Source organism: Chenopodium album, chromosome 1 (genome assembly GCF_948465745.1).
Source record: "Chenopodium album chromosome 1, dcCheAlbu1.1, whole genome shotgun sequence".
Classification (NCBI taxonomy): Eukaryota; Viridiplantae; Streptophyta; class Magnoliopsida; order Caryophyllales; family Amaranthaceae; genus Chenopodium; species Chenopodium album.
In genome coordinates, this window is record NC_137834.1 from 2,971,762 (window position 1) to 3,043,850 (window position 72,089).

The 72,089-nt window shown below is 32.6% G+C and overlaps 5 protein-coding genes across 10 annotated transcripts in view; 4 read left to right on the top strand and 1 right to left on the bottom strand.

The window, feature by feature from the left end:
• LOC145631010 (sphingosine-1-phosphate lyase-like) overlaps nt 1–5,160 on the bottom strand; it is an 8,160-nt gene extending 3,000 nt beyond the window's left edge. Inside the window, exons 1-5 of the mRNA XM_081683151.1 lie at nt 4,717–5,160; nt 4,568–4,613; nt 1,398–1,549; nt 1,148–1,207; nt 103–327 (exon numbers count right to left, since the gene is read on the bottom strand). Of these exons, the coding sequence (XP_081539277.1) occupies nt 103–327; nt 1,148–1,207; nt 1,398–1,549; nt 4,568–4,613; nt 4,717–4,910 (677 nt within the window). The 5' untranslated portion in view covers nt 4,911–5,160. The remainder of the gene's footprint in view (nt 1–102; nt 328–1,147; nt 1,208–1,397; nt 1,550–4,567; nt 4,614–4,716) is intronic.
• An 8,611-nt stretch (nt 5,161–13,771) lies between these two features.
• Nucleotides 13,772–15,917, top strand: LOC145631117 (uncharacterized). The gene is made up of 2 exons (XM_081683239.1): nt 13,772–14,417; nt 15,503–15,917. Exons 1-2 carry the CDS (start codon nt 13,888–13,890, stop codon nt 15,678–15,680), a joined length of 708 nt encoding a protein of 235 aa, XP_081539365.1. The 5' UTR covers nt 13,772–13,887; the 3' UTR covers nt 15,681–15,917.
• A 2,739-nt stretch (nt 15,918–18,656) lies between these two features.
• Nucleotides 18,657–31,917, top strand: LOC145640083 (uncharacterized). Of its 2 annotated transcripts, none has more exons than XM_081691396.1 (14): nt 18,657–19,157; nt 21,896–21,969; nt 22,227–22,304; nt 23,667–23,742; nt 25,800–25,864; nt 27,063–27,164; nt 28,077–28,166; nt 29,229–29,303; nt 29,419–29,451; nt 29,551–29,628; nt 29,979–30,038; nt 30,651–30,713; nt 31,325–31,369; nt 31,449–31,917. In XM_081691396.1, the coding sequence occupies exons 1-14, from the start codon at nt 19,124–19,126 to the stop codon at nt 31,632–31,634; spliced, it is 1,059 nt and encodes a 352-aa protein (XP_081547522.1). In that variant the 5' UTR covers nt 18,657–19,123; the 3' UTR covers nt 31,635–31,917. The 2 variants fall into 2 exon arrangements, with proteins under 2 accessions (XP_081547522.1, XP_081547529.1); XM_081691403.1 differs by having other exon boundaries at nt 21,896–21,958.
• Nucleotides 31,918–42,989: 11,072 nt separating this feature from the next.
• Nucleotides 42,990–52,094, top strand: LOC145631206 (putative DNA primase large subunit). Of its 3 annotated transcripts, XM_081683426.1 has the most exons (21): nt 42,990–43,232; nt 43,363–43,424; nt 43,575–43,678; nt 43,844–43,925; nt 44,020–44,079; nt 44,198–44,255; nt 44,455–44,474; nt 44,762–44,845; nt 44,942–45,006; nt 45,962–46,010; nt 46,084–46,131; nt 46,211–46,300; nt 46,436–46,495; nt 46,762–46,821; nt 46,954–47,028; nt 47,112–47,197; nt 47,613–47,706; nt 47,800–47,907; nt 48,798–48,875; nt 51,605–51,693; nt 51,963–52,094. In XM_081683426.1, the coding sequence occupies exons 1-19, from the start codon at nt 43,094–43,096 to the stop codon at nt 48,813–48,815; spliced, it is 1,362 nt and encodes a 453-aa protein (XP_081539552.1). In that variant the 5' UTR covers nt 42,990–43,093; the 3' UTR covers nt 48,816–48,875; nt 51,605–51,693; nt 51,963–52,094. The 3 variants fall into 3 exon arrangements, with proteins under 3 accessions (XP_081539552.1, XP_081539457.1, XP_081539509.1); XM_081683331.1 differs by lacking the exon at nt 51,963–52,094 and having other exon boundaries at nt 51,605–51,865; XM_081683383.1 differs by lacking the exon at nt 51,963–52,094 and having other exon boundaries at nt 51,622–51,865.
• A 12,218-nt stretch (nt 52,095–64,312) lies between these two features.
• On the top strand, nt 64,313–68,339 carry LOC145631416 (squamosa promoter-binding-like protein 13A). Of its 3 annotated transcripts, none has more exons than XM_081683591.1 (4): nt 64,313–64,630; nt 66,063–66,528; nt 67,159–67,295; nt 67,573–68,339. In XM_081683591.1, the coding sequence occupies exons 2-4, from the start codon at nt 66,110–66,112 to the stop codon at nt 68,196–68,198; spliced, it is 1,182 nt and encodes a 393-aa protein (XP_081539717.1). In that variant the 5' UTR covers nt 64,313–64,630; nt 66,063–66,109; the 3' UTR covers nt 68,199–68,339. The 3 variants fall into 3 exon arrangements, with proteins under 3 accessions (XP_081539717.1, XP_081539644.1, XP_081539789.1); XM_081683518.1 differs by lacking the exon at nt 64,313–64,630 and adding an exon at nt 64,641–64,974; XM_081683663.1 differs by lacking the exon at nt 64,313–64,630 and adding an exon at nt 65,000–65,222.
• Nucleotides 68,340–72,089: the final 3,750 nt, after the last annotated feature.

Below are 72,089 nucleotides of genomic sequence, written 5' to 3' on the forward strand. Positions count from 1 at the left end.
CAGAAAAGTAGGGAACTTTCTGTCAATATTTATTATTTATTATGAATGGCCAGGCAAATTCTGTTCAAATTAGAATTCAGAAGAAATGCCACAAACACATACATTTCTGGTTTTTTTATTCCCTTCTTAGTTCTCATATAGTCACGTGAAGATTTGACAGCCAATAGTATACTCTCAGTGCCTCCTGAAGTCATATTTCCACATATTTGTCCTCCAGAAGCCTTATCTTTACTGCCAAGCATTGCAGCTGTCATCGCAACTACTTCTGCCTCATAATGCACAACACTTTGAAAAACATCCAAATGCAATGGGTTGGTATGTGAAAACCTGGCAGAGAATGACAGTATTAGCACCAAAAGGACGCTTAATAGAACCCTAGACTGAAAATCTTTTGCAGCTTATGATAGAGGTAGGCAATTGTGTCACATTATGACTGATGTAAAGCTATCAGAAATTCAGAAGCATGTCTCAATTCTAAAAGAAACTTCTAATTAGACACAGCAAAGCCTTTTTCCTATTACACAAGTAAGCATTACTAGGATCAAACAATAGAGTCTACTCACATAGATTCAATGTTAACAACTCTCAAGATTACTAGATTTGATGTAATTTAACAGATGTTAAACATTTGGACACCATTCATGATACGGTTTTTCACCAATTACCCCTGAGTTTTAACTTAATTCACCAAATACCCACGAAATGTTTTGCCAAACTTTGTGGTTTTTTCACCAAATTTTTCAAATTAAGTATTCCCTAAAGAAGACATTAAGGATTATATTCTTTAGGGAATACTTAATTTGCAAATCTAAAATGTCTGTTTCAAAGTCATAATGTTCAAAGAAAAATTTAAAACATTCTTGAATCTAATGAACACATACAAGAAAGTTCATCAGAAAGATTAACCCAATGGCTCTTTCTTTCTCTCTCCCCTGGCTCAGCTCCACAAACAATGGCTGGCAATTAATCTCAAAGATGAAAAAATGGAGAAGACCAACAAATGAAACCATTAAATGTGTAGAGGAACAAATCAACAAGGACAACACTCAAATTTGAAGATGAACCAAAATAACTCTTAGAAGTGCAATACACGGGTGTTTCCATGAGAATAATAAGATAAATTAAATAGTTTCAGCTCACTACTTACATTGAGCATGCCTCATTTATCAAGGAAAAATGATCATCAGCCTCTGTTCCTCCAATGTATCTGCAAAAAATATCATTAGAAGTTCATTAGGGTGTAAGATTAATACCATTACAGTCTATATTGGACAAGTAAAAAATAATAAATCCACCCCAACTCCATGATATCAAAACCATTAGTTTTGTTAAAACTTTATCTCCTCTTTCTATTACTAAAATTATATGTGCATCACAAATTAAAGATACAAACATACACTGTACCCGAACATTTGCCTTGCCAAGCAGCATCCTTTCGCTTTTCCTCTTTCATCATTTCAATCACTCTACTTCCAAAGCCAGTAGCTGGTAATTCAGTTCTCCAATTATCTCTTTTAGATTTATTACCTGCTTGCATCTTATCTACAACCTGAGAGCAAAGAAAAGGAACAATTAAACTCCCTAAAAAATGTGATCACCAGTTTATTTAGCATGCTTTCAAGGGCACACATTAGACACAAACTAATGATCATAAAAAAGTAGAGCATATAAAAGAAAAGGCACAGCATATAAATTGACCACAAAGGTTTGTTACAAATTACAGAATCTCAGTGTGATAAAATCTGATATTACTAAGACTCTAAGAGTACTGGCAGGAAATCTAAGGTTATAATGTCCTGATGTTGATTCACTGAGCTCAAAGCTTCAATATTCCATATCTACCATAGAATAAATTGTTAAAGTAGTAAACACCTTAATTATAAAAATTTGTCAGCAATAAGAACTACAGAACAATTTTCAGCTGAGAGAGCAGAACGACACAGAATTCAAGCAGGAAAATAGCATCAAGGGTATGGATTAATTCTATCTCCAATTTACATCATATGATCATATCAATACCTATACCCCCATATCCAACCCTCTGATTGAAGAAGCCATGATTAGCTAGAGGGTTGTGTTGAATATGTATCAATTGAGCATCTAGTAGAAAGCTTACTGGGACAAATTAGACAATCCAAAGCACCCAGTTCAAACCTCAAAATATCTAGATATGATATGACACTAGTGTGACAGTTCTTAAATTTACATTTTGTAAATGCTGCAATAGCCCTGAATCAATTCAGCGGGAATCAGTGATTATACCAAGTATACACGCTGCAAAAGCGTTCTTTGACATTACTTTCTCTCGGAAAACATTTACAAATTTAATAGAAATATAATGTCTTACAGTTCGAATTATAAAAATATTATAAACATTTTAGTGATATACTTTGAAAAATGATCAACAGTTAACATTTGATCATGAAAAAAATCAATTAATAACCGATTAACCATTATCTTTAACAACGTTAGATTAAGCTAATACTCTTTTTGGTCCACATTTAACCATGTCATAAACTGGATTAAGTTGCTAATAGCGGCAGAGATTATATGGATGGGGAGAGAAGAAAATCTGCAGAGAAGTAAGAGGATGAAAAAGAAGATGGGGAAAAGTTGAAGATGATTGTATTGATCGTTAACTTAGTGCAACAACTTCCCATCTGAGAGGCTGGGTTTCCCCAACACTAACAGAATTGCAATCACACTTTTAGGATAAATCTATTTATTACATTCCTCTGACCGAATCCGGACACCAGGGCGCATGCCATAGGCTTAACAGCTTAATTATTGTAGTCAAAAGACTAAATAGGTTGCTGAAAGGTGAAATTACCCTTGCTAGCGTGTTTTGCATACAGGGACCTTAAAGGAGGTTTTAGTGAATGTGTCACAAACCATTTCAAGTCTCTTTTAGGCTCTGGTGAACTTATTACTTTCACCAGAAATAATCTTACTAGCCTGGTGTTGATTGTGAAACTTAAAACAAACTTTAATTTATACCAGGAAATTAAACTGACCTAGGTCTGGAAAATTATAGACAAGGACATTTTATTTCAAATGAGGATAACAAAGCCTTGATTTTGGCCCAAAACTAGTGTCCTCTAAGAACAATAGATGTGATTCCCACAAAATTTGACCATTAAATGCAAGATAAAACTAATTAGGGTGCATTATATTCACCTAATTTTTACTAAACAGAAATCATATTTAAACTTCTGAACTTATTAGAACTTATTTAAGTTGAAAATAGAACTTAAGAAACCCTTATTAACTCTATCTGAATTAATTTTCTTAAATTCATCTTATATGAATTTATAAACCTTTTATGTGAACTAATTTGCATTTTTTCCCCCTGAATTAGAGGCAATAAGGTGAACAGCAGGGCCTTTAGTAAGACTATTATGTGACGAAAATTGACCTATACAACCTTTATCGCCGAATATAGCATACATTAACTTCAAAGTTTATTATGTTCTCAAACACTATTCAAGTATACTATTGACAATTAATTACTCTACAAGCTTATATAATTTTTAATAAGAATTCTTCTTATATGAAAAGATTGTGTACTTCTCACCTTATTTTTACTTATTTATGGAAAAATAGCTTGAAATAAGTTAAGTTTGTGGCAAGTCCAGATAAATCTAAGGCTAATAAAACTTCAATGCTGATATGGGATACTCAATGTCAATTCACAACTACAATAAAGTTCAAATAGTAGTAATCTTAACTAGAAGTAATGCAGATTAGATGGGCTGGTTGTTTAGCAAATGATAAGGTAGACTTTTTGCTTCTAACAGCTAATTTCACTTATTACCAACCAATCTAGTCTTAAATAAAAAACTAAGTTGGAGCAACCTTTATAGCCAATGGTTTTTCTCATATATTAAAGCACTGTACTGCGCAAATACCAAATACTGACTACAGTCGTGTTTTCTCAACTTATACATGTAACTGAACTATTTATTGCCAAACTCTTGCTTAACTAGACTCATTTTGGCTTAACTTTACTTATTTTGTTGAACAGAAAGCTTATTTTGGCTGAAACATATTTAAATAAGCTGTGAGAACATAGCCTAAACACTTAATACAAACCGTTAATGCAACCACTTACGGTAGATATTGGCTAGTAAACCAACCATTGGCCAACAGTTGATAGCCAAACAATACCGATATACTTCATTTTACTTTTTTTGCACTTCACAAGGTCCAATGTGGATGGAGCCTTGGAGAGACAACTACTCCATAAGTCCATAACAATACAACTCATGTCATACAGTCATAGTACTAACAAAATCAGTGGTACCAATACTAGCAATAATGCAATAAATTCCATTGACATAAATGCAAACTAAAATTCAGTCATATTTACATTATATAGACACATAAATACATAATAATAATATTCTACTAATATATTCATTCTTATGGGGCCTGGTACATCTATATTCTTACTTCCCAACATCATCATAGTACAAGCAAAATCAATGATAAATTATCAACATTCAATGTAATATCACAAACTTTTCATCATAATTTATCAAAAATACACAAATAAAAACATGGGTACCTTCTGTTTTTCAGCATCCACGTAGCTCTTAACACCAGGAACCAACCTACAGAATTCAGATTACAAAACAGAAGGTAAATAATTCATAACAAAAATCATAAATAAATGAATAAATTAATAATACCCAGATTTCAAAATCGAAAAATTACTTGATCAAATACATGAAGGAAGCAATAAGACAAGATTTGAGCCCATTTTCATGAACAGTAGAAAGAAGAGATTGAAGAAATCCAGCAATTAAGAGAGATAAAATTGGAGCAATAACTAAAGTAAGAGGCTCGAATTGAGACAAGAAAGTGTTGGCAGATTCTCGGAATTGGGTTAGGAGAGAGAAAATAGCCATTTGAGATTAGCAAAGCTTCTCAGAATTGTTGAAGACGACGACTAACTTTCTCTTTGTCTTCTTCCCCTTAAATAATTACTTGAATTAAATTTAATTTTCTACAGTATAAGTATCATTTTCAATTGATTGTTAAATACGTAATTGGATTTAATTTTCATGTTTTGTTGTTTGTCGTTGATCTGATTGGTAGCGTAGACGTAACTGTTAATGTGTTTGTGTGTTAAGTGTGTTACTCGTGATGAGCCATATAATTGCGTGGTGAGCCAGTTAACTGAAGATTGATAATTGTACTAGTATTATTACTGTAATACATATGAAAAATGGAATAATTTGCATAGGCCCACTTAATAACAAATCAAACCTAATAGTATTGATCCATTGGAAAGAGTCTAGTTTTGATTTACAATAAAGCCCGATTCAATCTGTCTTCTGAAACTATTTTTTTTTTAATAGCAAAAATACTTAATGTAAAAGTTTTGTGTAGAATGGACTCACGTAAGTACGGTCATACAAACAGGAAAAAAAAATGAGGAAAAAAAATATCTTAATGGTCAGAAATTAGATAATAGAAGTAAAATATTAGATTATATATATCAGATATTATATTATAATTGTCAGAAAATAGGTTAAATATATCAAAAAATAGGTTAAATATATCAAAAATCTATTAACTATTACTAAAACAAAACTTTGCTAATGTCATCACTGTTCATATGTCACTCTCATAATAAAAATTTTCCTGCCTAAATGCATGATGATGTCATCTTCTTTTTTTTCATATTTAATAGATTTTGAAATTTGAATAACAGAAGCTTCTATATTACAAACACAACCTATCAATTTATCCTTAAAAAATAAAATAATTTTAAGTTGTACACTAATAAATAGACTCCTACATTAAAATATGTATTAGGCAAAGTTGAACAGGTATTATATCATAATTTTGATAAAAATCAAAAATTTTCAAAATACATATATTTTGTACAACATGCATATTCTTATTTATATTTATCCATTTTTTTTTTTAAAATGTACAAATTACATAAAAAAAATTATATAAAACGTGAGTTGGAATAATATTTGTGTCCGCATGAACTATAATAATATTCAAGTTGATATCAAACTCAAATGCCATTTCATTATGTTTAGCATTGGTTTTTTTTTGGTGTTTAGAGAGCCACAAGGGCAGGGGTGAGAATCGATCCCGTGATCTCCTGGAATCGGGAAGGAAGCTCTAACCACTTGAGCTATCCTTCACTCTCATTATGTTTAGCATTGTATCTCTATAGTATCATCTAGTATTATGTTTAGTCTAACTAACAACTACTATAGACTCAATAGTCTCTATCTTAGAACCTCCAATAATTTTCCAAAATGTATTTTCTTGACTATTGTAACATAAAATTAATATTACTCGACTCCCAGACAGACAATTCAAATTCAACCGCCATATATTTATGGTAGTTTCAAAGGGCTTTATTTTGGGTCTATATTACCGACAGTGTCCGATTATTCCTTCTTTCCACTATAGTGACATAAGAGCACCGCTCAACAAAGACCAATAATTGTGTCAAAAAAAAAACCAACAATATGTCATCTCAATATAGAATATCATAAGAACGTTTTGAATAAAGTATGAAAATGATAATTATTTATATAAGAAGTCGAAATCGAATAGACCACTACCTTACCCTTTTTTTCTTAAGTTGTTCATATTGTGAATTTGTGATCTTAAATTTTCTCGTGCTTACAATAAAGGACAATATGCCAACGAGTGCATTAACATGACTTTTAATCAAATTCAAACATGGAGACTATACAACAATTTTAACGTTTTCATCTTGTGGCAGATCTAGCTTGGAGCATTAAAAAAAAAAAAAAAAAAAAAGGAGAAATTGACGCCAACAGTCCTATTTATGGTCGGTCATCTTTAAAAGGTCTCAACTATCGATTAATTTAGAGCGATCATAACTTTAAAGGGATTTTTCTCAAAACTTTTAACTGATTTGACGAGCTAAAATAGTGTCATTTGCCTTGTTTTCAATAGACTGGATCGAACTCCTGTCATTTGGGGAAGAGATGGAAGGACAACTCATTGATCCCTTTTGAATATCGATGCTATAATAATGTGATAATTTAGACTTGTTTAGTCATATCTAGCTTGTCCATAACCGAATTTCATTTTTATCCTTTAATTTATAATTAGGAAAATGTTATGTATAGTTATTAAGGCTATAATAAGAAACTAAAAAATGAAAAGAACAAATAAAAATAAAAATAAAAAAATAATTATGTTGATTTGTGCGTGATTTTGTCATGCACCATAAATTAATACCAAATTGAAGAATAAATTAAATGTTTATTTTTAACCCTAAAGGCTACATATAACATTACCCGTACGACTAATAACCCACCATCCTTATTAATTGTTCCAACGTTGGTGCATGCATGTAATCCGATGCAAGCATGCAACACCACCACACAATTGCAATACTTATAGCTTGTTCTTGTCAAAAAAAAATAAAAAAAAAAAATACCATGCATACTTTGTTGAGTAAAACATGCAAAAGGTAGTAAAATACAAAACATGAGTTTGTGATTATCAATAATGTATTTCGAGTACTGGGTCCTTAATGACTAAATGACTAGTCGGCCGTGCAAGATGAGCAGCATTATTAATTGGTTCAATTTTTTTTTCAACGTCCTCTAGCTACACTACCGCAGCCACAGAAATTACTGATCGATTGGGTTAAGCAGATGGAAAAGTGGTAAGCTAACTAAGATTTCCAAAAATTCAAAGAATTTAATATACATGTAGTAGTGTAAATATACCTTGACATTTACATTAGAATTGTCAATTTCAAAAAAAAAAAAAAAAAAAACCCACAAATATTAGAATTGTCAATTCACGTGATTTGATCCTTCGAGTTAATAAGTTATACGGAGTAACTTATAAGCCGCCAATATTTACCCATTTTCATTTTTACCAAAAATTATATACTCTATCCCCTATGTAACACTCCGTATACTTCATTTGTTTTCTTTTAATTTCAACATATTTTATTTTGACATACTACAACGCATACAAGTATTTACAATGGTATTTTATTCCTATTATTATTTCCACTTTTCTACACATGACATAATTGCTTGCTAGATCCTCATTAATTATTCCATTGCATCTCTCACGCACTATCACCATATATATATAAACTAAAAATTATGCATTTCTCATGTGGCAGTTAAATAAAGCAATTTTGTTGGCGTACATACTAGTGATACTACCCTGTGTATAGCAACTATAGCAAGCGATCGAAGTCGTTATTCCACGAATTGAAAACAAATGCGTTTAATTTGAAGCTAAGCAATTAATTAGCTAGCAAGTATTAAGTGAGTAGCAAGTCAAGAAGTTTAGTAATGTCTCTTATCTCAAAATAATACAGAGTTTAAGAAATTGTTACGAAACAATTAATCTAACTCACTAAGTGAAAAGTGATGAGGACACTGACTATACAAAGTTTAAAATAAAATACGTTACAAAAGCATAAACGTATAGTTTATACCATGTCGAAGATAATAATGTGACCAAGATCAACCTTTCCAACTAATACTATTAATACTCCGTAATAAACATCAGTAATGCATAATTAAACAACATCAATTGTGGTTTTCCAAAAAAAAGAAAAAAAAAAAAAAAAAAAAAAAAAACATCAATTGCGTATGTCATTTTTTTTCCCGTGAACTACTAGGGAACTTATGCTCGGCCCCTTTCTAACCTCATAAGTATTTTTTCTATCACAATAATAAAGTATTATACTTTTATATTTCAAATTACTCTAACTTCCGACATTGTTTAAATTTATTTGTAGAGTTTTAAGCCAATGAAAAATTTTATTTCTTTCTCATTCCCTTTTGAAAAAAAAAATAAATAATAAATAAAATTAAACTTTCACCTTTTAAAAGAAGATTTATGTGAGTGGGTAATATAATCTATCATATACGGAGTACTATACAAAGTAGCTAGTAATCTAGTATTAAAGTATCGTTATAAGTCCAACACCAACTAACCCTAAAATAAAAGAAGTGTAGAATAAGACATCCGGAGTAAATATTATATAAATTGCTCCATATTCATCACACGATGACCATGTAATTAAATATTAAAATTTCACAGCCAGTGAATGCAACAATTATTATAAATATAAATAATATAATATATACCCTCAAATTTAAAATTAAAAAAGTAAAATTGATAAACACGAACACACATAAATAATACTCGTATAAGCATTAGTCTGTTGAAGTTTGAAAAGTATATGGTCAAAGAGGAACCAACTAAAATTTAGTGGTAGGTGTATCTTTGACAGTCAAACACACTCCATCTAAGGTATTCTAAATCAAGAATTTTGTGTACAATAAATTAAAAGGAAGGCGTCACTAGATTATGATATCATCTTATTACATCTTAATTATTCAAGGATAAGGCTCTAAGATATTTGAATAAGTTTTTGAGAAAAAACTTTATGTTGAATTTAGACTTAAACCCTATATTCCTCATCACCTACCTTTAATTTCTATATTTAGATGTTCACACTGTTAATAATTGCCTAATTGGTATTGTAGGGTTGTAGGCAATAGGCATTGCCTCACTGATCACAATAATGCATGTCCGCCTGTGCCTATAGTATATACCCACATTATAGAGTACCGATATTCTCATATAACGCATGTAAGTGTTTGCGTTTCATATAATAAAATAAATAGAGTTAAATATTTTATAAGCTAAAGGATTATGTTGAGCCCATGAACAACCCACATGTGAGTATTCTCTTGTCCCACACTAAAACACTAAACACTAAAAAGGGGAGTGTAGTAGTAATGAAATCCCACATTGAAAGAATTCAAGAGTTACCACCACTATATAAGGCTAAGGGGCTACTCCCCTCATTGCCATATGGTTTTGAGGTGGAACCTCCTTAGTCTTGTAAAAGTGGTGGACTTACACTCTCCCGTGACAGGTGCGGCCCAGACCCGTATTTAACAGATTATTTGTTGTTCATCTTATTGTCATATGATTTAATTTTTTACTGTAATAAAAATAATCATAGACTCGTAAAGTGGGCTCTCTCTAAATAACGGATGCGCCTTAAACCACGGTGGGTGTCACACAAGTACTGAATATAAAGAGTACGTAACACATGACCTCAATCAGTAAAGTGGTACTACTCCAACGTCCAACCTCGTGTTTTTGCTTACATGCATGTGCTATTGACTACTGTAGTAATGTGGGGATCAGTGAGAAGATTATGTTGTTCACTTGAAATTAAAACTCAAACTATGCTCATACCATTAATTTTTATTATTATAGATAGTCGATCAATATGTATATAATCTGATGGTATCTTTATTTGACTACCTAATAACAAGTAGTCGTATTATGCATGCCTGATTTTAAGGGATACACATGCATGAAGCCATAAAGATCTATTAGGGTATTAGCTTCATTCCAATATTATTTAATTTGTTGTGCATGCAATCATGCATGCATATATGGTGAGATTATAAATAAATACCAAAATACATAGCAGGCTAGAACTATTATAGGATTAGTCTCAATATATATTTTTTAATTATTAGATTATTAGTCTCAATATATATTTTTATAAATCTGAAAAAATAAAATAAAAATAAAAAATAAAAAATTAGATGTGCGTGGTACAAAAAATTACAACTATGAATAATAATTTAAAAGGGTCAGTTGGTACGGTGATTTCATGTTGATTGTGCCATACTTTGTTACTCCGTAGCCAACACAACTCTTGAGCTAAGAGTATCTACACCTAAGTCGTTAACACAAGTTTGTGTCATCACCTTGAACTTTTTCCCTAATAATTTTATTACACTTTTCGTTTCAATTTGTTAGTCCCATTACTCTCATATACGGAATACTATTTTGGCGTTTCAAAAAGATCTACCCATATTGAATGTATTCCACTTTTAACTTAGTTTTTATTTCCTATTTTATACATATTAAATTCTGATTGGCTAGATCAATTGATTGTGAATTAATGACATGACTCTAAGTAAAGAAATTAATCTATTGATTTATGCAATTATTGGCTAATGCTTTCCTTAAAAAAAAATCAAAAAAGTTAAATAAGGCAAAACTATTATAAATTGTTTTTTACTTTAATGCTGGATTATTCCAAATATTCTCTTTTTTTTTTTTTTTTTATGTGATTGATTCCATATGAGATTATCATATTGAAACAGATGGAGTATATATTAATTAATTCGTATATGATAGAGTACAAAACATATTTCTTTGTCTCAACCATCCGCTTAAACTTTTGATTGATTTGGTCCTTTAACATGGTATCAGAGCCAGCGTGACACAAAGATCACGGGTTCGAATCTCATCCACCCTCACTTTCATTTAGAATATTAAGCGCTGGGTATGAGGGGGGGCATGTTGCATCCACACTTCTAAGCTAGCCTAAACGAGCTCTCGTGTGAGGGAGCGTGATAGAGTATAAAACATATTCCCGCACCCCAACCATCAGCTTAAGCTTTTGGTCGAGTTGGTCCTTTACCTGTATATATATGATCAATTGCACGGTGCAAGCTTGCGTCGTGATCAATCGTTTGCCATGCATGCCTTGTCCATGTCTTTGCAATAATTGATGAGTTCATGTCGCCTGCATGCCCTTTTAAACCCAATGCGTGCCAAAGACCAGTACGCGTATAAAGTATAATAATATTCAAAGGCCAGGGTTTGTTTTCAGGCTCTTGGCTTAGTTTGTACTACGTAATACACTATAGATCGAGTAATTAATACTATGTACATTAATTCAAAGAAGTAAAAAAGATGGTAGGGAAAATATTGATAAACCAAGAGAAACACGAGGAAGTTCCCTTCTTAAAAGGCGAAAGTGTTGGTTGAAAGTTCAATTCATGCACTCAAAACAAAATACCTTTCAACAATTTAATTAGTTGATACAATTATCCTTAAATTATAAAAGCTCAAATGATGCTAAAAATGTGACCAAGGAAAAGTCCAAGAACGAACATACTACTGTGATTATCATTTGATTCTTCCCCCCTTAATTATAATCACCTTCAAATCAGCTGGTCACTATTATCCATGCATGTTTCCAATTATCTGACCGAATTCATAGTAATTATACTCCTAGAGTGCAACTTTTTACATTACTTTGGATTTTGGATTAATAGAACAGTTACTTAATTAGGATTTAACAACTTTTACGTCCGCTACTATTGAATCAACTATCTTTCAATTTAAAAATAAAAAAAGTATTTCTTAATTACATTCTAGAGTTTTTTTTATTAGACCATTTATTTATGTACTTTGATCTATTAAGTGATATATTAATTTAGAGTATGTCATATATCAGTTAATTTAATATATATCGTATTAAAGGTTATTTTAGATTTTTATTAGTATGTAGTAAACTAAATTAATATAAGACACTCCTTATCAGAATGTGTTAAGACCTTTTTTTTTTTAATTTATTTTTATCAGAACTTATATATACTTGTAATTTGCTGAAATAAACATAATAAGATAAGATGAACAAAATAGGCACCTAGATGTTTCAGAAAAAAAAATAATAAAAAAAATATAATAATAATAATAATAATAATAATAATAATAATAATAATAATAATAGTAATAAAAGAAGCACCTAGTTTGGCTAGATAGTCTTCACTTATAATTTTGTGTCTTATTATTTTCTAAAATGTCATCACATACGTACATTACTAGTTCAAAACTTCAAAATATAGAAAGGTCTAAAGTAAGATAGACTTCCTCATACGGGGTTACAACTTATTACAAGGATTAGATTATGAAATCACAAATTAAATTTGAGTTCAACTCTTTTTCAAATAGTTGATTTTTCAACTTCAAACTAGCCTTTGTTCATCATCATATGAATTCAACTGGAATTTAAATATTTAAAATCAAATATATTTTGAAAAGAAAAGTCTGTATATAATTTAATTATTCTATACCCTAATCATTAAGCTGCCTTAATTTAAACCTTATCGTAGTGCTCCTTAAGTCATTTGGTACTTAATTGCAAAAGTAACTAATTAACCCCAAATTCAAACTAGTAATCCCCTAATCCATCCAAAATTTCTAAATTAAATATGAAAATTAAGCAGTACAGTAGTACACTAGTACTTTAAGTTATATTTACTGTCTACCATTTTTTTAATTACGTGCCGTTTACGTCTCTTTTTTATAAATGTAATAATGTAGGTTTGTATTATATGCAGTCTCAAATAAAACACTCCCTGTTGATCTAATTAGCTCAATATTTCCAATTTCGTTTTTCGATATTAATTATAGTCATATTAGAGGATTTTGGATGTTTTTTTAACTGTACAAAAATGTCTTTTGTATTAATATTGTTTACTTTATTGTTTCATCATTTTACATTTTGCAATTGTTAAACGCATTCAAATGAAATTGTATATGATGTTCAATAAGTTTTCGTCTAGTTTCGGATAAATTTTTCAAATAACAGTCATTTGTAGAATCTTTTTAAATTTAATAAAATAAAAAATTATTTACTTTAAATACAGATAATGACTCAAATTGAATTGAAATAATATAGAAATACACAAGATTCAACATCAATGAATCAAAAATATCCGATGCAATCGCGGTAACCAATTACCTATTGACCAATAACCAAGCTTTAACTATTGCTAGTCTAAAACACATGCGCATTTTTTTACAAAAAAAAGATAGGCCGCCATCAATCAAGCCGCCATATTTCTTCTACTTCTACCGCTTAATTCACACAACACTACATACATACTATTATAAATCTACATCTACTTTCATAATATAACCCTTTTTATGATCATCTTATTTACACCAAACATACAATAATAACCCCTCTTTCTTTCTCCTCTTTCTCTCTCCTCTTTCTCTCTCTAGATAAAAATGGAAGGCTACTCTATATTTTCTTCTTCTACAAACTCATCAAATTCTTCACCAACTAATAATAGTAACTTTCCTTTTTCATTAAGCCAAGTTTCTAGTTCTTCCAATAATAGCTTTGATCATGCTATAGATCAATATAATCACGATCATCACGGTGTAGGGAGCCAATCTGGACCGTTGATCACGGAGTTAATGATGATGGGTGAGCCGCCGCAGCAGTTTCCATCATCCATGGTTGTTCAATCTCAATTACTAGATAATTATCATGATATTATTATTCCTCAAAATCATCAAGATACTAACAATGATGGTGATCAAATTAAGAGGTTTAATAATATGACTAATGATAATAATAATAAGTTAATTAATAATAATAATGATAATAATAATAATAAAAAGGGTTCGTCGGAAAAGAAGGCGAAGAAGCATAGGTATGCTTTTCAAACAAGAAGCCAAGTTGATATACTTGATGATGGCTATAGATGGCGAAAATATGGTCAAAAGGCCGTCAAGAATAACAAGTTTCCAAGGTGTGTTTATATTCTTGTGTATGTGTATAGATGTATTTTTGTACTAAAACAAATTAGTATCACATAGTTAATTACTTAATTATCTCATTGATTTTTTTAATTTCGTCAAATGTCTTCTATCATAGGGATGATCTTTAATTTACAGTAATCAGCTAATATACTCGGTGAAATTTATTGGTTCAATTCAAACAACCGCTCTATAGTAATATAAAAATATGCTATTCATGTCAAAATGTTGTAATAAAGATAACAATTCAATTACGACACTCAATACACTCTAATACTCTATATCAAAATGAAGTAATAAAGATAAAAATTCAATTAGAATACTCAACAACACAAATTCTTTTCTTCATTTTTTTTTTTGTTTTGTGGAAATAATACTACTATATATTTTGTAAATTCTAGTGTAGACATGGGTAACTAGCTTAATTAGAAGTAAGTGTAGGTCCTTTAATTAATGTGCAACATCCTAAATTCAAGATTATTATATTTCTCGGCTAAATACATCTATACATATACTTCGTATGAAAATATCTACTCTGTAAGTGAATTTTAGCTTCAGTATACTTAGGGTCTGTTCTCGTACACTGAACTCAACTGAACTGAACTGAACTGAACTGAATTGAAATGAATATTTTATAAGAGAAGGAAATTAGGAGCTGAACTGAACTAAACTGAACTGAATTTAACTGAACTGAAAATAAACGTATGAGAACAGACTCTTATCGTAATCAAAAACCATATAATATAATTAAGATTCTTTGTATAATATATACAAAGTAATTGAATTTATTTTACATGGAGTATAAAATTACATTTATAGTAATTGCTTGAATTAATAATTTTTTTCCTTACAAAAGTCATGAACATGTAGATGAACGCATGCGTATAAAAGAATATAAAAGAAGATAAAAAAAAAAAAAAAAAAAAAAAAAAAAAAAAAAAAAAAAACTGTTCTCATCATCAGTCAACTTCATTTGAATTGATTATAGTTTAATCATCTTATTAATTATCATTAAAAATTCAATAATTATTCTAAGATAGCAAATATTTATTATTTCATTTGTATTGAAAATATGCAGGAGCTACTACAGGTGTACGTATCAAGGATGCAATGTGAAGAAACAAGTTCAACGCCTTTCCAACGATGAAGGAGTAGTTGTCACTACTTATGAAGGAATTCATTCTCACTCTATTGAAAGATCAACAGATAATTTTGAGCATATTTTGACTCAAATGCAAATTTACACTTCCTTTTAAATTACTTGGTTTTTTTTTTTTTTTTTAATATCTTCAAACCAAAAAAAAAAAAAAAAAAAAAGGTGATGAGTTTTAGATCGAGGGGAAAAAGGAGGGGAAAAACCTAATGTTACTTGTTTTTTTTTAATACTTCGTAATAATATACTATGTATGTAAATTGTACAAGCTAAGCTAAGCAAAGCATGCATGCCTTGGATTTTTTTATTTATAAACAATTACAAGTATTTTTACATACTAGTTTTTTTTTTTTTTTTTTTTTTTTTTAATCAACAAGAATAGGATTGGATAGGTTAAAGACTACTTCGTATTAAATCACTACAAGCAACGAGCACGATTGATCATATTTTGAAATCACATGTAATTTGATGAACATACATCGCGTGCATATTATAGCTAGTTTAATTTTTTTTTTTATATATAAATCCATACATATATAGTACCCACTCTGTACTTGTAGTCCGTAGACACCAATTCAAATTGATTGTGTCCCCTCAAAAAAGGATGATGGTGAAGCGTACATTACTGCCTAATTTAGTATTTAACTTCGTATCATCATCCTCGAATATCTTGTGTCAACAATTTCTTCATATATGTTGACCTAGAAAGTAAATTGGTTAATATGTCATGGTTATTGTAAGTAGGATACAAGTGAAAATGTTCACAATTTGAGTCTACTCCTATATTATTAGTCACTTGGGTTTGTTTACAGTGTATGCCTACTAAAATTTGGATTAGTTAAAAATAATGTACAGTTGAAATTATCTAAAAAAATGACCTAAAGTTAATTGTTTTTACTAATTTTTTCTATATTAATTTGAATTTTTATGTTCCTTTTTATAATTGTATAACTAGTGTGTGACCCGGGCAATGCACCAGGTTTTACTTTGAATATCAACAAATATTATTTGACCTATAAAATAAAAACTATATAATTAAAATTGAAGTGAACAATAATAACTATTAACTATGAAACTAAATAAGTGCTCTCAACTTGATGTTTAATATAAATTATTTAGTTGTATTATAATTGAATATGAAACATAATTAAAAGATAGCAAAGATGGTAACAACGTCAACTCATTTCTTGTTGGTCTTGCATCCAAATCTTGTAATAAGCATTTTTATTGCCATTAAAATATGTTATATATAGACCTTATAGTACAATGGATTATATGATATACAATACATATGAAAAGTGATCTGACATAAATTTAATAGATATGAAAGGTGCCACGTGGGCCACGTACCGTGGCACATATTCAGTTTTAGGAACGTTGTTTAATACATAAGTATAGATATAAAATATAGATTATAATATTAAACTAGTTTGAGGCCCGGGCGATACCCCGGGTAATTTTTTTGTATATAAAAAACTATAGTAAATTGTTTTAAAAATAACTTTAATAATAAAGTGAAATCTATTGATGGTTTTACAATTTGAAAAAAAATCATTTTTTTTTTAATTTTATTGAACATTAACAAAATTCATTATCATATTAATTTGTTTTATCTGTTAAATGAATGAGAAGATGAAAGAATGAGGATTAAAAAAATTAGAATTTATGAACATTAATTTTTTGTGAGGAAAAATTGATGATTAGTTTTAATATGACATGAATCACATGACCCCACAACATTTATCAATTCATGACGACATGTGACAAATTAAAAATGATGACACGCGGCAAAAATGATGACACGTGGCATGATTGCAATTCTTGCCTTGGGTTTTAATATATATATAGATAGATATAGATGTTATTTTTTTTACGTGTTCATTTATTATTAAGAAGTATTCATTTTTTCACTTGCTCATTTGCTATAACTAATTTTTTATTTTTTAACGTGTTCATATAATTTTTATTAAATGTTCATTTTATCGGGTGTGATCCAATTATTAAATCTGCACTAGTGTGCAACATAAACTAATTAAATCTCACGTTACCCAAGCTAAGTCATTCTAAGGCTATAATTCACAACCTTCACAATCCATTTAATTTCAAATCAGGTTTGTGCCAACCCATTTAGTTAATTAGGTAGAAAAGCTCATCCCAAACACGTAATTTTAAATCGGGGCAAATTACTAGGTTAGGTCAGCTTTTGCTAACCATATAGGCGCTAGCAAATATTGTAATATGTTGTCCATGCCACGAACTTGCTCAACCTAGTGTCATTTTTAGATGTAGTGCTACACTGCTAATCTCATCGTTTTTCTTAAGTGATACACTTACCAAATACTACCATTTTTGTAAGTGTTACACTTTCATTCTAGGTAAAAACTACCTCATTTTAATATTATGATATCACTCATTTCTCATGGTATCCATTCATATCCACTGTCAATTTTTATTATTTCTTTTCCTCCTAATTTTTTTTACTTTTCAGTAAAATACTAACACCATTATTTATTTAATACTCTTATTACCTCACCTATATCTTTTTATAGTAAAAAGTAAATTAGTTTACCTGAAAGTTTATGCCGATCAAAGTGTAACAGATTCTATTGATGTATCCATATGAAGTCAGATCCAGTTCCACCTATTGAAAGTTTTGGTACCTTATTATAATACTTCATTCGTTCCTTTTTACTTAACCAGTTTCATTTATCACGCTTGTCAATGTAAAATTTTAGCCATTAATAACTTTGATTCTCCATAAGTAAAAATTATAAAAGTTATATAATATGATTATGACAATTTCAACAACATCCCACATGATACGTTGTTCTTACAAATAATTCACAAAATACGTTCACTGAACAGGTGGTGAATAGTTAATAGTGTAAAAGTCGGGTCAAATAAAAAAACGGAAGAAGTATTATAATTGACCTCCTATAATCCAGTTCCAATGTTCAACCCATTGAAATTTTTAGTACCTTATTATATTTGGGCTACATGATAAAAACATATAGGCCTCTTAATCACAATTTTTTTCCTACCATAACCCTAGCCACATAATCTGGGCTAACCTGCAAAATCGGATATCAGAGATTCCCCACCAAATTCGAATTTACCTTCTTCAATTTTCTCTCTCTTCCCCCACACAATCGAAATTGGGCACCCAACCCCAACCTCAACACGAAGAGGAGAGAGAAAACGCGCCCCCTTCTCCAAGTCACTGCTCATCTTCTCTATATTTTCTACCCAGTAATTTGTTGAACACCCCAATCGAAGAACACCTCGAAGTTGGTGTCGTCGAAGAAGACGTTGTTTTGGAAGTGGGTTCGCCGGAGAAACGGCGGAAGGGCGCAGGAGAGAGATTGGTGTGCGGCGGAATCAGGGAGTTCGAGCTTGACTTCGAGCTTCATTATTAAGGGAAAGAGAGACCGATTTGTTGGGGTTTGGATTTTGGAGGAAGATCGATCCAAGTGTTGAAAAAAGGTCCCTTTTTGTATTGGGAATTAAATTTGGTTTTAGGGGTTTTTGGTGGGGTTTTCTCCATCAATGGCTGGGAAGCTCACTATCCTCGTTGGTGCAGGTTTGGCTTTTCTCTCTCCTCTCCTTTCTCAAATTTCAATGTGCTACTGTTTTTATTAATGTTATTGTTTCTCTTATTTTAGGTTGAATTTAGTTGATGATTAGGGAGGTTTGTTTGATTTTTGTTGTATTTGCAATTTGATGAAATTTTGTGAAATGGGTATAGATTGATTTATAATGGGGTAGTGAATTGGGTCATCAGATTTTTTGTGGAATACCTTGTGGACATTGTTGTTTTTGCCCAAAATTCAATTTTTTTTTTTTTTTCCTAAGGGTTATTTTATGCTTGAATCATTCAATAGTAGTTCTCAAGTTATTAAGGATTTTGTTTGAGCTAATGGTTGATCATGATATCGGAACTCGGTTGTAGTGTTGAACATAAGGGTGCTAGTTTTCAGCTCTGGATGTTGAGTAATGAGAACTAGAATGTTGTTAATCAGTTCAACCCGAGTATCCTTATTCTATGGAATTTTCCTTATAGTAAGGAGTAGCTTTGTTGACTACTGAGAACCAGAATGTTGCTGGATGGAGTGCTTGCTGATGGTAAGGGTAATTTTATGCTTGAATCATTCAATAATAGTTAAGTTATTAAGGATATGTTTGAGCTGATGGTTGTTCATGATATCCGAACTTGGTAGCAGTGTGGAACATAAGGTTGCTAGTTTTCGGTTCTGCTACTGAAACCCAGAATGTTGATAATAGGGTTTTTAAGGATCAGATCAACCCGCGTATTTTTGTTCTATGGAATTTTCCTCAAGGAGTAGCTTTGTTGACTACTGAGAACCAGAATGTTGCTGGATGGAGTGCTTGCTGATGGTACGATATGTTTCTCTTTTGTTTCGGCTGGTGAGTAATTAAGGATATTAGACAGGGAGGTTCTGTGTTTGTATCCAGTACATAACCTTCTTCATCGTGGCAACCGCTTACTACATTAAGTTATTCAGATTCTTTGTTCTGTTTAGTGTTTACTACTTAGGTATGCACATGATATAGAGGCTGAAAGTGTGGTATTGAAAGGAATTGTGCCTCAGATTTGGGTGCCTTCCATAATGGTACATTCTAAGTGTTGTAGTCCAAAGTAGTAAACAATTGGCAAAATTTTCTACTCCACAGTTTCCAACCTTTACTTCATGGCTTAGGGTGTGGCGTGGCGAGTGACAGCATAATGATGTATTTGGCTAGGAATTACACCAGAAATTTGGAGTTTTGAATATCCCTGATTTTTTTTTTCTAGCTGACGAAACCTCTTAGTGTAGGTTAAATCCACTAATTGAAAATTTCCGCTCTTTTGCGCACTGATTGCTGAGATATGACATATGAGTCTCTATTGTCATGGATATCGTTTGTTAAATGTTACTACATATTATCTTTGTTGTTTGCTTCAAAAGACTTAATCAAAACAAACAGAATGGATTTAGTGGAATTGTGTGTAACATTTGCTGTGAGAATTTCACTCATGACTGCATACAGTCATAGACAGCCGTAATGAAAGGCTTCATGAAAATTTGTTGGCTTCTGTTCCATGATTATCCTCTAATTAAAGAATTTTTGGGAATCCATACCTGGTACCTAGCTTTGATTTTGATTTCCTGTGAGTAAAGAGAGCAGTTTGAGTATGCAGTCAGTACTTCAGTAGAAGTCCTTCAGGGCTTTAGCAGATAATTTTAACTTTGTGTTGTCTTATTTAGTGTATTAAGGTCAAGATTATAGTTTTGTAGACACGTAGGTTTTAGTTTTGTTGTTAGGATGATAAATGGTTGAGGTGTTCTTGTATATATTATTTGTAAGGTTATACCTTGGCTGATCAGTTCTTTGAGGCATTTTATATTTTAAAAGAGCGGACACTCTATTAATTAGGGGTGTTGTACTTGGTAACTTCATTAGATCATGGGAGCTTATTGTGTTTCTACAATATAATACATAATACTTCTTATGTCCCTATTTAGTCGACTTATTATTTTTAGAGCCATCCCTATTCAGTTGACACAATTCTTTTTTTTTCCTAAAAAGGAATGGTCTCATCAAATTTATGTAGTATATTATTTTTCTCACATGTTATGGGCCCCATTTTTCTTTCCCCTACTTCTATAAAAACATTTTAAAATCAACTTCCTCTCCCATCAACAAAAGTAATGGTTCTCAAAATCCCCTTAACACATTAAAATGATTACCCTCTACCAAATTTCACATAATAAAATACTAGTCAATCCGTATGCCTAATACTCCGTGCCAGTCAAACCTTGTCAGTTAAATAGGGACGCACACCATATCTGCATTATAAAACATTTGTGTCCTTGTGGTGTGTTTGTTTAAACGTTCACTTTGTTATATGATATTTCCAAGTTCCTCTTTTGTGAAACAAGTTGCATGCCTCTTCTCTATACTGAATACTTCTCATTCATCTGGCTCAAAGTCATACCATTTTTTGGTATGTACTGGTATTGTTAAGGAAATATTTGTACATCTGGCTCAAAGTCAAACCAATTATTTTTGTACATACTTGTATTATCAAGAAATTGTAAATGGTAAGTCAGTGCTCATTGCAAATACTGTAATTCCTGTGTCATATCACATATTTTGTGAGAAATTACATGGGCTTAATGGCATTTTGTAACTTTTTTTTTTAGCTCAAAATGGTTGCAAATTTTGGTCTCTGCCCTTCTGAAATATGTTGGAAGTTGAACTGCTCATTATTTGCAAAACTGCTCATTATTTACAATTTTACCTTTTGTTTTGCAGGCATCTTGGGTTCAATTTTAGCCAAAGAGGGGCGCATGCCCAGCTTTTCTGATGTCATCTCAGGTGCATGGAAGGTGTCTATCTTTTTTTTTTTTTTTTTTTTTTTTTTTTTTTTTTTTTAATAATTTTTAAAAAATTCCAGTACTCTGCATATGCCCAAATAGCTGGTTAGCCACTTCTGTATTTCTTCTTTATTTTATGTTATTGTGTTATGTTTATGTGTAGTTTTTCTGTTCCTGCTTTAAAGTTATAAGCTGTTCAGAATGGTCCACCTCACCTTTCCATAGCATTTTTGAATTATACATGTTCTGTTCTGTGACTTGTATCACAGGTTGCTTCAAAGCCATTAAAGCAAAGCAATTCTGCTTCCACAACATCCAAACCAAGAAATGATGCATTGGTGGCTGAGGTATTTACTTACAATAAAGTAGTTAATTTGCTCATTTCTTTTATTAATGTTTATTTTTTCCTAATAACTATAAGAATATAGTTTCCTCATAGTGTATAAATATAGAACTTAATTTTGTTCAAAGTGGCAAAAACTAATCTGATAATAAGTAGGTTATATAGAATCTAGGCAAGAGGTTGTTGGTAAGGCATGCTCTTTTTTTTTTTTGTTTTTTTGTTTTTTTTTTTTTTTTTTTTTTGTAATTTTTTTTGAAGAGCTTCTAACTTACTAACCATTTGCCTTCTGATCTTTCCATTATAAAAAATTAAATTATTGAAAACTCGCCTGTTGGAAAGAATCTATTGGCTATGTATTTGAGATACACTGCCTTCTTTGCCAGATATTTTTGTATCTTAAATGCTACTTGGAAAAACTAGAAAGTCTTGTTTGATTTGTAGAACTTTGGTCTCTTCAACGTGTTCTATCTCTTTGACCTCTCATCTGCTCATTTTGTTCACTTATTAATTAATACTTTGTCTGATTTTTCACATGATTGTCCTGCCTTGTTGTTTTCTGGGGTGTATTTAACTGAAGAGTCTACACAATAGAATTTAGCTGTAAACATGAAATCAACTTAACTGAGCAACCAACTGTTGCATGTTACTTTTCTCATAATAACAATCAGAGGTTATGTTTCAAAGGAAAATTTGTAATGCGTTTTAAAATGTTCATATCGTGGTTCCTTCAATTCAAATTATTCTGAGTGGTATTGATGTTTTATTTTCTTTTTCTGTCGTGCTTCCTTGCTATGTTTTAAATGATCCCACACATTCCTTTTTTGTTTTCGTTATATAGCATCTTATCTCCTTCTTTCCCTCCTGACCATTTGCTATGAATTAGTAATAGGGGAGCCAAAGATGGCATTTTAATGCTATGAATTGCTGATAAGGGTGGAGGCATTTTTAGTAGTTATATCATGAGTTAGTGTCATAAATTATAAGCTATTTAGCTAGAAAGAGAGCTCTATACATAGAGCTAATGATAGAGTGGAGTCATGTTGAATATTGTGATGACTGATTAGTTTGTTGCTTTGGTAAAGTGCCAGTCCTCTCGAAAGATGGGTAATTGGCAGTAATATAGTCATATCTAGCTTGATCTTCACTATTATCCTTCTTCTTCCCTTAATACATCATTTTAATCCATGATCTTTCTTTCTTTTTTTTTTTTTAATTTTTATAATGCTTGAATATATATATTAAACCATAATGCTATTTTTATTGTTAGGCGGTGTTTTATTTCTCTTTCGATACAATTAATGATCTTATGGCTTTCAACAGAAATATTTGGTTTTAATTAATTGGAATTCTGGTCTGACTTTTTCAGGTCAATACTTTAAGGCAACAGCTGCAGCTCATTGCATCAAGTGGATCGACGACAATTGTGACTTCTAATGCAACAGGTAGCTTTTCTTTACCTAGTTGTTCAGACAAAACAAGTTGTTATTGCCTGCATAGCTAAATTATAGTAAATGACTGTTGTATCGTATACCTTGCTAGAACTAATTGTATGGGGTGAGAAACTGAAAACGAAAGGAATAAATCTCGAATTTCTGATTTCAATTGCCTCTGTGGACTCTCAGTGAAATATCTTAACTTCCTGAACAAATATAACCTGGTTGTTTGGTGTGGATGAGATAACAGTTCGGGAACCAGGAAAAATTCTTATTGAAAATGGTTGCAGCAATGGCAATGTAATGGATCCGGTACAAGGAGCAGCACTAGGAGACAAAATTAATTAAGGAAGCACTAGGGAGTGTGGCTTTATAGGACTGAATTCTGATACTCTTGAGCAGTGGACAAACATTATTTAGGTTATTTTTGTAGTTTTGCTTGATTATAAAAGGGAATTAGCATAGCACTAGATAGGCATGAGAGTTGTATTGTGGAATGAAAGAGAATGGTAACCTCAAATTACTCTGAGAGTGATACCTTAAAGTTATCAAAGAGAGTAATAGCCTATGATATTAACCTATCATTTGTAACCTCTTTTGTCGTTAACAATCAAACAACAAGCTTTCATTTTTATTCATGTGCCTTGTTAAATCAGAAATACTTGGTCTGAAAATCAGTTTATTACAACTTGGTATGAGCGCAGTGGTTCTGGGATCTTCGGTGCCGGCAACCACCACCTCCGAATATAAAAAAATTAAAATGTAATTGGCTAGGATAGATGCAGCAGAGGAAATGGATTCAAGAAAATTTCGAACACATTTCGCACCACAGGGAGCGAGGAATTTCGGATCTCAAGGAGGAGCAGAAATGCCGACAAGAGCTTCAAATATATGAGTTCAATGGAAGAAACTCAACTGATTGGATCATTTCGATGGAGTAATTTCTTCAATTTTTCCAGTTGAATGAAGAGAAGTTAAAGGCTGCCACCCTGGACTGGTTGGCAATGCACGGCCATGGTTTGAATTGGAAAGTCGGCAATACCAATTCTTCAGGTGGGAGGAATTGAAGGTTCAGGTGGTGCATCATTTTCATTCCACGGCATCACAATATGATCCTTGATGTGGTCCCCTGTCCAGCAGCGAGGTTGTACATCAGAAAAGTCGAGTGGTGTTAGATCCTGTGGGGTGTGGATTTGGCGTTGGGGTGAGAACTTTCAAAAGTTACTTCTCTGGTGATTTTACAGATAAACCAACTGGAGTTTTCTTCGAGTCAGTCGCTGCACAGAGAGCTGGTTTTGGTGCAAGACAAGCTGGAGTCGCGATGAGTCTGGTGACGGGGCTTGTAAACTTAGGGGTGTTCTCTGTACCGCACGTGGGAGGGTGACTGGTATATTCAATGGTGGTGGGTTAGGAGAAATTTTCGAGAGGGGCAGTGCCAGTGCCCAGTGGTAGTGGATCTGGCAGGGGTCCTGGATTCCTTGCCGGAAAATGTGAGCGTAGTTGTAAGACCACTGCGGTCTGAACATAGGAGGTGGCTTCGTAAAGGGTAGGTCTGGTGGTGGTCCGGGTGGCTGGTCTGCCAGAGAAAAAGGTGGTGAGTGACAGAAGCAGTGTTGGCTGTGGTGGTTTCGCTGGTATGATCTACTCTTCTCCCTCGATGGTGGTAGGATGGAATGGTGATTTTTCTAGTGGTTTTATTGGCGGTGAGGGCTTGGCCCCAGGTGGATTAGGAGGTGGACCGACCTCTGTTGCTTGTGGTGGAACTGATGTTGGACTTCTAGGGAAATTTATTTTCTGTTTAATGTTCACTTCTTCCTGTTGGAAATGATAAAGTAGTATTTTCGGACATCTTTTTTCTATTGGATGGAGCACTTTTTTTTATTTTATTTTTTTTTAAAAAAAAGAATTTTCCCAGATTCAGTTTATTGATGTCTGGTTGCTTTATCAAACATTTGACATGTCTCCTTTCCCCTTTTAAGCTATGGATATTTAGCAAATGCTGCCTTATTTCCACATGTACTTGTTTCGTATCAGCTGATGGGATATTATTCTTTTATTTTATATAGGTGGCCGTAAATATGGTGTAATAATTGTGATTGTTGCTGTTGGCTATGGATATGTGTGGTGGAAGGTAAAGTTTTAATGTTAAGATGCCTAAGTTTATTAGTTTGCCCTACGTTTAACACTTCATAGCTTGATCGAGTTCCCTCCCTAACAGTAGCTAGTTGCAACAAAGCCATGATCACAGTACTTGAGCATCTCTAGCAACAACGCTATCTGTCTTTCGCTTGTATGAAACGTGTTATGCCATTGATCTACTGTCTAAATATTTACAAATGCTCTATATTATTGCCCCTTGCATATGCAGAGAAAGGTTGGGCTAATTTGTTCAGAAAGTAAATTATTATAATAAGTATATTGCAAAAGCTATGTGTTACTTTGCAGAAGCAAGTTATTAATATTCTATCTTGTTCTTGGCTTTAACACCTTGCACGATTCTCTGTATTAATAATCTATGGTTTATTTTCTTGAGCATTTTTTTTTTTTTTTTTTTTTTTTTTTGTTTTTGGGTGAAGAGCCCACTTAAATTCCAAACTTTGTCTTTTGTTGGCTTTGTTCTTGTATTATTGGTTGTTGGTGAACAAGCTTATCTCAGGAATTCTTTGAACACTTGTCAATTCTCAATGTTGTAAAATGAGACATCATTTAATAAATAAATAAATAAATAAAGTCAAGTGCTCTAACCACATTGGGAACATTGCTTAGCACGTTCCTTGTGCTTCCAAAGGTTATGATGGTTGTTTTGCAAAAAATCCTAATCTTATGGCCATTTCATCTACGCCACTTTCCAAAGTCCTTTCTCTAAGCAATCTAGATTTGCTAACGTACTACAGCCATTGTTTTGTGGTAATAAACCATATGCAGGCACATCTTTCTATTTACTTATATAGTGTTATTGTTGGCAGTATTTGGGCCCTCTTTTTTTTTTTTTTTTCTTTTTTCTTTTTTATCCAAATGACGTCTGTCTACGTAGAAAGATTTTATCCACATATATGTTCTCTTATCTATGCTAAACATGGTATTCCACTGTCTGTGGTGGTTGATGATTGATCGACAAAATATGTATTTGTCAAGTAGATGAAGGTATACTTGTTTGAGGGACTAATATGATTTTGTGAAAATTTTTAATTGCTTCTGTTCAGCCTTTATAATTTGATTATATGTGTCACCCTATATGCTATTGTGCTAGTCCAAATGTTTAATTGCTGATTCTGTTAACAATGAAGAAGTTACTCACTCAATGTTATTTTGTTATTGCACATTGATAGGGTTGGAAAATTCCTGACTTCATGTTTGCGACCAAACGTGGCTTATCAGATGCCTGCAATGCTGTTGCGAAGCAGCTTGATGAAGTTTTTCTTTCACTAAGGGCAAGTTTCTCACTTCCAGCAGCTCACCTAATGTATTGGGTGTTTTCTTTTTTGTTATCTATTTTTATATTTTATTTGGCCATTTAGTTTCATGTTACGAGTTTGTGACTGTCTTTAAAGACCAGAACCTCCCCCCCCCCCCCCCCCCAACACACACACACACAAAATGTCTTTTTTAGGGACAGGATTTTTTTAATGCTATGGGATTTTAATTGGGGAGGGAGGGAGTAATTGGTCACTTGCGTTATGTGGTGCATTGTTACAAAGTTAAACAATAATTTTACCAGTATAAATATTATTTCAACAAACTACATTTCATAGCCATCTGTCGTGAATAGATTTCACTGCTACATTCTTTGAGCATGCTCTGTTAGAAGTTTCAATCGGGAAGTTCAAAAAAATGTGAGAGAGATACTGCTATCAATATTATGTTGATGTGATAGCTAATTGATACTAATTGTTAAAAGTGACTGCTATCAATATTATGTTGAAGTGATAGCTAATTGATACTAATTGTTCAAAGGGGTCAACAGGTCAAGGAAAAACAAAATGGAAGATAATTTGTATTGATTCTTTGATTTAGAATATAATTGTATGTGTATAGTTTGGAATATATACTATATTTGTTGGTCTTTTTGTGGGTATTATAGTAGTCAAGTTGATTTTAGAATATTAAATTTATAAAATATAACATATGGAAACTATTCTCTTTGCTAAATTAGGACAGGCTTTTTTTTCTTCTTCCATGTCTTTTTTCATAAATATGAAATAATGATTGGATTTATATATATTTAGTTGAGAGTTAAAGAAATTAGGATTTTATCTCAATTCATTTTTGTAAAACTTCAGGTTTAAGTATCATATTGAGTATTATTTGTGTTTAGATCTGACATTCATTCTCCATTGATGCAGACTACCAGAAATGAGATAGCTTCCAAACTTGACCAATCAAGTAATAAATTTGAAGAAATTATTGCATGTAGTAACTCTACGAAGGAGGAGGTATGGTTTCGAATCCCTCACACAGTGATATTTTTGCTTGTCTTTTGAGGAGTTTGAGAACCGTTGAATTGGTCCACAAAGCTTGGGAACCAGTAACTACACATTTCTTTTGATGGACAACATTAGACTATTGGGTGCCGATGCTGTTTCAGTATTATAATCATTTTGATGGGGACTTTATATATTCAAGTGAATATAACTTAGATGATATGGAGCATTATATATTAAAGGTCATTGGGCTGCCAATAGAAACTCTACAATGATCCTTTAACATAAAGCCCAATAATAACCCTTTTACCATTGGACTACCCTCTCCGATAACCACCTCTATTTGTGACTCACATCCATTTTTTATTATTTTTTTTTTTTTTTTTGGGGGGGGGGGGGGTTTGATACCTGATTTCTTTCTGTAAGATAAGCGCCACCCCCCCCCCCCCCCCCCCCCCCACACCCCACCAAAAAAAAATAGGCTAATAATAATTTTCTTACCTTGCAGCTTCCTTTACAAGTTTCTGTTTCCTTGATATTATCTTGTATGCTTCTCAGCTTTTAACTCAAATTCCATTACTTCATTATTCCCAGCTCTCTCTGCATGCTAGCCCATCACAATTAAATAATATGCTTCTTTTGTAATTTTTTTCCCCCCATGCGTATTATGCTATTTTTTTGAGTTGAATACGATGCTTCTCTCGTCCAGCGGTCCAGCATACCCAACATGTTTAATTATAAGCATTCTATTAGTGGCTTATAACTAGCAATATGAGAAAAGGTAGAGTTTTAACAGGTTAGAATTCAAGGCCTAAGATATTTAGCAATTTAATACTTATCTTTGTGTCTGCTATTCTCATCATGTGCATGCTATTATTAAAGTTGCATGGCAGGTAGTAAGATGTCCTCTATGTGATTTGTGAGATGTTGGTGTGATATTTAGATTAATGCAGATAATGTTGGTAAATGAACAAAATATGTGTGGCATTGCTATTCTGCTCTCTTAGTATTGGCAGCAAATTTTGCTTTCATGTCAATTTTTTTGAGATTCCGAGTTCTCATTGATCTTTTCAGGTAGCTGCAGTAAGTGGAGAGGTTTCAAACTTTGCTGCGGATCTTCAAGAAGTCAATGATACAATTCGAACTCTGGTAACACATGTTTACCTAGTTATGTTTGTTGTTGATGATCATTAACTTACCAAATCTTTTCCCTGGCTAGGGGGGTAATACATTATCTGACCTTTTTTTTTCTTTTTGAATTTAGGAGACAAGAATGGGCAGGATTCAAGGAAAACAGGTCCAATTTTTTACCGTTTTGAATATCTATGCAGAATAATATTACAGTACAAAATGAAAACATTATCTCATGCTATAACTGTTGCCAAACTACTTTCAGGATGAGACGAAGGATGGAGTGGCAAAATTGTTACTTTCTACACTTGAAATGGAAAATATGTTTACAGATCTTATACAGGTATATTTTGGTTGTCTGCTTCCGATGTTTATTAAATAATTGTCATATTTGCAAAATCATTATTTACATTCTCAAAGTTTGTGCTTATGTTTATATGTTGTCTATTAGGCAGTCTTGGGCTTTATATCTGAATGTTCATAATTGATATTATATTAGTCAGTAGTCTTTTCTTGTTGTGTATTATTTCTGCTCTCTAAACTTTAGCTCATGTGTTCTATCACTTTTCCTCCATTTTGAGCATGTTACATTATGTCTCTATCTCCCTCTCTCTTAATTTTGATGCATGAAGAACTCTCTTGATTTCCATTTTGGTAATTTTTTTGTGGATTGAACTGTTTCCAAATGTGTAGGATTCTCCTTCAGCTGCTTCTAGGCCTGCTATTGAACATCAAGTTGCAACACCTTCAAGGGTAAATGTTATGCTTTATGCTGTGAACTACAACCACATGATAGCTATGCTACTTTGCAAAGCCTGGATAATGAAGCATTTTTTATGCATGTTTTTTTTTCTGTTAAAAGGGCAATTTGGCATTCAAGTTGTCATTGATCATATTAATTAAGGATGCATGGTCACTTCTAGATGGGTGAGGAATATAGTTGGGTTTATATGTTCAGTGACTGCTGTTAATGAGGTTCTTGAGAATTCTTCGGTATTTTTTATTTTAAAAAAACATCTGCCATCTACTCTGGAAGTTTATTTTGGTTGACAAGATCATCTCTGTTAACGAGTTCAGACTTCTATTCTACTACTATTTTGAAACAGCTCCCTAGTTTTCATGTTTGAATTGTGATGTTATTAGGTGTTTCTGGGTTAGGATTTTGGAAGATGTTGAACCATGGCGGTCTTTCATTGAAATTTTGGTTTCCAGTGTTTAAAATTTTGAAGCATGTTTACTGAATTTGTTTATACAATGCTGAATTGAAAAAATAGAATGGGGCAATCCATTATTTGATCCTTAGTTACTGCTGTGTAAGTTCTGTGGTATACTCTCAATTTCTTGTTGACTGCTGTAATCTTGCAGTCTGTGTCCCTGCCTCTTACCTTGGAGCCTTCCTCTCCTTCAACTTCTCGTGGATCTAATGAGGTGTGCTTTTATCTCCTACTTAATTCTGATGGATACACAACTTCCCAAAATTTTTGCCTTTCCGTTGTTGATTTATTACTTTGGTGCTTGTTATGTCTGTGTTTGTAAATGTATTGGTTGTTTGTCACACTAAATTTGATCTTAGTAAATTTCATACTGCTAATGGATCCCATAAGGTTTGTAATTTGTGCTCATCGCATGCTGGCTTTTTAATTTAATACTTTGTGAATTTAGAGTCATTTTTACAAGGCTCTTCAAAATCAATAGTCATCAGGGCCATTAGTCTTTATTTGATCTAGTTAGTTCAGTGGCACTTCTGAGTGCAACCAATGCTATGTACATTAACAACAAACGTTTAAATTGAATAGAGGGTAAAAAAAAAAAAAAAAGCTTCCAGTGCTGTTTTTTCTTCCTTGTTTCCAATGGATTGTAAGACCGCAGCATATAGGACCCAATGGGTTAACATCCAGTGATGTCTTTTCTTAAGATTATATTGGCTACACTTTTTGGGAATAACATGCCAAGCACAAAGGTGTTTGCTAGTGAGATTTTACACGTCTATTGAATAATACGTGGTATGTTTTTTTGCTGATACATCTTCTCTATTCCAGGCTAATGGAGACCCAAGTAATGCCTCCTCAACCTCAGGCTTGACGGTAAGCTATACGTTTTCATTTTCACTTCCATTTTTTTTTTTCATGCTTTCAACCACAACCAACATAGCCAACCTTTCAGGAGTATCAAAAGAATTCAGGAGCAGTAAAGAACAATGCCAGTCCTAGGGTTTCCCCCAGGTGCAATGTAACAGAAATCACAGAAAAGCCTCCCAGTCCTGAGTTGCCTGCGACACAGCCCAATGTCAAAAGTGCTGGCTTGCTTTCTAGAACAATTAGTGCTACAAGAAATTTCAGATTCATGTAGTTTGGTACACTTAACACTTGCTTAATTTAAGTACCAAAAGGTTATACAAGATATAGCTCCCTTTGTAAGCTGTCAAGAAAGGTTTTTTGAAGTTAACATCATATCAATGGCCAAATTCCTTATTGGCAAGGAATGGCCGGTAAGATATATGAAGGTCTTTCTGGTTGCTAAATTTTGTAGAGAAGCAGACGAGTTTAGATATAGGATCATTCTTGTTCATGTACAAGTGCATTATTGAATGTTTGGAGACCTCAAGTCCTCAAGGGAACTATATCATAATAAAGACTTGAGTATTTCTCTCATGTATTTCACCCCTCCCTTGGAGTTGAGCAATTTTTGTCTTTGTGTGAGGGATTTTGATTTGAAACCTCTCGCCGGCAGCTGCCCTGCTGCTGCGCCATATCTACTGCGGAGTAGTATTTCTGCAGGGAATTTGATGATACCTTTTTTCTGCAGGGAATTTGAGGATACCTTTTTTCTTCTGCTTGTACTGTCTTGTAAGACTCTTTGTTTTAATGTGTACTTCAACTGTGGAATGACTAATAATCTACCACATCACCACCAACTAACACCCCTCCACCACCTAAAACCTCACCACCAGCACCACAACCAGAAACTCTACCACGACCACCACCAAAAACTCCACCAGCAAAATCCCAAAACACAGGCCACCGCCAAAAACTCCACAAATCCACCACCACCAGAAATGACCACCACCAGCGAAACTCTAAAACCCTAAAACATTGACAACCAGAAACGACCACCACCACCAGAAACTCTGAAATACACCAATGAAATCCCGAAACCCTGACCACTAACACCACAACGCGAAACCACCGGCAAAATCCCGAAACCCCCACTACCTGCGAAATCCACCACGGAAACGCAAAACCGTACATCCGTACCAGCAAAATCTACCATTAAAATCCGCAAGGGTAATCCACCATTGAAACTCAAAAACCGTACCAACGAAAGCCACCACGCAAAATCCACGACGCAAATTCGTACCATCGAAATCACCATTGAAATCCCTAGATCTGAAATCCACCGACAAAATCGCACACCCAGTTCTCTTTCTCTTTCTCTTTCGTTTCAAATTTCATTCAATATGAGATCCTTGGTGGTGGCCTGGTAGTGGCTGCGATAAAGAACGAAGATGAACAAGATGATGTTGGTGGTTGTAATGGTTCGGTGTCGGAGGTGTTTATGGTGGCCTTGGTGTTAGTGGTTTGGTGTCAAAGATGTTCGTGGTGTTGGTGGTTCTCATGGGTGGTCTGTGATGATGGTGGTGGTCGGTGATGATGGTGGTAGGGGAGAGAAGGGGGTTTTTTTTTTTTAAGGGGTTTTTAATAATTAATATTAAGTAATCTAATTAATATTAGTTCTTAAACAAGGGGTATTATAGTAATTTCATTCAAAAAAATTTACCAAAAAAGGAAAGAAAAAGTTTGTTGTACATAATGTGTAGTTTCCCTTTTTGACAAATGTTGCACATAATGCGTAACGGAGTAAGTATATATTATTCTCTAGGCGTGACTGTATAACAGATATATATATATATATATATATATATATATATATATATATATATATATATATATATATATATAACTTGTTTTAGGGTCTGTTCTCTTCAGCTTGTTAAAGTTACTACACAAAACTAGTATCAAAAAATCAAATAATATATATCTAGTGTATAAAACAGATTAAATGAACATTACACATACCTTTATACTTGATTCAAAATATAATTTTTATAACCCGAGCCCAACAAATTGTGTTGTGTCCTTAAGACAATTTTGCTCCCTCTACGATACCCAAGGTTATTAAGCAATTGTCTTCCAGGATAGAACGGGTTTCGTTTCTTATAAAATGGTATTGTAATTATAAGAAACCAGCGAACAAACTAGATTAGAGTAACCGCAACTATATGCATGTATATCTTGAGAGAGTAAATAAAACTTATATTCTGTATTAATAAATGAGAACAACCAACAACTATTTATAGACAAAGAAACATGGATGAAAAGACGCAAGTAATGAAAAGATACAATTATCCATCATAATTAATGAATAGTAAATAATGAAATAATGCAATTATCCATATTAACAATTACCAATGAAGAGTTACAATTATCCAAACATACAATTTGTCATACAACACTATTCTTCATAATTCTTCATTAATACTAATTAAAATATTTACAACATAAATATCCAACAATCCCCCACATTAATGAAGAATTTCTCATTCACAAACAATTGAAATCTAACAATCATCCCCCACATTAATGAGAAAGACTCATAATGAAACATCAAGGTATGTTATGCAATTTGCGGTTACTCAACGAAAAATATGTGCATTGGGAATAGTAGTCAAAGACTTTGAACCACCCCTAGTGAAGTCCATCGAGCTTACTCAGTCGATCAGTAGTATTTTTCAACTTTGAACAGCCAACTCTGAAATGTAAGCTAAGACAATAGAAATCACACAAATATTTCTCTAAAACAGTTTGTTCTCATGTTCGTGACCGTTTTGGCCATGGACACTCCTGGTTCTGCAAGTGTGTTAGAGAATTCGACCTCTAAATTCTCATAGAGGCGGCCCGTCCTCACACTCACATAGGTGACTTCTATACCTTCCAATAGAAATCATTAAAAATCTAAGCTTAATATTAAGCTTAAACTTAACCTTTCATGTATAAGCACCATTGTCACATATAGGAATGGATTAGAGTTTTGTACTCTATTGTGCTTTTACAGTTATCATAACTTGGTTGTCCCTTTGAACCTAGATCTTGGGATCTCCATTCAACTAGGTTGGGTAGCCGCTATAATAACTAATTGATAGGTCTTAACCCCATTCCCTTTGATGACTTATCCACTAGCTCTCTAGTTAAGCCTTTTGTTAACGGATCCGCAATATTATCCTTTGACCTTACAAAGTCCAACGTGATAATTCCACTAGAGAGTAGTTGTCTAATGGTATCATGTCTACGACGTATATGTCTAGACTTTCCATTATACATGACATTCCTTGCCCTTCCAATAGCTGCTTGACTATCACAATGTATGCAAATAGCAGGCATAGGTTTTGGCCAATTAGGAATATCTTCTAGAAAATTTCGAAGCCACTCAGCTTCTTCACCAGCTTTATCTAAAGCAATAAATTCAGACTCCATGGTAGATCGAGCAATACAAGTTTGCTTAGATGACTTCCAAGATACTGCCCCTCCACCTAGTGTAAATAAATATCCACTGGTAGATTTCGTATCCTTGGAGCCAGTTATCCAATTTGCATCACTATAACCTTCAAGTATAGCAGGATATTTAGTGTAATGCAAGCTAAAATTTTGAGTTTGCTTTAGATAACCCAATACACGTTTTAGCGCTTTCCAGTGATCTCCATTTGGATTACTCGTAAAACGGCTTAATTTGCTAACAGCAAAAGCTATATCAGGCCTAGTACAATTCATGATGTACATTAAACTGCCTAAAATACGAGCAAATTCTTTCTGAGATACACTTTGGCCGTTGTTCTTGGCAAGGTGTAAATTAATATCTATGGGTGTTCTCATGGGATTTATGCCAAAATCCTTAAACTTGCTCAAAACTTTTTCAATGTAATGAGATTGAGAAAGAGCTAAACCATCAGATGTCCTATGAATTTTAATCCCTAAAATCACATCTGCAACACCCATATCTTTCATTTCAAATCTATTAGTTAACATGCACTTAGTGACATTAATATGATTAATATCACTACCTATTATAAGCATGTCATCAACATACAAGCACACAATAACATATCCATTATGAGTGGTCTTAATATAAACACATTTATCACACTCATTGATTTTAAATCCATTTGACAACATTACATCATCAAACTTTTTATGCCATTGTTTCGGTGCTTGTTTTAAACCATAAAGAGATTTAACAAGTCGACAAACTTTATTTTCTTGTCCGGCAACAACAAACCCTTCCGGTTGTTGAATATAAATCTCTTCTTCTAGATCGCCATTTAAAAATGCTGTTTTAACATCCATTTGATGTATTTCAAGGCCATTTAATGCTGCAAAAGCAATTAACATTCTAATGGATGTTATTCAGGTAACCGGAGAATATGTATCGAAATAATCAAGTCCCTCTCGTTGGTTATTACCCCTTACAACCAGTCTTGCCTTGTATTTGTCAATAGATCCATCAACTTTTCTCTTTTTCGTAAAAATCCATTTACAACTCAAGGGCTTAACACCAGATGGCAAATTTGTTAATTCCCAAGTATTATTATGCATTATGGATTCAATTTCACTATTGACAGCTTATTTCCAATGAAAGGATTCTGGAGACGACATAGCCTCTTTAAAAGTTTTTGGCTCATCTTCTAACATGAAAGTTAGAAAATCTGGACCAAATGACGTAGAAGTCCTTCGTCGTTTACTACGTCTAGGCTCCTCTATTTCGAGACTCTTTATATCTCGAGGTCTTTTATTTTTCCTATTTGACCCATCTTTATGACTATTGTCACCCTTTTCAGATTTATACGGAAAAATATCTTCAAAGAACACAGCGTCCCTTGACTCAATAATTGTATTGACATGTATATCTTCTATTTCTGATTTGTATACCAAAAACCGATATGCACTACTATTCAGTGCATATCCAATAAAAACACAATCTATAGTTTTCGGTCCTAATTTCACCTTTTTAGGCTTAGGAACTGAAACTTTAGCTAAACACCCCCACACTCGAAAATATTTCAAGGATGGCTTCTTTCCTTTCCATAATTCATAGGGTGTTTTTTGTGTCTTTTTATGAGGCACTCTATTAAGTATATAATTAGCAGTTAGAATAGCCTCACCCCACAAATTTTTTGGTAAACCAGAACTATTGGACATAGCACTCATCATTTCTTTTAATGTCCTATTTTTTCTTTCCGCTACTCCATTAGACTGCGGTGCATAAGGAGCAGTGGTTTGGTGTATAATACCAAATTCTGAACAAATTTCCTCAAAAGGAAATTCATACTCACCACCCCTATCACTTCTGATTATTTTAATCTTCTTACCCAATTGATTTTCAACTTCATTTTTGTAGTTTTTGAAGGCACCGATAGCCTCATCTTTACTACTCAAAAGATAGACATAACAATATCTACTGCAATCATCTATGAAGGTTACAAAATAATTTTTACCTCCCCTAGATGGCAGTGATTTCATGTCACATAAATCAGTATGTATTAAATCTAAAGGTTCGGTATTCCTTCCATCAATTGAATGAAACGGTTGTCTAGTAAATTTAGATTCAACACACACTTGACATTTCCTTTTTGAACAATCAAAATATGGTAATATTTCCATGCTAATTAATTTCCGTAAGGAATTATAATTAACATGGCCTAATCTTGAGTGCCATAAATAAGAAGACTCAAGCAAATAAACAGAAGTAGCAGTCTTATTAACATTGTCATCTTTAGTTACAATAGTCATTACATTTAATTTAAATAAGCCATCACTAAGATAGCCTTTGCCTACATACATATCATTCTTAGAAAGTACAAACTTATCAGATACAAAGACCAATTTAAAACCATTCCTACTAAGTAATGATCCAGACACTAAATTCTTGCGAAGGTCAGGCACATGGAGCACATTATTTAGCGTCACCGTCTTGCCAGAAGTCATCTTTAGTGCTATTTTTCCAACTTCTTCAACTATAGAAGTTGAAGAATTTCCCATGTACAATTTTTCTCCTTCCGATGCAGGGGTATAGGATGAGAACATTGACTTGTTTGCACAAACATGACGGGTTGCACCTGTATCAATCCACCATTCTTTTGGATTCCCTACCATGTTGCACTCCGATATCACTGCTGAAAGATGTACATCATCAAGTTCTTCAGAGATCTTATCAACCTCCACAAAACTAGCTTGGGCATTCTTCTTTTTCTTATTGGGATTCCTGCAATCTTTGGCCTTGTGACCAAGTTTACCACACCCATAACATTTACCCTTAAACTTCTTTTTGTAGCTTTGGTTGGAGTCATCATTAGTACGCTTTCTTTTCTTGGTTTTTGAAGAACCTTCAACCACATTGGCCTTGGAAGACATGATAGTGTTGCCACCGGCTTTTCGATTATCCTCTTCGATTCTTAACCGAACAATAAGATCTTCAAGTGACATGTCCTTTCTCTTATGTTTAAGATAATTCTTAAAATCTTTCCAAGACGGTGGCAATTTTTCTATACAAGCAGCCACTTGGAAAGACTCACTCAAAGTCATATTTTCAGCATGTATTTCATGGATAATTAATTGGAGTTCTTGGACTTGACTCATTACAGTCTTACTATCCACCATCTTGAACTCTAAAAATTTTCCAACAATGAATTTCTTTGAACCGGCATCTTCTATCTTGTACTTATGGTCTAGACTTTCCCACAATTCTTTTGCCGTTTTAATCGGACTATACACATTATAAAGTGTGTTGTCAAGACCATTAAGTACATAATTCCGACACAAAAAGTCGGAATGCTTCCAAGCATCTATGGCGGCGACCTTATCTTTGTCGGCCTCTCCATCCTTCAACTTAGGGGCTTCCTCTGTGAGGAACCTCGCCAAGTTCAATGTAGTCAAATAAAACAACATTTTTTGTTGCCATCTCTTAAAATCAGTTCCATTGAACTTTTATGGCTTTTCCCCATGGTTGACACTAGGCAAAGGAGTAACCAAATTGGTGTTTGTAGCCATTTCTATCACAAAAATAGAAAATATGATTAAATAAATAATCACATGCACCACACTAGATAAGAGTTAATTAATTAAAAAATATATAATAAACTCCACCTAACCAAGAATTTAGATTGTAGTATTTTACGCAACATCAACGACCGACAATAATAAAACAATAAAAGAAAAAATTAAATAAACATAAAAACTTTACTTCTTAATAATTTAATACATGCAAATCCCAAACAAGTTGCATGATTAATAATCGGAACAAAGTTTAGAACTTTACTTCTAAACTCTCATGGCACTTTAATACGAAATGCAAAAGAACAAAAAAAAAAAAAAAAAAGAAAATTGTCTTAAGATTGTTAAAGTTACTACACAAAACTAGTATCAAAAAATCAAATAATATATATCTAGTGTATAAAACAGATTAAATGAACATTACACATACCTTTATACTTGATTCAAAATATAATTTTTATAACCCGAGCCCAACAAATTGCGTTGTGTCCTTAAGACAATTTTGCTCCCTCTACGATACCCAAGGTTATTAAGCAATTGTCTCCCAGGATAGAACGGGTTTCGTTTCTTATAAAATGGTATTGTAATTATAAGAAACCAGCGAACAAACTAGATTAGAGTAACCGCAACTATATGCATGTATATCTTGAGAGAGTAAATAAAACTTATATTCTGTATTAATAAATGAGAATAACCAACAACTATTTATAGACAAAGAAACATGGATGAAAAGACGCAAGTAATGAAAAGATACAATTATCCATCATAATTAATGAATAGTAAATAATGAAATAATGCAATTATCCATATTAACAATTACCAATGAAGAGTTACAATTATCCAAACATACAATTTGTCATACAACACTATTCTTCATAATTCTTCATTAATACTAATTAAAATATTTACAACATAAATATCCAACACAGCTTAATTTCAGTTCAGTTCAATTTAGTTTCTAATTTTTTTCTCTCATAAAATATTCATTTCATTTCAGCTCAGCTTCGTAAATGAGAACAGACCCTTAAACCCAATAGTTTAATCCAACAATCAAACGTTAAATGAAAACAATGAATATATTTGGGTAATAGTTTCTTTAACGGCATGAATTTAGATATTAATTATATTATGGATTGGTCACTGTAATTTTGTATTTATTATATTTATAAAATAACGGTATAACTAATTACTTAATCACGGATAGGTAATTTTTGTATTTTCGTACTACGTATTTTTTATTTTATTTTATGAAAAGACGGTGTAATGCCTAGTTTTAACTTTCTATGTGAAGCCTTCTACATTTAACATTTTTAATGAATTAGCTTAAAATAACATTCATGTACGAAGTATAAAATTTGGATAAAAAACATTCATAAAAAATTGGATCAAAAACATTCATGTACAGAATTCATTTAGCTTAAACTAACATTCATGCAAAAGTTTCAATTAAAATGATTTCCTCAAAAAAAAAAAAAAAAAAAAAAATGTTTCAATTAAAATGTTATATACCACTTAATTTGAATCAACTATCAATCAAACTTTTACTACGTATGTTAACATAATGAACTTTTTTTATAATGGTCGGTATAAATATAGATACCTATTATAAATATAAATAAATTGGTGTCACTAATGCTTAGGTTTTTTTTTTCACTGCTCGTAGCAATTTTATTTTTTATTGAATTTATTTAATTTATATGAATTAGTATATGTTCATTAAACAATTTTGAAAACAATGATGGGTCATTTATTACAATTTTTTGCCTAGCCTAATTTGTTAGTTAAAAATCTCTAACTCATTTTGGACATTCACACCTAATTTGTTAGTTAAAAATCTCTAACTCATTTTGCCCCTGATACTTCTATCCAAGATATAACATCCTTTTGGTTCAAGAAGTGTTGAACATCTTTGATGAATCGAAAAACAAATCAGGACGGTTAGCTCTGAAGTTAGATATATGAAAAAGCTTATGACAGAGTTGAATGAGATTTTTTATGGGCAACTCTTTCTGCTTTTGGTTTTAATGACATGTGGGTTAGCTAGATTAAAGCTCGTGTTACCACCATATCTTATTCTCCAGTGGTCAATCGAAATTCGTCTAATATGATTATTCCTTCTAGAGGACTTTCGTCAAGGTGATCCTTTATCCTCAGTTTTATTTGTTATTTGTATGGAAGTTCTTTCAAAGAAAATTCTTTTGGATTCCATGAATAGAAAGAATGGTATAGGAATTAATTAGCTCCATCTGCTCCAATTATTCCTTGCCTTCTCTTTGCCGATGATAATTTGCTATTTTGTAAAGCTACTCCGGCACCGCCTGTACGTACCCATATTCAAAATATTTTAGGGGAATTTTCTGCCATCTCGGGTCATTTGATAAATTTTCACAAGTCTTATATTGTCTTCTCAAAAATGGTTCCTTCTTCTAAAAAGAGGAATTTAGCTGGTTATTTTAGTATGACTCCTAAGTCTTTCTTAGGCAAATATTTGGGAGTTTTATTAACTCTCGATCTTTTTAAAAACATAATTTTCAACATTTGGTAATCAAAGCTGAACAAAAATTGAACAGTTGATCTTCAAACACAGTGTATAAAGCTGGTAAGACCGTCCTTATCTAGAGTAATTTGGAGGCGCTACCTTCTTTTGCTATGTCCACAACTCGCTTACCGAAACTTATAACTAATTCTCTTGATCAAATCAATAGAAAGTTTTTTTTGGAACCAATCGCCAAACAAATAAGCTATACCTATGATCTTATGGGATCAAATATGTCAACCTAAAGATTATGGTGGCTTAGGCCTTAGGCCTCCGTAAAACCGAGGCGGTTAACTCCGCCTTTTTAGCTAAACTAGGTTGGAAAATAATCTCTAACCCAAATAATCTTTGGGTTCGTTTGTATCACTGCTAAATATATAGCTCACAAATCCTTTTTTTTTTTAAATATAGTCCTCAACCAAAGGACTCTTGGATTTGGAAAAAGATTCTTCAAATCCGCCTCCTCCTACTTTGTGGCATTCGATGGAAAATTGGTAATGGTACTAATGTTCTATTTTGGCTTGATAATTGGTGCTCTTCTGAAAATGTAATTACTATGTTAATTTAGATATTTCGAATATCCAAAACCTAGATCTTAATGTTTATCATTTCATTATGGAGAATAATGAATGGGATGTTTCTACTCTGTGTCTTTATGTAATTATGTCACGTCTAATATTGTCCATCTTATTAAAAGGAATCCCATTTCCCTCTTCAGTTATTCAAGATGAGCCTTGCTAGGGTTTCTCTAGGTGATTTTACTGTCAAATCAGCTACTTGGCTTGCTCATAATAACTCCTCATACTAAATGAGAGTTTTCTTGGATTTGAAAACTTGATATATCTCCAAAACTGAAAATTTTTGTTTGGCAACTTCTTCATAATGCTCTACCTACTAGGGCTAATCTTGCTCATCGTCAGTTGGATAATCCTTCTATGTGCCCCCTTTGTAATTGTCATGATGAAACTTAAGATCATCTTTTTCTATCCTGTTCCTACACTTCTCAATTTTGGCATGCTGATGCTACTGTTCGGTGGATTGGTCGGGTCCCTTAATTACTGGTATTAATTTGATTTTTAAAGTTTTAAAGGGTAATTTCTCTATGTCTCTAAAAAAGGTTATAACTTCTTTATGGAGTATCTGGAAAACTAGGAATTTAGTGCTTATTTTTGATGAAATTGCTTTTTTCTCATATGACTATTTTTTCTTGTGCCCAAAAAATTAATCATGAATGGCATTTTCGTTCTTGTCTCGACTCTTTTGGATACCCCTGCTCTCGCTCTTCCTTCTCATCCTACCCCAAGGAGTATTCGTATCTCTTGGGCGCCCTCTCCCCTTGGTGTTATTAAATTATTTTTTGATGGTTTTGTTCGAGATGGTTCAGGGGTTGTAGGAATTGTTCTAAGATATTATTCAGGAAATAATGTTTGTAGTCGTTCTTTTAATATTAGTATGAGTATTTCTCTTATTGCAGAAGCTACGACCCTTCGTAATGGTCTTCTTTCGGCATAGACTCATAATATTTCAAAAGTATTTATTGAAGGGGATGATTTGCTTATTATTAATATTTTGCAGGGAAAGGCTTAGTGCCCATGGAAAATTCAGCTATTATTGGAGGACGTTAAGGAGCTAATTCGAAATTTCACCTATGTTGATTCACGGCACATTTATAAAGAGGGTAATAGAGCAGTAGACTATGTTGCTTCATTGGGCCATTTTATGCATGCTCACCAAGATATCGATCCGTTTATAAATAATAATTTTATTTATTTATTTATTCTGATAAATTAGGGTATAGTCTTGAAAGTAGATTATCCTTAATTCTTGTTCACTTTTCCATTTTTAAAAAAATAAAAAATAAAAAAATAAATAAATTAAAGGATTAGTAACAGGCTAATGGGTACCCGGTACTCGAACCGTATCGACTAATCGATATATCCATACTCGTATTAGTCATATGATATACCCAAATCCGGTTCGGGTCCCATGGTTTTTCCTCAACCCTCATCCTTATAAAGCAGACACCAAAACTTTCCCGCTATTTTCACCCTTTTCCAATCTCTTGAGACGACTCTTGGTGCCAAACTCCCATTTCCTATTTTCTTCTCCACCACACTACGCAGTACACACCAGTAGAGAGAGAAAGTTAGAGAGAGAAAGAGAAGAAAACCATGGAAATCATGAGATCTCAGAAGAAATCTTCCTCCGACGACGTCGCCGTCGTTTCCACCATCCCTCTCTACCGCACTCCTCCTGTTCTCGAAGTTCGCCTTGAAGATTTCGAACTCTTCGCCATTGATCGTCTCCGAGGTTTCTCTCTTCTAATATTTCTGTGGATTCTTCGTTTTCGAACTTCAATTTTACTATAATTTCGGAAAATTAGGGTTTCCACAATGTGGTGTTTATCGATTGATTTTTAATTTTTTTGGTGAAATGATAGTGCTCAAAGGAATTTCCGACGGACTTTCTCGCGGAAAAAAGCCTGATGAAATCGAAAAATTGGTAATCATTTGTTAATTAAAATAGTTAGTCAATGTAATTGAATTCTTATTAATTTTGTTGCATAGTTCTTAAATTTCCTTTGATTATTACTGCTATATCTGTTTTAGGTTTAATTTCAGGCTGATTTGATTAATTAATTTGCCAAATTAGGTGAAGAATTTGTTGAAAACTCACATGGGACATCCACAGGCTTCTGAGACAATTAACAAGGACTTAATCTCTCACTTTGTTCTCCGCCTAGTTTATTGCAGATCGTAATAATTCCTTACATCTCAATAAATTTTTCATACTTGTATATACTCTATTATTTGCCTTTTTTTTTTTTACTAATTCCTATTGTTTAATTTTGTATTATTGTCATTTGCTGTGTAATTTTGCTTTAGCTAATGATTTTTCTCCAAACAATTGGTTAATTCTAGGGAGGAGTTAAGAAAATGGTTCTTATCAATGGAAACAACTCTCTTTCGTTACCGATATAAGCTTGCGAGCTACGATGATCAGGTATATATGATAGTATCTTTTAGTTTAAGCTCTTAACCATATTCAATTAATATCAGCTTCACGGCAATATAATTTCAAATTCATTTGTATGTAGAAAGCAATATTAGCGGAGTTTGATCTTCCCTACAAAGCAGTTAGCAATGCAGAATTTGAGGTGATTAATGTTTATTTTAGTCATATTTTGAAATCGGTTGTGTAACCTTTAACTATACGTGAGTGATTATTGTAAGATATTAGTGCTGATTTTTTTTTTAACTGTAATGTAATACTAGAGTGTGAAGGAGAAGCTAACACAAGTTGCACGATCCCTTGGGCAGCCTTTGACCAGCGGTATGAGCAATTTTGATGTTATTTTTTGAAAGTCTTTTAAATGATTGAATCTATTAAGTACTCGTATGTATTAAAGTGTGTTTTATGAAAGTTTTTTATGAGACGATGTTATTCTTTTTTTCTCCATTTGATTCTATTTTATAGTTGCATGTTTTTGCTCCAATGCAATCTTATTGTTGTTACTTCGTTTGTTTTGCAGCTGATACCGTATTTTACAAGGTAAGCTCAATGTTCTAGTATTGTATTATCTTCCTTCTCCTAAAAGCAAGTTTTTCTAGCAAATAATCATTTCTAAATACCTTTTCTACTAATGGAGATGTAATATTGGCATGGGTTGAAAGAATTACAGCTCAGAACATTGCTTTCCTGGTTGTGCTACATTCGTCTTTTTGACTTTTTTCTGTTGCTTGTCAAACACGAGAAATTGACTGATGTTCATAATACTAAGTTCTGTTCTTAGTAGCATTCCCTTATTTTTTTTTGCTAATTACATATTCTAAATCAAGGTACCATTTGAAGAAGTTCCTGAGCTTGTGGCTGGACGCAGAGTGTACATTCATAAAGGGTATGCATATGTTGCTATGAATCAGGTGAGATAGTAGTGATTAGCTGGTTTATTTATGTATTAGTTTTTAATGGTCTTAATTCATGTACTATAGTTGAGCTGATCCGTATCTGTCTTTTAGGTTGTTTCTCTTGTTGTCACACAATTTCGCAGCAATCTATCAAAAGATCTTATACTTACAAATAGGTTAGTTGGTTGATTCTTGTCTTTGAACTCTTCTTTTACTTTGTTCTAATAGCTAGTTTGTCTAGTAAAATAACCAAATTTAGGAGGGAAAATTTTAAACTTTCTTGCTATACTTTTCTTGTTTCAGTCTGAATTTTATGGTTTGTTGATATAATATATAGCACATAAATTTTAGCTGTAACTTGTTTTACTTGCGTACTTGGTAATCTAATCTTGAAACCCCAAATGTTGGATTTCAATCAAGGAAGTCTTCAAGTCATTTACCTGCTAATTGATCGGAAAATTTTGATGGTAAAAACTAAAAGGAACCTTTAACAATGTCCTTCATGCTTGGGAAAAATGTCCATTGGTACTGTTTAAGTCTATCTACCCTTAATTTATGTTTAAAGTGGAACAAGACATTTTTCTAGTTGGCAGCGTCCTTGGCACAACATTGTGTAAAGCAGAATTAAATAAAGCATATCTATCTGCCTGTGAGTAAATAGGTGATTCACGTTTTCTTGGGCATTATGGGCTTCAACACTCCTGCATTGAACTCATGTATTTAGGACTCGTAAGGTTGTATACATACTGTGTCCACAAGAACATCACGAGTCAAAGTGAACTCACTACAAGTTTAGAGTGGATAGAGATTGATCTTCTGGAATTGAGACCAGCCACAATCTGTACATCTAAAACTCCACAATTAGTGCACGTCTTAGGTTTCAGGCTCATTTATTTTAGGAAATGAAAATCATGTGTTTGTTCTGCAATTATGTATTTAGGAAATTGTTTTTCTAGACTGGAAACTTAGACATCTTTATGAGTTTTGTCTCTCTTCATGTTTTTAGTTTTTTTTTTTTTTTTTTTTCTTATTTTTTTTTGGGAAGTTTCAGTATTTTCTCAGAAACTGATCTCAATAAGAAAAGAGTTGCAACACTGATTTTGCTCCTTAATTCCTGCGTTTTTACTTCAGAAAATGGACCTCTATGATCAGCGAAAAGGAGAAGAATAGATTGACTCCGGTAAGTAGCAGAGCACGTGTTTAAGAATCTTGAGTTTGTCAGTTATTTATCTTTGTGCTTATTGTCTTGGCAGATTGTTGAATCTCTCAGCACAAGCTACCTCGGTCCTGACTATTCTGAGGTATAATCTCTTTTTACTAAAGTTGTACACCTGTAGCTTCTTGAAAACAAAATTTGAGAGTGTCTTGCTGCCTGTGCAGGCAAAGGAATTTGCAGAGATATCACTGAAAGACATCGATCAAGTAGCAAATAGTTCATTTCCCCTCTGCATGCGCCACCTATTTGAAAAGGTCGAAAAATATATTGTCTAATCAGCTAGTTTCTTATATTGTACAAATTTATTCTCTAATTGTACTTTTATTTGCATTTTCATCAGATATTACATTGCTCTCTTGTTTGACAATATTCACTTGTGTTTTGGGCAGCTAAGGGAAGATCATCATCTTAAGTATGGAGGCAGGATGCAATTAGGTCTATTTCTCAAGGTATGCATTTTCTGAAATAAACCTCTTTTACAATTTCCTAACCTTTTCTTGTTGAAGATAATGAAATTAAATGTCATTCTCTCAGAACCCTAAAATTAATTTTAGTTTTTTGCATAAAGAATTCTGTCCTATAGTTGACAAAGTTTAGTTTTTTTTTTTTTTTTTTTTTACTTGGCACTTAATGTATTAACAAATTTGTTTGGAATTTTTCCGTTTAAAATGTGATTGTGGTGAGATACATCAAGCACTTATTTTCTGTGCTGCAGGGTGTAGGATTAACGTTGGATGATGCTCTTGCCTTTTGGAAATCTGAGTTCTCCAAGAAGGTAATAGCTTCAATATCAACAACTGATACCTGAAACTTTGGGTAGCAGATGTAGTATTGCTGTGCTATGAATCTTTTTGAGTAGGTTGCATTTCTGTATGATAATTGTTGCTGTTTGATCTGTCTTTGCTAGGTTGGTGCTGAGAGATTTGACAAAGAGTATGCTTACAGCATTCGCCACAGCTATGGAAAAGAAGGCAAGAGAGTGGTAAGCTATCTATGCACCTTTTCCCTAAAGAGAGGAATGACTCTCATTTACAATTTCATCATCATTGGATTTTGTGCTTTCAGGATTATACACCTTACTCATGTCAGAAGGTCATCTCAAGCACTCCTGGTGTTGGAGATCACCATGGTTGTCCTTATCGACATTTCAGGTAAGGTCACTCGGTAATAAAATTTTGATTGACTTAGTTAATTCTGAACAGTCACCTTTTATACAGATTAGACTCATCACTTAGGTTTCTAGTCTGTTAGTCACGGAAATCTTATCATTACTTATGGGAAGATATTTTGAAATTTTATTTTATTTTATTTTATTTTATTTTATTTTTAATTTTAATCATCAAATTTGTAAGATTTGAAAGCTGGTATTCACCATTTCTTAATTCATCTAAATGTTCTATCTTTAGTTTAAAAGTCTGTATTCTGCAGTAGGGACTTGTTTCTTGCAGTTGTATACATTAATGCAAGGTTTGTGATAATTACAGTAGGGTTACCATATCATGTGGCAGAGGCTTTGCTTTTAACATGTAATTTATCCTTTATATGATGTGTTATATACTTTGGCAGCGAGGACAACCTTAGAGCCGCACTTAGTAAAATGGGAGTGAATAGTCGGGCAATGACTGATGTTATGGACAAAGTCCGAAACAAACACTACCAGGTAAGGGATAGTGCATTATGGTTAAATGTGCACTGTTAATTCCATCAGGCACCTTGGGTTGTTAATCATTTAGAAATGGTAATGCGTGCACAGATAGCTTGCACCTTAACATTTGAAGCTATTCACGGTTTGTCCTGTGATGCTGGAATCAACCATCCAAACCAGTACTTCAGTGAAAGCCAGAAGATTTTGCAGCTGAAGGTATGCCATTATTTTTTCTGATCATTTTATTTTGCAAATTTGAAAACCTTATCATATTATTTGCTTCCGATATAAGCCTATAAATGATTTCTGGGAATTTCAAATCTCATACATGAATAATGACTGATGTTGATCCATATCTGGCCATAGCTGATATTGGGTTGAAATCCCCAAATGCAGCTAGTTTTTATGCCTGAATTTTTATTTTTATGAAGTTCAGTAAATTATGTAAATTGTTAAATATATATGCAAAATAATTTCTTATCTATGTTGATAATAATAAAGCAAATAAAAGAAAAATTCATCATATGATAAAGTAGAGCTTAGAGAACATGTGTACAGCCAAATATACCTCATGAGGCCAAACCTTTATTACTAGGTCAAGTTAGCTTGGTGTGAGAACTTGGCAATTATATTTAGCTATCATTGAAGTTTAATCCTATTTGTAATACTTGGTGCAATGTATCCGTACAAGATTGCAATATTGCTTAACAGGAAATAGAAATAGGGAGAGAATCTGGCGTGCTATGTAATGAGAAGTAAAGACTTACATGTTAGCAATTTAGCATCTCACTTCTGATAGCATGGCTTGAGACTCAATTTTCATCTAAAATATAGAATGTATTCAGTATCTTTTATTCATGAATTGAAGTGAAGTTTCTTGTGGTGTGGTTTGAATCCAGTCAATCCACTTATACCTTTATCATTAAGGTTTTGAAGGTTGGTTAGTTGCTTTTTTGTTTTTTTGTCCCTGTCATTATAAATTCTTTTTGGAAAACGGTTGAATAATTGAGTATGTTCAGATCCCATGGAAACAAAATTTCTGTCTTCGTTGGCTTTTTCAGCATTGATGATTGATTATAGATGATTTTGCATTTCTTTTTATGCAGAACAATTCTTCTGTTTGAAGATCCTTATATTAGGGCTTGGGCGTCAAGATGGACCTTTGTTATTGCTTTTGTCTTCAGGTATGAGTATGACTGCATTGTGTTGTGTGGGGTTTTGACCTAATAGTTTCCAATGAACATTTAAATTTAAAAATCGTGAAAATGCAGATTACTTTGGAAGTATTTTAACCTAGTAGACTGAAACTATACTTATAAGTTACAGGTTTCTTTTGTTCCTGTGGCAATATCATGTTGTGTTATGTCAGTTAGGAACTGAGGATATTATAAGTCGGTCAATTGGTTAAAAGTTAAAACCTGCAAATTGTTCTATTTTTGGTAACTGTAAAATTTACAGTGCGTCTGTTTCAATCTGTGGAGTCACATTTTTATTTTTATTTTTTAAATAGCAAGTCAGCTATCACCATCTAGTGAATGAGCTGAGGCTCAAGAGAGAATTACTTTATTTATTTATATATTAATTTTTATTCTGATTATTGTCCTTCCAGGCAATTAAATCTCAGAATTCTTAACAAATAAGGGTCAAGTCCTGGATACCAATATAGATAAATAGATAATGGATATTAGGGGAATCTAGAAACGAAGTTTTAAGGGTAAATATAGGAGTTTTCAAATATGGGCTGGATAACCTTATCTTGAGGTAACATCTCCTTGGTAGCCTGATCATGTCAGTTCGTATTTAAAATTGATTATCTAAGATAAGATCAAACTGCATTGCAAATCTTGCACATGGATATTGTCTGTGAATACAGCAACAGGCATGGAACACTTTGGGGTTTAGGTGTATAGATCATAAAACTTTCAAATATGAGAATATCTTTTGAATTGAGAGTTGGACACTTGGACACTTGGACCTATTGAGAGGCTAAACAACTAATTTTGGGTGACAAAATTAGCAAGCCAGATTAAGGTCTATAGAGAAGCTAACAAAGAAGCATCCAAAAATTTGAATGTATGCTGTTGATAGTGCTGTTAAGATCCATGGACTTTATAGAGATGGTTGATGTATTGAGTGTGTTAGAAGGTAGAGTCTGTAAAGGAGTCCTTGGGAGTATTTTTAAGCCACTAGAATTTGGTGAGGAGTAAGACAAAAGGAGGGCTAGAGCCTAGGTGCAAAGTTCATGTATGAGATGTAATGTGCCTCTTAGTGCCCACAGGGCACTTTAATGAAAATGCTTTGTCCATGCTTGCACAGTTGCACTTGGGAAGCAGCTAGGCACACTTTACTAACAGTGCTACGGAGATCTCCAAAAATGATGGGTGGTTAGTTGATAGTAGATGCAGTAATCACATCACAAAATCTTCATGCATCAGTGAGAACTGAGAAGGCCTATAAAGATGGGCAATGGTGTTTATGTTAAATTAGGTATTGTAGGCCCCCTTGTCATTAAATCTTGCATGGCACAAGGTGATGTTTTATGTGTGCCGGAGTTTGATGAGAACATGTTGGGTGTTTCCTGATGATATAGAATCACATATCCCTGACGTTCTATGGCATTATCAAGCCCATTGTACTCATAAAACCAATGTCTCTGTCACAAGGTTGGGCCATAGAAATGCCTTAGTTTTCTTCCTTTTGTCCAACATGTGGCAGATCTTATGGCGTAATGTGAGCAAAAGAAAAAGTTTTTTGGAGCCTCATGCATGATGGGCAAATCTTTACCGTTGGTAGTATTGTAGTAATAGTAGCACTTCCAAATAGAATACAACTACTGGCTCTCAGTCAAGATAGTTCTCCGTTGCATTGGAAGAGAGAATGTCTTATTGTCTTAAGTCTTTTTCATGGCCATTTTTAATTTCTCAATGCCCTAAGAAAGTATTCATAGGCTTTGTACAGAACTATTCTCCAAGCATGTTTATTACTTATTAGGAGTAATGGAGCACATGGGTGTAGTTGGCTAGGTTCCAATGTAGCTAAAAAATTTTGGTTTTACGATCTAAATTAAATTTTCAAAAGTATTTTCTATACTTTATTTTTTTGACGTATTTTGCTCTAGAGGATCAGTTCCTATATTTAGTATTAGTTCCTTTATTTTTGGCTCCTCAGAAGTCCTGATCCATAGGTTGTTTTTATAGAAACAGGAATTTTTAACTTTTTAAGTGATACTAATTCCTTTATATTCACTTGTTTTTGGTACGGCCTGTTTGCTCTTCCTTCCTTCCCTCTCTTGTTTTCTTATGTCCGTGCTATTATGTGGCTTTTGGCGTTAATTTAGGGCACTGTTTGGATGGTGAAGAATTTGTACATTCAATACACACTGAGGGTAAAGGTTTAATCTATTTTAGTTTTATAATACTACAGTCGTGACTCATGATTACCAGTACCTAAGGTTGGATCAGGGTTCAGATATATAATATTATTCATTCAAAATTCGTATAAAACAAATCAAATCACATGTTTTTGTGTGTATACTTTGTATTTCTTACAGCCTCGTGAAACCTTCTGCTCCATGTGTTTACTCAACTACCTCTCTGAAATTGTAGAACTGATTGTTATAAAACCCTGATGCCTTTCGAATATTAAAACTTGAGTTGGAATAAAGGGGTGTGTGTGGGGTGGGGGGTTAGAAAGAATGTATGGATAAAATCGTGGATGATATAGTTGCACTGAAAGTACTAGTTTTACAGATTAAGCTTTATTCTAATTACTGCTTTAATAACTTTGAGCTGTTGAAAGTACTAGTTTATTGAAAGAATGTATGGATAAAATCGTGGATGATATAGTTGAATTGAAAGTACTAGTTTTATAGATTAAGCTTTATACTAATTATTGTTTTCATAACTTTGAACAGTTAAATCGCCTTTTCAGGTGAGCATATTGGTATGCTGGAATCATGCTTTTCTACGTGGTCCTGACGACATCTTCTGTCTTGTTTTATTGGTAAGTTTACGTGTGCAAAGCAAGGGAAATGCCTTCGCTGAGTTATGTACTTTATGAAGTTTGTCGAAGGATTATAATATGCAAAAGGCAATGAGAATGACGGCACTTAATCAGTGCCTTTAGGATGTAAAATATTAGTATCAGTTATAATTATATACTAACTTTAATGTCCATAATCATCTTTTCCATTTGTTTTATGTGAATTTTGAAAGTTCCCCTAAGACTGTAGGAATATTTTTGTCTTTGTTTTTTCATTTTTATATAATTAGTTCCATGCTCTACAAACACGACTACGGAAGGATGCAAACTGTGCTGCATTGTCCCTTCGTCAACATGTAAGTTGTTGATTCGCTTCTGTCTAACTAATGCTGTTTTTATATACAAGTAATTCCTTTTCTGTATGCTTCTGCATTTAAGCTGCTGCAGCTCAGTATTTCGTATTACTCTGCGAACCTTTATTTTGAGACTTAATGTGGAATACATTATGTGATATGGCCTTCTCAGTTTCATTTTTTTAACCATGAATTGCATGCGGGCAAAAAGTTTGGTAATTATTTAATATAAAGTTGCCTCTTATGAAATTAAAAGGACGGCTTCAGAAGTAAAATTCTGAGCTGAATGCATTTTGTGACTTTCAACTGTGAATTGAACACACTATACATTTATTAGTACTCCGTAGTATAGTTCTGAGCTGAATAAGGGCAGGACAGCAGGAATAACTGGAAATTTTACTAGAGGTGGTTTATTCTTATTTGTTAGTGTTAGTATAAGTAATGCAAAAGTTCAATTGAATATATTTTTAAATATATTATTGTAAAAAAAAAAAAAAAAAAAACTTAAAATTGAATTTTAATTAACTACAAAGTAAAATGAATCTAATAAGATCTCATATGATTTTTTTTATTTGTTTTTTTTTATTTTATTTTTTTAGTCGAAGCAAAGTTGATGAATAGTGTCAAAAGTTAAAATGTGTCATCGAATTTGAAACGGAGAAAGTATTTAGTATTTGTAGTCAGCATGGCATATTCGTCAATCTAAAAAGTTGATTTATTTTCAATTTTGCTACAAATCATGGAGACTTATATTTTCTCTATAAAAAATATACTACTTATTTCAAATATAATTACCCTTCTATCTTTCAAATTCCATATTTTTCTTTTCATAATCGCTTTTTAATATTGTGTGCTAAAGGCAAATGATACTTTTATTAGAGATGGAGAGAGTATTTGGAAAATGTCACATTGAAATTAAATGTAAAATGTGAAGATAGATTATTTAGTTTAAGTATTGATGCTATATCCATGATCATGAATACTTATAAAATGTGGCTTATTTGGTAAGTTTCTTACCTTACATCTCAAAGTTTGAATTCTAAAAAGTGAGGGTGCTTTGAGGTAGGGATTTTCTACCCTTCTCTCTACTCTTGAGTGACTGGCCCGCAAATACTGGATTAAAAAAATCACAAGGATTTGGAGTTTAATCAAGATTCTTGTAAAAAGAAATTAAAAAAAAAAAAAAAAATCCGTGATCATGGAATAAATCATGTCTTCATCGTTTGTTCTTTGTGGACTTAAACTAAATTTAAATTTGTATCCTCTTCAAATGTGAGTTCATAAACTACCCTTAACTCCATTAAAACCGAATTGAATTGAAATGAATATTTTATAAGAGAAGGAAATTAGGAGTTGAACTGAATTTCAACATTAGATAACAGACCCATATTCTACTCATTAGGTCATAAATGGGAAAATGCTACACACAAGTATATTTAATATTTATATTTGTAACCTAGCATTACCTTTATAAATAAACTAGTCATTAAATTAATTCTCAACGTGGGACACTAAATTTTTATGTGACAATCAGAAATTTCTTTCTTCAAAATAAAGAAATGAAAGTAAATAGAGTACTCTAACAAGACTGCATAAAAGTTGGCTATTAAAATGAGCATAATATTTTTGGTGCAAATTAAAATGAGCATAATAGTTTAATAAATATACAAACAACTGTATAAGTGAGTGACATCTTAAAAAAGTTGGCTATTAGCCTATTACAGAGTATAATGGTTTTCATAAATAAATATACAACATTATAACTTGTTTATTCTCTTCCATTCATTTGAGATACTTAGTCTTAGGCTCTTAGTCCTTAATAGTTTCTTACTTTCTTTACGTTAAAACAACTTTTATCTTGTATAGTTACATAAAGAAAATTTGAATAAATGAATATGCGTTGATATTTGACCGTCCAAGTTTTCCTTGTTTGGCTGGTTTATTTGCCGTTTTGCTTTGGGTTCAATGTGAGGGGAAAAGAAGAGGGGTTTGTGGGTTGGTGTGAAAGCATAAAAGTATTGATTCATACAATGTATGTACCATTATAACTTATAAGGATGTTGACAAGATGCTTGACTCTTGGTAGTTTTCACCATCGCGCCTAAATAATGAGGTGATAAAATCCGACAAGTTTAAGAAAATGGATTTTCATTCAAAGTCCAACCGTCCTAATCTTATCAAGGCTTACTAATTTAGGTATTTGGTCTCCATAATGTGCCTAAATATTGTGTGGTTGGTTTAGAAGATGGCTATGGCTTTACTGCTTTAGGTGGATGATCTAAAACATGTGCTCTCTTGTTCTTTTTTTAAATTTTTTTTTAAAGCAATTTAAATATTAATACTTTGTGTGTAATAATGTTTTTTTTTTTTTCATCTTCAAAAATGTATCCCATTTATTTATCCTTTTTTTTAATTAAAATATACGGAGTACAATATAAATATGTATTTTGAGGTATTTTATTGGTTTTAATAGAAATCTTTTTAATCCAACAGTTCGGAGAAAATTACTTTGGTAAAAACATTTATATAGTACTTTCTTTCAAAAAAAAAAATGTGTATAGTACTTCGTATGATTGTTTTTATCCTATACTGTATATACAAATATATAATATTTGTTTTTTTAATGATATAAAGTGTTTACAAAGACATCCTTCCAAAAGCATAAGTTTATTATGTGATTATTTTTTGGGTCATACTTGGAGCTTGTTCCAAACTTACGAGAATGACAGTGATGCAACGCAAGTAGTTTTCGTTGTTTTTCAAGCATGTTTGGTTTTGATTTGTATGACAATCGATGACAAACGAATGGTCTACGAAAATCCACGAGAACAAGTCGAACAACATAGAGAATTTCTAGGTTTTTTACGTGTAAAGCACAATAAAATTGCTACTCTTTAGATCCCAATTCATGCAGCCAGTCATTGGGCAAGGCAAATTGTGAGGATTTGAATGATGAGTGGCCTAAAGATGATAAGTTGATAACGAGGAAACATAAAAGCGTGAAGATAGTAACAATTGAAAAGACAGGGCATTCAATTATTTCAATTCATTGAGCTCACACTTTTGAGTGAGGTAAGGCCAGCCAGAAATACAATGGTGTTGGGACCCATTTAATATTATGAGTTGCAAATTCCACGAGGAATTTTAAAGGGAGGAATGTTAGGCATTTAGAAATGCATAATAAAGGGTATTCATGTAATTATGTATATGTACAAACGAATAAATATTCTGATATCATTGGATGATCAAACGGTACCATTGAATATACAGTGATACGATATGCGCACATAATGGTATTATATATGCATCAGTTGTACTAAATTTATGTGTAAATAGTACCACTGGGGATTCAATGGTACTATATAAACTTTCACTTGAACAATCAGCATGTGGTCCCCCATCACGTGATACAATCTGACCAAAAAATAGGTGTGGTCCACCTACATGCCTCTCTCTTCCTATCTCTCTCCTCTTTTCTCTCTCTACCATGTGTTTTTATAATATTTTAATCAATGTTATGCATTAGTAAATGCATAACTTTCCTCCATTTCTAGTTCCTCCAAATTCCATTTCAAAATACTAAGTAGCGATCCTCATCGATCTTCAAGGAAATTTTACGTTTTGTTAAAACACCCCCTTACATGCAAGGTCCCTTTTAATTTTAGGGTCCTCATATCGTGGATTTAGCTCTAATATCATGTTAAATACAAGTACAAGTCTAGGCTGCATCCGCAAATCAAGATAGAGAGTTCATTTTACGAGACCAAATGAGGTTGCATCCCAAAAACCATATGACAATAGAAAGAGTAGCCCTTTAGTCTTATAAAGTGATTAATTCTCTTTTATTCAACTAATGTAGAACACTTACATATGGTGATACTTGGGAGTTTTTTTTTTTTTTTTTTTTTTTTTTTTTTTTTTTTCTTGAACGTAGTAATTGTGAGATATAAAAAATCTGACAAGTATTCGTCAACAAAATTCGTCAGTTATTCTATGCAATATAGTATGTTGTATTGTATATATAGTTCAGTAAAAATATATACTATCTCCGTTTTATATTATTTACAACGAATTGACATAAAATTTGAGTAGAAAATGTTAAATTGTTGCAAATAATATGAACCGAAGGTGGTATGTGTTATGGAATTGGCTTTTATGTGATTTGGGTTACTTACGTGTGTGATTTATACGAAGTAATAATTTGTTGGGTTGTTCATATTCATTTGTTCTTAAGATAAACATTACTCGTTTAAGACATTTTTCATTATCTAACATGGAGTTTGTGAAGTCTTTTTCCTTATGTTTTAGTAAATGGAGGTTAAGAATTAAGACAAGTGTGCTTTAATTTCTATGAATAGTATTGAAAGCTTTTAATGGAAGCAACCGTGTAGATGATCTAGAGTGTTTAATTTTCATTCTGCTACTGAGAGTAATGGCAGTGCATGATGAAGGATTTTGAGGGTTATGCATATTTTAAATCTACTTAATCACGTATTATGTCATGAAATGCAGAAACGTTGAAAAAGTCTACATAAATGTCGAAGATTTTTGGGCCTTGATAACAATTTAAGGTACATTATAATTTTTTTTAAGTGAAAAAACATTTCTCCTATTTACATATACTGATGCAAAATTTTAATATCTTTAATATCGATAAGTAAAAATTATAATAATTAAATACTGGTATTAAAATAATAATAATTAATAACTCTAATGATGAATTTGCCCAATCTATACTATATATTTTAAAAGACGTTCATAAAATTGTGGAGATTTGAACCTCAAACCTCATTGAATGGAAACCAAGGGTGTTGAGGGTAAAAATACCCCGTATACGTGGACCAATCCCACAGTGACACGTGGCCTAATTATGGGGTGACACGTGTCACCACGGGAAGATGCCACGCAATCCAGAGCTTTTAAGGTCTCAGGCCAATCCCATAGTGACACGTGGCCCAGTCATAGGGTGACACGTGTCACCACGGGAAGATGCCACGTGTCTAGGCAATATGACCCTTCTAATAAACAGCGCGCCAAAAAGCCCTAACAACGTCAGGGCCCAAATCCCGAGAGATGACGCTGAAAGCCGCAAAACGGCGCCCCCAGAGGGGCACGTGGCGATCGCTGATTGCGCAGCCAATCACGTCACGCAAATCTAGGGTATAAACTCTAAAGAGGGGCACGAATCCCACCCCTATAAATACCCCAATCATTTATGATGGGAGGGGGATTTTCAGACAATTAAAAACACAGAGCATTAAATAAGCTCCAACTTCTCTCTACTTTCTCTGTCTAGCCTTTTCCGTTCTGATCACTGACTTGATCGTCGGAGGCGAATATTCCGTTGAATGGAATATTCGTGGTTTTGCAGGTGGGACCAACGCATCGCAAGCAGAGCGTGACCAGTATCCCAGGAGATCCAAAAAAGACCTGAAAGAAAGGGGAGTACTAAATGCTGGATAATTTTACCTAAATGCAGAATAAGTTATTTTTTTTAAAAAAAATTATGTTCCAATTTTGTCCTTGTTTTAACTTAATCCTTTACACTTTTTTTAAATGGTGACTGAAATTGTGAATGAAATGAAAAGAATTGGCGAGTATAATGAATTGCAAAATAAAAAATGTAAAAACAAAAATCCTGATGAAATGGCAAATCAGTTTTTTCATTTTGGAAAGGGGTATTTCAGTCATTTTATTATTTTCATATCATTAATTAATTTTTGCATTTAGGTTATTTTGTACTGCATTTAGTACTTGCGATACTAGAATGTAGAATAAAAACCAAAAAAATCCAAAATAAATTATCACTGTCATTGTATTCTAATTTACCCATGTTAAATAAATTAATAAGTCTTTTAAAATTTCTAATGTAAAAATGAAATTATTCAAAGTATCGCTCGGGACAAAACATGGGTCACACACTAGTTATCACTTTAAACCTTGGTTACTGCTTGTGTAAAAAATTTATGTAAAATGCAATGATAAATTTTGAAAATCTATTTTTTTGATGGAAGTTATTCTTAGATTTTCAACCTTCAACATTCAATTTTGTTTAAATTGTTTCCTTCTCAACATATGGACATTTCAACTAAACAATTATTGATCTCGGTTGCCAAACATGGAAGGGTACTTAAGTGCACCTGTCAATTCAATGTTAATTCTCTACTATAAGCCAGGCATGGGATTAATGAGACTCATGAAGTTAGGAACAGTGTAGTTTTTACTCCATCGGTTTTTAAATACTTGTTTCACTTTTTATTTGTAACCGTTTTTAAATACGTGTTATATTTCCTTATTTAGAAAGCTTTTACAATGTTTAATTAATTTCTCTCATCTAGTGAGCCCAACATATATAATCTCTCCTCCAATTCTCTCCACAACTTTTGCTTTCTACAATTTTTTATCCTTTCACCAATCCCACTATCTCCATATTTTATTATTTTCTCCAATTTTTCCTAAAACTCAGCGCATGAAGAAATATAAGTATTTAAAAACGCAGAGAGTACTACTCTTGAAATACAGTACTATTAGAATAGTTGCTACGGAGTACTTGTTAGTAGGTGTGCAAAAGAGTAGGTGTGCAAATTACTACGTACTTTGCTTATCGAATATTCAAGTAATTTTAAATTTTTATTCAAAAAATAGTACTTAGGGCTTGTTCGGATTTACAGAAAACAACTGACTAAATTAAAATAAATTGTTTATAAGAGAAGAAAAATTGAAAATTGAACTGATTGAATCTGAACAGAACATGTCCTTATTTACTATAGTTTTTACAATTTACATTCATAATTGATAGAGTATATAACATATTCCTGGGCCTCAACCATAAAAAGCTAAAGTAGTTGAGAGAATATGAGGAGAGGGAAAATGATTTTGGCACACCAAAATTGATTTTGACACACCTCTATGTGAGAGTACAATTTTCTATGCTCTTCTCACACAAGGGTTAAGAGTGTGCCAAAATCAATTTCCGGAGAAGAGAGTATGAAATTTATAAAATATGATTTATGTTGGGTTCACTAAGTGAGAGAATTGAATTAAATACTATTTTTGTTTCATATTATTTGCAACGATTAGACATTTTTTTTTTCTACTTTATGTCGTTGCAAATAATATGAAACGAATGTAGTATTATAAAAGATTTCCAAATAAGAAAATGAAACATGTATTTAAAAACGGTCGGAAAAAAAAAAAAAAAAAAAAAAAAAAAGTGAAGCAAGTATTTAAAAACGAAGGTAATACGTGAAAGTTGAAGTTATTTATATTAATCTTTCCTATTATCATTCGGTAAGTTATTTCCGTTTTAGGTACAACATGTTTGTACCAACTAATGTCACAACTTTTGGGTAGATTATGGGTTGTTTATGTTGAATATTATCGAACAAATTAGACCCAATCAAATGGAAATTGATATTTACTTTCAAAAAACTGATTTGACACCCTCTCCTGACCCAATTCCCCCAACGTGAGCATATTTTCCTGATTTCCTCTAATTACAAGAGTGGCAAAATTAGGAGTTTAGTAATAAAACGAGAAACACATTTTTCCTCTATAAATGCATAATCAGTAACCTTTGTTGACAAGCTATGCATTTGGCTTATAAATGCTTTTTCGTTCTATTATACTTTTTCCATACTATTTGTATAAGATTTTGTACAATTGAAAAAGATAGAAGACAATAATTGACAGGGCATTCAAAAAAATTTAAAAAGGGAAAAAATATATATTAATAGAAACGAGACAAGTAAATAGGAATACCTTAAATAGAATATCAGAACAAATAAATTGGGGCCGAGGGTGTAATTGATAGTTTGATACAAAGGATAATGTAACCACCAACTAGTAACTATCCCAAACAATTAAGGTCAAGGTTAATTATGAACAACAAAGAAGTAATTTACTCTTTTTTTTTTTGTTTTTTAAAAGTATTGTTTTACAGTTTGAATGATTGAACAGCTAGTGTTGATATAATAAGGTGGGACTCCTAATATAAATGGTGGACAGCAAGAGCTGCCAATGACGCTTTAATTATAACCTCAGTAGTTAAGAACCCCTGCCCTCTTAGGATGTATACAGTTGGCGAGAAAAGGCAAGCACAATGCGACCCACAGGGAAACAAGCTTCCTTCATTTCTAAGAGGGCCCCATTTCTAATGCATCTCTCATTTCATTTATTTGCTGATGAAAAACATCAGTAATTCATTTATACAACAAAAGACATTTATTTTTAGTGCTATTTCTCCTTAGGAATTCAATTTATTTGATCTAAGCAACTGGAATTCATTGGCTGAGGGACCCAGAAATAGATAGATGAGAGTGAACTGGGAATAACTTGCTTGATTTCTTGTCTTTTCTTTTATGTAAATTTTACTACCAATCTTGTTGTGAGATGTAGAATTAATTCATAAGCTAAACTTGGAGAGAATTCTCTAAATAGAAGTGAAGAATGGCGATAAGTTGGATAAATTATTCATTTAAAGAATGGTGATGCTCTATACCGTACCCTAGTGGGCCCTTAAGCATTAGGAATGACTCTAAGGGTCTGTTCTCATACGTTGAAATTCAATCCAATTCAGTTCAGTTCAGTTCAGCTCCTAATTTCCTTCTCTTATAAAATATTCATTTCAGTTCAGTTCAGCTGAGTTCAGTCAATGAGAACAGGCCCTAAGTTGGATAATTAGATAGGATAAGAATTTAAAATGATGTTAACTCTTGTTTGATATAGATAAATAACTAGTAAAAATTGAATGGTAGAGGCGTAGGTACAATGCTTGTCGTGCATATGTTGAACATTAAAGGCATGTTATCTTCGGTTTATTTTCAGTTTAGTTTTAATAAGTTCAGTTTAGTTTTTAATTTTTTTCTCTCATAAAATATCCAGTTCAGCTCCAATAAGTTCAATTCAGTTCAGGCAATCAGAACATGCTCTAAGTCTAACTTTAAGAAAATATGAAGATTAATAAGTCCAATGAACATGAGATATCTTAGTTATACCTCCAATATTCATTGGAGTTTATGTTCATTAGAAGGTATTTTTCATGTTTTTTGAAGTAAAACTTGATGTTCAACATTTGCCTCCACCATCATATTTGTGGAGAATTAGGCCTTGTTCACTTTACCTTATTTTTGTTGAAGTGAAATTATATTTATTAAACTATTAAACTGAAATTATTATTGTTGAACTTAAATTATTTTTACTTAATTAAAATTAATTTTACTACTCTCTGTTATATATTTCTTCTTCGAAGTTGGTTTAAAAAAAATATTTTGAAATTACTGATTTTTACTAAATATTATTTAAGCCGGTGTGAATACATGCTTTGATAGGAATGAGTAAGAAAATTACCTAATTGCCTTTATGTATACTTTTCCTCTTTGCTCATTTTCATTCATTAAGGATCAAAATGTGTTTTACTCTTGCATTATTATCCTCATCTCATACACCCACCCTTAGGTATTATTTTGGGAGGGAGCCCTACTTCTCAAATAGAGATACATTTTCAAATAGAGATACGTTTTTTGTATCTCAAAATGACACTACTGTAAATAAAAAGAAAAGTATGGATTTTTTAATATTTTTTTGTACTTTTTTTATTGTCCTTTTCTTCTTCTTCATGCTCATCTTCTCCATCCTCTCTATCTTCTTCATGCTTTCCTCCATCTCCATTGACCATTCTCCATCTTCTTCATACCATTCTCCATCCTCCACCTTCTTCATGCTTTCAATAGAAAAGGGAGAATAGAAGGATATGCTCAACCCCTAAAGAAAGAGTGGTGTCTTTCTCTATTAAAACCGTTGCCATGTTTTATTTACCCATTGAAGTTTCTTATCTTCTACATTGAAAACTTCTGATTTTGTTTGAAAATAAAGGTTTTTTTTAGACAAAATTACAACATTAGCCCTACTATTAACTTGCAAAAAGACCATAGTGCCAATGTATCTCAAGTTGAGATACATGAATTTTCTCTTATTTTGGAGGAATTATTAACTTAGTTTTTATTCATATCCTCATTTCCCTTATTATTCCTATCCCTATAAACAAACAAAGGAATTCTCAAATCCCTTCTCTTATCTCCATGTCACTCTTCTCTTATATTTCTAAGCAAATAAGTTGTAGAGGTTTAAATTTTAAGGCCCTTTTTGGTTGGGAGGAAATGAGAGAAAAAGAAAGGAAAGGAAAGGAAAAATATGTCTTCCTATGTTTAATTTTGTTCTAAAAATTAGATGGATTTTGATAGTGAAATGGAAGGAAAGCTCCCTCCACAAAATTTTCCCTTTCCTTTCCTCTTAAAATTGGAGAAATTTGAGAGGAAAGAAAGAAATTAAATCTATCAAGTTTAAAATTAATTTTCCTTTTCCTTTTCCTTTTCCTTTTCTTTCCTTTACCAATGTCATACCAAACAATAGACTTCCCTCTTTAACCTTCCTTTACTAAAGACCAAACATTAGATGATCTAGTTTTTTCATTTTCCCTAGCTTCTCTTCCTTTCTTTTCCCTTCCCTTCCTTTCTCCTTCTTTCCTTTACTAATATTGAACCAAACAAAGCCTAATTTATTGGATTGATTATGATAGTGGTAACATAATTTACCCTATTTCTCGTTTCACTCGGGTAGCCATACCAAATTGACACACTACTTTGAGAATTGCTTGCACAAATTGTTAACTACTGTATTGAGTGTATTCAGTACCAATTCCAAATGAAAGTCATAGTGTCATGCTAGATGACCAAAATCTAAATCATCATTTTATGAGTTAATTAATGCATTTTGTTTTACTTTTACACGTACGTACGTTGTATCACAAATTCTCTATAATCATGCAACACAATGAAGGTTGTTTCCTTCACTAAACTAGTTCTTTAGAATGTTTAATATAAGTGGTCCCTTGTTTTTATTTTATTTTTAATGTCAATGGTTAGTTGCCTGTCTTTTTCTTGCTTTGAGTAATATTCTGTTAAAAATATGTAAGCTTTATGATATCATATTTCTCGCGTGGATGATAGATTGATGGAGAAAACAAAATTTGTAGTCATCATAAGAGACTTTGGAGTTTCACACGGTTGATTGAGAAATGAAAATACCCTTAAAATGCAGTTTTATCTCCCCTATTTAAAGTCATTAATGATTGATGAGGAGAAAGGAAGGGATCCTTTGTTGTGCATAATATAGTGTTGTCCATAACTATGTGAATGAAAGAAGAAAGTGTGGGAGCCTACCACTCTCTTCCACTTGATAATATGATGGCATTCAAATTTATTACTCTCTTAAATGTGTACATTGTATAATAGATTAATAGTTCTTAAATATGCACATACTTGGTATGTTTCTATACATGTGTTCATGAGGCCCTAAATTATGCTGGTGCGTTATGCTCTCTTGAATGTATATATTATATATCCTTAAATATGTGTAGATGGAGTTTCTTATACACATGCCCTCTAAAACAATGTGTTTTACGGGTGCTTCAAATCTTACACATATGTATTACTCCATTCCCCTAATATTGTAAGATAGGGGTTGGACACGGATTTTAAAAAGAAGAAAGAAATACAGAGGAATATAGATAGGGACTCATGTGATGAAGAGGGAAAAAAAAAAGAATGAAAACATATATAAATAGGAAAATGTTGTAATATTAAGAGATTAGAAAAGGTATAATTTAATAAGTATAGGCTAAAAGTCTAAAGCGCATATGTTTAGGTTCATGATAATATGATGTAGGATTGTAGGTGGTCTATCATCAATAATGTTTTACTTAAATCAATTTTAGATGGATAATTAGATATTGGATGTTTGTGAAAATTACAAGTATTAGTCGACCATTTATTTTGGTGATAATCATCGCAGTGTTCATTGTCAACCTAGCTCTAATAAATGGAGTTAAATGCTTAATTTATTGGAAAGGCTAAAGACAAAAGATAAGTACTTGTATTTTGAATTGAAAGGGAAGTAAAGATTTTTGTGACAAACCATTAGAAACATTTTAGGAAGCCAAGTCACTGATTTCCTCTTGTACGAACACATAGTTTAGTCACAATGCATACCCCATTGGAGATGAGCTCTGATTCTAAACTCTAAAGGGGGTTTTGTATTCTTGCAAACCTTCCAATTTCCATAGTAGAAGTATAATTATTTATTATTATTATTAATAAGTTGGACATCTAAATAAAACTAAAACAAGATGTAGGGAAAGATGAAAGAAAGAAAAAAAAAACCCAAAGAGTGAGACATCATCCAATGTGAGACACACTAAACACAAGAAAGTACTCAATACCCATACCCCCCTTTTCTTTCCTTCCCTTTCTTTGTACTTTTCAATTTTTTTTCACTCAAAAAAGTTGAAAGCAACAACACCCTGTCCCTCTCCCCTCCACTCATTTTTTTAATAATTTTTTAAAATATTATTTTTTTCCTTTCAAAATCCCATTTATTCATTATTTTACTAACTTACATTTTTCTACTTACTGCAAGGCTACAAACCCTTAAATAGGAAGTCCTAACTCCCATATCTGTGAACATTATTTTACACATCACTCTCTACTTTCTACTCATATTTTCCTTTTAATTTTGTTTCAACTTTCTACTTGTATACTCTGAACAAAGTAAGCCTAACTCTTTTCTTTTTTGCCTTCCTTAACTTCAACTATTTTCTCTCTCTTACTTGCTTACTTTAAACTCTTTTCTCTCTCTAATTAGTAAGTGTAGTAGTCTCAATAATTTTTCTGCTTCTACGTTAAATATAGGCTTAGCTTTTCTTTTCTCTTGTCCTGCTAAAAAAGAAAGGCTATACTATTAAGCACAGCTCTTGCTTTGCTTTCTTCTCTATCTCTGTCTCTCTCTTCCTGATCCACACTGTAGTCATATTATTGGTTTGTAATGGAATCACTGTCAGAGAATGAATGGTTGGGAAGCCCAGATCAGTGTCCTTGTTCTGCAACTCTTTTTTGTGAGTTTTTTTTTTTTTTTTTTTTTTTTCTTTTTTGGTTTTTGAAATATTATAAAATAAAATAGGCATTATTAGCTGTTATACTAGTTTTACATTACATCCCCTGCTTTCCTCTTTTTATTTCCAATTGTTTGGGCCTTCTCTATCCTTCCAACTTTCTTGGATTATTTCTGCCCCAATGTTGACAGTAGTCTAGAAGTTTGTTATACAATCTGCTTGGTTTCTGAGAAGTTTTTTTTATTTCCCAGGTATCTATTTTTGTAAATTTAACAGCTTTTTCTTCAATCTTCTTCTCTTTTATATCCTTAAATTAGTATGCTTACTACTCTTGATACCTGCTGTTATTCTTCTTTTTTATGTCTCTCCTGAAATTTGCCTATTTTGATTCCATTTTCTCTCCAAAAAAACCTTTTTGTACAGTATTTTTTTGTAATTGGGTTTTTGGGGATTCAGAAATATGACTGGAATTTGGAATTAAGTTAATAGCAATCATAGAAGTCACTCTCCAATATTGCCTATTGAAGCCATACCCATTCTTAGCTGTCCAGTATCCAGCATATTGCTTTCTGGTTAATTAGTTGTAGTTCTTACAAATTTCATGTGGTTTGATATATTGGGTGGAAAGATCATGTGTACTGGTAGAATTAAGTAACTTGATTTTATGTATTTATAGATTTACTTCTATGTTCAACTAAATGACCACGTTTATAATATTACTTGCACTTCACTTATGACTGGAGGAGGGCTTTTTGGGCCTCTTTCTGTCTCTCCCTCACTTTGTCTTAATCTTAATTGGTTTCTTAAGATTAATTAATCAATTTTGAAAATGACTGACTTTTACTTATCTTTGTTGTTTTTTATGTTGGTACTACCTCAGTGGAGCCTATATATCCTAATCATTACAAAGATTAGGTATTCACCAAATCTAGTCTAAGAATCTTGGATTAATAAAGACTACCAATATATGTCTGTGAACTATTCTTGTATTGGCTTTTTTGAGACAGAACAATGTTGAAGAATTTCTGCTAAGTATAAGGTTATTTTTCCTCATATCATATTAATTTATTGGTGTTACATTTCAATTACAGGAAGAAAAAGTAGGGTGGACAAAATTTGGGAGGGAGAAGGCTATTATATGGGCTATAAACTTACAAAAAATTACTGTGACTTGGCTGAGTTGAAGAAGGGAGGAATTGCTACTATTTCAGCCATTTTTGGGTCCTCTAGCTTTGATACAGAGAAGGCAATAGGAGAGAGGCTTGTGGATTTGAAACTTGGTAGGTTAGGTGACATTGGAAAAGGATTAGTGAACAACTTCAAGGGTCATTCACATTCTATTATGGACCCATTTTCACCAACAGCTGGATCATCAAAAAGACCCCGAACACCGGGTACCAGTAGCCAAGTGGTTTCGTGCTTAGTGGACGGATGCAAGGCCGACCTTAGTAAATGCAGGGACTACCACCGACGCCATAAAGTTTGTGAGATGCACTCCAAGACCCCAAGAGTTACAATTGGGGGTAATGAACAACGCTTTTGTCAGCAATGTAGCAGGTAATTTATCAATTAACTTATGAAATTTCTTTGAAAATTGTACTTTTTTGAATTCTGATTATGTGCTTATGTTGCTTTCAAGCTCATTTAGGTAAGAACTGGCAATTCCGGTAAAAGAGTTTTCAGGTTCGGTTTTGGGTGTATAATGGGTTATATGCTTAAGTATAATCCAAAGTCTATCACTTCAAACTATATACCGGGTCAAATTTGTTTAATTTGTTCAAGTTTTTCTCAGTAGCTTCAGATTCGGTTTGTTGTTGTAAGTGACTACTGATACTGCTAGTATACTCTTGTTGGCCTATAATATTTGTACTAATATAGATTAATATAAATGGTTTGGATATTTATAGTGCTGCTCCTTATGGAATGGCAGCATTAGGTAGTGTTAACTGTAGCTGTTAGTACTTACTTGAACAGTTGAACTGTGGACTGATACCATAAATGACTATAGATGGAAGAGTTTGTCTTAAATTCTGGTCAATTATGATGCAAAGACAGTTTAAGTTAATTAAGGTATTTTGGGTGTGATTTTTTTATCCCCAATAGTGCATACTTTATTTACACACCTAATTAGTCCTAATAGTGAATACTCTGGCCATTTCCTTCAACATCTTTGATTTGTATTTGTAGGTTTCACTCACTAGGGGAATTCGATGAGGGGAAGCGGAGTTGTAGGAAACGTCTTGAAGGACATAATCGTCGTAGAAGGAAGCCTCAGCCTGAACCCCTACCTGTGAATCATGGAAATTTCTTTTCTGCTAGCCAAGGTTTGGATTATCCTTCAAAACATATGCATGACATGATTATCCTTAAAATCTATGAGAATGTATTGCATTTTCTTTTAGTTATGAGATAGATTTTGTGCTCCCATTTATAGCTAGAGAAGCAAGCACAAGCAGAATTGTCTTTACCTGACCCTCAACTTCCCTTGATTGTTGAACTGAAACCTTTGTAAGCTGGAAAGCATTTGAATTTTGGAAAAAAAAAAGTGGTTAATTTGGTGAACCTTTTGATGATACTGAAAATGGCTGCTTTTTTTCTTAGGTAGTAGATTTTTGGCATTCAGCAACCAACCAATAATTCCAGCTACATCAGTAATGTCAACTGCTTGGTCTACTGTTAAATCTGAGAGCAGCCCAACACTCTACAACAGCGCGACACCTAGTTCATACTCTCCGGCCTACAGAGGCAGACAGTTCCCATTCTTACAAGTTCCTGAATCCCCACTTACTGGAGTTTCTTCAGCTGGTCAAACACTTCATCACGATCCCAATAATGGTGGCGGAAGCAGCAGCAACAACAACCACAACACTAACAACCAGAAAACACTTTTCTGCAATAGCCTGAACCAAGTGATTGACTCGGATCGTGCTCTCTCTCTTCTGTCATCAAATGCTGAGACTCCCGAGATGGGTTTGGGTCGTACCTTCCATCATCCGAGCCCTATAAACCCTACTCGGCCAATGCTTTCAAGCCTGCACTTCAACAGCGTTCCTTCTCAGTACTCAGGCTCCTCCCAAGGCCATGGTATGGAAGGACATCCTACAGGTTCTGGACTGTTCTCGGACTTACGGAGCAGTAACAGCCTCTGCCAGGATGTTTTCCAGAATGATACTGGTGCATCTTCTACTGGTGGAGGTCATCAAACACTTTCCTTCTCTTGGGAGTAATTAGTTGCTGTTGCCATTTGTTCGCTTGTCTATTCTCTTTCCTAATCCTAATTAATCCTTAATAAAAAAAAAAAAAATACTTTGTTGTATGTTAACTTTATCTTTATTTCCAAGTCTTAAATTTGTTGGCTTTTCCTTGAATTTGGTTGCCTCTTAAATGCTTGACAATTTGTGTGTTCTGGGATACTACAGTCCCAAAAGAGATGTCTCACTTTGCATTTTTAACCTACAATAATTCCAAACTTCCCTTACTTTGTTGAACCTGAGTTGTCTGCATACTGTAGCTCTTTAATTTGGCCGTTTCTGTTTTCAGTTCTCAAGGGTAATTTCTCAAAAATCACTCTTTCTAAAGATAATATTTTTACTGGGATTATGTACTTGTATTATTTATGCAACTTCTCTAGGAATATGTTACATAGACGAGAAATACAAGGTGCTGCATGTCTAAAATCTAAACTACAGGTTTGTTTTCTCATTAATTTTTTTTTTTTTTAAACAAAAGAACTGTTTCAGCTTGTATTATAAGTATGAATTAGAGTTTTCAATACAATACTCATTGTTTTCTTGATTGTCAAAAAAAAAAAAAAAAAAAAAAAAAAAAAAACAATACTCACTATTTTACTGTTACTAATTGCTGAAGAGTGTATTCAGATGTACAGTTTATTTCAATGTTAAAAGGTTAAGAATGCCAGAATGGTGGTTAATTTGAGGGGATAGTTAGCCAGGCAGGTGTCTTTAGATCCCTAAGATTGTACGGAGTATGAAATACGGAATTTGGTATAATAGTATCGATCACTAGATTTGAAGTCTATGTTAAAGTTTTGCAAATGCTAGTATTTGAAGTTCAGTTTAAATTATTACCCTGTTCGTTCTACAATAATATTTCTAGTTGAAATCTTTTGACTTTTAATTTAAAAATAAGAGAGAATCTTCTAAATTTCTATCAATCTATGAGAACAAATACTACGAAGTCTAATTTGACTCATCTTGGTAAGTACGTCATTAATATCTATATATTTTTTGTTAGTGTGGGATTAAAGATATTTGCAAAATTTGCATCGTTTTACATAAACATAAACATCATTCTGAAATGGGAGGAGTAGCTTTCAGGGATTTTTTTTAATTACTTTGATAATTAACAACCAGCATAAGAGTAGTAACAACTAGTTCAACATTTATTCGATATTAAAGACTTAAAGTCATGAACTTAAAACCTGGAATTGAATTGGTTTTTACTTATCAATATTGATTTTCTACTAATTGAAACGAAATTTAATTTTATTGATCATAATATTTTCTTCAGGATGATAATTTTTTTTTAATACTATGTAATTAATTAAACTAATTCTTGCTAATCAACATACCTTAAAATATTTAAATCCTTTATCAAACTATTGCTAATATGAATAGTAAAAAACAATAAAACTTGTACGTACACAAAAAGTAATAGAGTGAATAATATTATACAGTAAAATTGGAATTTGGAAGTAGTGATGGCCAATTAATAGACATGTGAATATACCATTCTGGGTAAAATTTTGTACAATTACTTTATTAGTGGACTCGTACTTTTGCTAAACATAACATCCCAAATTGTAAAAGGTTTCGAGTCTCTCAAAATAATGTCTTTCATATAAGATGTGGTGAGTGGTAAGCTGGTGACATATTATTGTTTATATACTATAGTAAACAAATATGGAGAATTCCGTAGATATTTTATAACTAATGATATCTGCATAATTAAATATCTTGAACTTCACTGTGTTTTTTTATATAATGGAATTCTTAATTATGTTTTGTGTTTATTGATTAACGTGCATGCAAGACTTCTGGCAGCATCATCCGAGTTATTTGTTAGTTAAGTACAAATTAAAGTAAAGCATTTTCTTACTTATTATAACTTTCACACAATCAAATGTTACAAGTTTGACTATAATTAAAATTTTATTTTCACACAAATGTTGCAAGTTTGACAATGATCAAAATTTTATTTTCTACTCATAAAAGTTATTAAAATAAAATAAAAACGTGATGTTTAAAATAACATTACTCATATTAAGATTAATCCAATAATTTTTCAGAAGTTAAAATCTCCGTATCAAAATAGTACTCACAAATACTCCGTAGTCCGTATATTTATACTACTTCCGGTTCCTATTACTTGCAACAAATGAGTATTATTTGTTAGACATAAAATATTACTTTGTTACGAGTAATAAGAATGAGAGGTGGTATTATTGATGTAGACAAAATATAGATAAACAAAACAATGGAAAAAAGTCACATGGTCGTTAAATATCTACATTCTACAACTAATATTAAACGGAGTGTATTGGTACAAATAGCAATCTTTAGAGTGATCGAGGTTCGAGGAGGATTTTAAAAACAAAAGGAGGTTACAAGGACGAGGACATGTTCGTGTTTACGCAAAGAAATTGGCTTCTTCAAAAACCAGTCAACTTTCTTTTTTGGGTGCTTTATATTGATACCATTTATTTTATTTATTTTTCGGTTTGGAATAATTATAAATACTTTATAGGTCACAATTGTCGCATCAATTTTGTTTTTAAACAAGATTAACATATTAGCTATTGGCGCCATGAGATGAAGGGAACTACATGTCTCATCTTTACTTCTATAAATATTACTAAAATAACAACCGCTGACATCATTCCTTTTTTCAAATTGTACACGTGTTATCTTCTCATTCATTTTTTTTCCACCTAAACTTTTTTTTTACGTTTTAAGTTTTTTTTTTTATATATATAAAAAATCTAACTATTGATTGCAAAGTAGTTTAATACGGAGTAGAGTACATGCATTAAGACAATACTTGTTGGTTATTACCATCTTATCTTTAAATAAATTGTATATATTAGAATATATCAAAGTAATTTATTGTTGTCATTTTTTTTTTTTTTTTGATGAAATAGAGAAGCAGAGCTCCAAAACAAAGAGGAAAAAGCAAAAATAAACAAAGCAACAAAACAAAAGCAAAGGAAAACAACAAAACTACTAGCCTACGCAACACCACAAGCTCCTTCCAACACTAAGGAATTGGAACAAGCCTAGCCCTTGCCACCCCACTTAAATCCTCCAATAAAACGGTCTGAAGATCCCTTGGGACCGCCTCAAAAATCACTATCTTTTGATCGGAGCTTACTCCGAAATTAGCTAACCAATCAGCTGCTCGATTAGCTTCCCGGTAGCAATGGTCGACACTAACCTCCCATCCCTGCCTCGAGATAAGAGCCTTACATCGACGGATAATATGAATAAAAGGGGAGTTAGATGGTGTAGACACCTAAAAATGTCTCCCCAAAACCAAACCCGATGATGAATAACTTTTCACCGCCATTATAGGTCGGGTTGAGTATTTCATCTTGGAGTGCTTAAATTCACATTTCCATTTCATAAACCAACCCAATTCCTAGCCCATTTCCCCAAACCATAACTTATTTTCCTCTTTTCGTGCCTTTAAACCCAAAATAATTCATTTCGTGTCCTTTAAAATCATTTATTTCGTGTCCTTTTTATAAAAACGTTTAATCCAGTTTATTTTGGTCCATAATCTGGGTCCAATGATTGAATAGTTGGATGGGGCTTTAAAATAGCTTTCCAACAATATATTATAAGCCCAAATCCGAGTTATAACGAATAAGTTATGGCCAAAATATTAAACTGAGCCTAACCGAACCTAAGCCCACCTTACCTACGACCCAATGATCATGTGGAGGGTCCAAATTATTTAATCTCATTCCTAAACCAATTAGGATTAATTGGAAGCTTATATAAGTTTCTAAAAGATCTTAATTATCCTTTTTGAAAAGATAAGATTAAATAGTTTGAAATTGAATAAAACTCCTTTTTTTGAAAGTCCTATTTCTATCC

Excerpts from the sequence above, each read along its gene's own strand:
- LOC145631206 (XM_081683426.1), top strand. The coding sequence starts at position 43,094 with ATGGAAATCATGAGATCTCAGAAGAAATCTTCCTCCGACGACGTCGCC. Across the intron at positions 43,233-43,362 it reads CGCCATTGATCGTCTCCGAG|TGCTCAAAGGAATTTCCGAC; the intron begins GTTTCTCTCTTC and ends GTGAAATGATAG. Across the intron at positions 46,132-46,210 it reads TCGGTCCTGACTATTCTGAG|GCAAAGGAATTTGCAGAGAT; the intron begins GTATAATCTCTT and ends CTGCCTGTGCAG.
- LOC145640083 (XM_081691396.1), top strand. The coding sequence starts at position 19,124 with ATGGCTGGGAAGCTCACTATCCTCGTTGGTGCAG. Across the intron at positions 25,865-27,062 it reads ATGGATATGTGTGGTGGAAG|GGTTGGAAAATTCCTGACTT; the intron begins GTAAAGTTTTAA and ends GCACATTGATAG. Across the intron at positions 29,629-29,978 it reads TGTTTACAGATCTTATACAG|GATTCTCCTTCAGCTGCTTC; the intron begins GTATATTTTGGT and ends CCAAATGTGTAG.
- LOC145631416 (XM_081683591.1), top strand. The coding sequence starts at position 66,110 with ATGGGCTATAAACTTACAAAAAATTACTGTGACTTGGCTGAGTTGAAG. Across the intron at positions 66,529-67,158 it reads TTTTGTCAGCAATGTAGCAG|GTTTCACTCACTAGGGGAAT; the intron begins GTAATTTATCAA and ends TTGTATTTGTAG. Across the intron at positions 67,296-67,572 it reads TTTCTTTTCTGCTAGCCAAG|GTAGTAGATTTTTGGCATTC; the intron begins GTTTGGATTATC and ends TTTTTTTCTTAG.
- LOC145631117 (XM_081683239.1), top strand. The coding sequence starts at position 13,888 with ATGGAAGGCTACTCTATATTTTCTTCTTCTACAAACTCATCAAATTCT. Across the intron at positions 14,418-15,502 it reads AAGAATAACAAGTTTCCAAG|GAGCTACTACAGGTGTACGT; the intron begins GTGTGTTTATAT and ends GAAAATATGCAG.